The sequence below is a fragment of the Homalodisca vitripennis genome, unplaced genomic scaffold (genome assembly GCF_021130785.1).
Source record: "Homalodisca vitripennis isolate AUS2020 unplaced genomic scaffold, UT_GWSS_2.1 ScUCBcl_10620;HRSCAF=19589, whole genome shotgun sequence".
Taxonomy (NCBI): domain Eukaryota; kingdom Metazoa; phylum Arthropoda; class Insecta; order Hemiptera; family Cicadellidae; genus Homalodisca; species Homalodisca vitripennis.
In genome coordinates, this window is record NW_025786818.1 from 1 (window position 1) to 56,067 (window position 56,067).

At 33.7% G+C, this 56,067-nt stretch overlaps 3 protein-coding genes across 3 annotated transcripts; 2 read left to right on the forward strand and 1 right to left on the reverse strand.

Moving 5' to 3' along the window:
- The first annotated feature begins 7,934 nt into the window (after positions 1–7,934).
- LOC124374867 (protein-S-isoprenylcysteine O-methyltransferase-like) lies at positions 7,935–11,267 on the forward strand. The gene is given in 6 exon segments (XM_046833011.1): positions 7,935–8,002; positions 8,206–8,222; positions 9,126–9,190; positions 9,192–9,326; positions 11,040–11,081; positions 11,084–11,267. Coding segments are annotated over 6 exon segments (471 nt in total). The 3' UTR covers positions 11,228–11,267.
- A 14,138-nt stretch (positions 11,268–25,405) lies between these two features.
- Positions 25,406–52,664, reverse strand: LOC124374869 (protein unc-50 homolog). The gene is made up of 8 exons (XM_046833013.1): positions 52,594–52,664; positions 43,192–43,343; positions 39,406–39,471; positions 35,547–35,667; positions 31,255–31,394; positions 27,072–27,173; positions 25,661–25,832; positions 25,406–25,470 (listed from the first exon to the last, which is right to left on the reverse strand). Exons 2-7 carry the CDS (start codon positions 43,331–43,333, stop codon positions 25,696–25,698), a joined length of 708 nt encoding a protein of 235 aa, XP_046688969.1. The 5' UTR covers positions 43,334–43,343; positions 52,594–52,664; the 3' UTR covers positions 25,406–25,470; positions 25,661–25,695.
- On the forward strand, positions 46,114–49,709 carry LOC124374868 (protein ANTAGONIST OF LIKE HETEROCHROMATIN PROTEIN 1-like). Its single transcript, XM_046833012.1, has 2 exons — positions 46,114–46,383; positions 48,564–49,709. Exons 1-2 carry the CDS (start codon positions 46,127–46,129, stop codon positions 49,438–49,440), a joined length of 1,134 nt encoding a protein of 377 aa, XP_046688968.1. The 5' UTR covers positions 46,114–46,126; the 3' UTR covers positions 49,441–49,709.
- Positions 52,665–56,067: the final 3,403 nt, after the last annotated feature.

The following is a 56,067-nucleotide window of genomic DNA, read 5'->3' on the forward strand; positions in this document are numbered from 1 at the left end:
TACAATTTCAAATAAAAATACAGTCTAAGGACATAAATAGATCAGAAAAATAAACAGTAAATCAGTTTTGGGGGACTTTTTAAAAACATCAAATGAAAATAACCATTCTAAATGCAATGTTTGAATCATTATAGTACTAACACTTCCATGGATGGAATAAATTAATTTAAGAATAGTTGAATAAATGTTTAATCTTATTATAAGTATTTAATTTAATTTCAATGAAATTTTTAATCAAATAATAACAAAGTTTTATGAATAATATTATATTTTTTTCTAAATAAAAAAATGTTTCTTACTAAAATAGTCAAGGATGTCTAAGGTGTGAAAAAAATGAAAATCTCCAAAATCACTTCAGTTTCTAGCATTTTAAAAAACTTATAAAGGAAGAACAATATTAATGAGTTTCAATGAATTACCAAAATATAGTAAAACAATCAATTGATACCTTCAACATGACGAAGAGTTGTTAGAAATCCTTAAATACAGAAGATATTCCAGTGTTTACAGGTGATGCATTTATATGGTGTATGCAAAGTTTTTATAACTTTTTGAATCGTGGAGATATTCAAGAAGCCAATTTTACCTGGATATATACAGGGTGTATATTATGTCTGGAAACACCCAAATATATCCTTTAATAATATAAATATAAATTTGAAACCTCTTACAATCGTGATAGAGATTGGGCATCTAACTTTTTGGAACAATGTTTTGTTTATGTCACACCAACGGGGGACGTCCTGCCGAGGGTATCGTGAATATTTCTTAATGGAAGCCTATACCTTGTGATACATAATTTTAAAGGTAATAGCTTAGCTGAATTGAATGCCACAAAACCGCATCTCAAAGGAATTATATCCTATCAGAAAATAGAGCATTTTTAGTATTGAAACATTTACTGATGTTCAACAATGTAATTTTAAAACATGGTTCTTTGCCACAAAATGTGTTACCCCTAATTTTTTTAGCATTATTTAAATGTTCAATTAAAATTAAAAATAAACAAATTTAATTTTTAAGCTGGTTTTCATTAGTACAAATTTTACCAGTTTTTATTACAATGAATAAAACTTATGAGTCACTTTCTCTGATTACTTATGGAATTCTGTACTTGGTGTTTTCCAGTCAGCAGGAAGGTTTATAAGAGACAAAGGCCAGGCCCCACTAGCCTATGAGAAACATTATATGTGTTATTAATCATCTGGTCTACAGGTTTCAGTTTGTTGAGCATGAGGAGCTTTATCACTTAGACAGTCTAAGCTTGGGAATTACAAAATGGACAAATGGTCATATCATTCCCTGTCGAGTTAATCAGTGTCTCTGAAAGCATTGCTGTCAACAAGTTTATCTAATTACAGTAGTTCATGTTTTTATTTGGCATTTTAATGGAATTGTCTGAAAGAGAACGAAATTACTCTGTTGATGATGCGAGGATATGGCGATCGTAAAGATCTTATCGGGAAGTTTTGTAATTTGTTTTTAATGACACTTTCCCAGAAAGGAATCCCATAAGTTTTCAACAATATCAAAAACTATTGAGCGTTTTGAAATGACAGGGAGTTGTAACGTAAATCGGCCAAGAAACAGTCGGGTAGGATTACAATCTGGCAACAGATGAAGAACATGCACTAGATGTTTTGTGTCAAACATTTATTGAAGACCCACATACATCGCTCAGAAAAGCTTGCACAGCAACATGATATGCACCCCTATGTCTGTGAGTAAGATTTTGAAAATTAATAAATACAAACCGTATTTAAAGTTTTCATTTAGTCCAACAGGTTAAGTGAGGATGATTACGACAGAAGAGTTGAGTTTTGTGAACATTGTGATGCGCAAATGTTGATGACATATAGAGATTTTCTGACCAACATACTATTTTCTGATGAGGGCATATACCTTTTTTTCCCTAAATGGCAATGTTAACAGGCACAAAATTTGGCCGTTACTGGCTAGTGAAAACCCCACACATTGGATTACTGAGGTCCCATTCACAGCAACCACAAAAACTGAACGTATGGTGTGGGAATTTTAGGTAACGAAATTGTTTGACCCTTTTTCATCAATGGAAATTTAAATGCCGAACTTTACTACAATATGCTCCAAAATGAAATAATCCCAGCTATTCAAATTGCATCAGGAGAATACTTTGATAAATGGATATGGTTTCAGCAGGATGGTGCTCCACCCCATTATGGGAGACAGGTAAGACAGAGTATTTGGATTTAAGGTTTCCTCATAAATGGATTGGACCGACAGAGGAGAAATCGAATGGCCTCCCAAGTATCTCCGGATTTGTCACCAATCGATTATTTCCTATGGGTCATTTAAAATCCAATGTTTATAGAAGAAAGCCTCATAATTTGGAAGACCCTAAGAAACAGGATTATAGAGGAGATTGCTTTGATAACTGAAGAAATGTTAGGCAACTCTGTCGAATCATTTTACACAAGATTGGCTCATTGTCAAACCGCGTAGAAGGAACACAGTTCTGAACAATTGCTTTGACACCAAATGCAGGTAAAACGTTTGTTGTAAGACTTTTCTAACAGCATACATTATTTTTATATTTGTAATAAGAAAACAATAACATAAGTATTTCCATAGTTGTACTGTAAAAAACCAACTGGCAAATTTGTGCTAATAGAACCAGCTTAAAATGAAATTTTTTGTTTTATTTAATTGAACATTTACAAAAATGCTAAAAAATTAGTGTAACAAATTTTTGTGGCAAGAACCATGTTAAAATTACATTGTTGAACATCAGTAAATTTTCAATACTAAAAATGCTCTATTTTCTGATAGAATAATTCCCTTGAGATGCGGGTTTGTGGCATTCAATTCAGTAAGCTATTACCTTTAAAATTATGTATCACAAGGTATAGGCTTCCATTTAAGAATATTCACGATACCCTCGGCAGGACGTCCCCCGTTGGTGTGACATAACAAAACATATGTTCCAAAAAGTAGATGCCCAATCTCTATCACGATTGTAAGAGGTTTCAAATTTATATTTAAATTATTAAAGGATATATTTGGGTGTTTTCCAGACATAATATACACCCTGTATATACCAACTAACTCGCAAAGTATTTTTTACAACAAATTGATAGAAAAACAACAATCAGAATATTTTCAACATGTGTTTATGCTGTTTCAACACAGTTTATTGGAGCTTTAACAGCGATATTAAATACACTCTTAAAATATCTCTTGCTATTCATCCAAATGATTTATTAGAGACTATGTGTAAATATCAAGATTTAACAACACAGTTTATTAAAGATTAACAAAGATAAATTTTCTTAGTGGGGATTATGATGAATTTTTTAATAGCAGCAAAAAATATTCATGTATATAATATTCCATGTGATTCCAAAAAAGGAAGAGAAAAACTAATTTGATTGGAGAAGCGATTGGTTTTACACCACGAGTAGTGGCTTTTGTGACTTTTTTTGGAGGAAATTCAAATTTTAAAAAAGCAAATTATTATAGAATGTATTATAATTAAAAGAAAAGCAAGTTTTTATAATCTATAATATAGAGTTATCGCTTTCAATATTCTTAAGCTCTGTAATGAAAAAATCTGTTGATACATTTATTGATATTTTGCGCTCCGGGTGATTAATCGTAATTCTAGAAAAGTAAAGATAAACGCACAAAATTAAAACCATTGGATAACTATTGGTTTGTTAAATTCTATTCGATATAGGGATAAACTCAGTAAATCGTTAACAAAAGAGCCAATTAACTACTCAACTACGAAATAAATGTATTCGGTACTGTAACACACGCTACACTCGAACCATAAAGCGAGCTAAATTTGCTTATTACAATAATAAAATTGCTGAAACTGCAGGTAACATGAAAAAGTTCTGGTCCGTGGTTAATGAGGTGGCTGGTAGGACATCTGATAAGGAGCGATTTCCTGTTGAGGCATTTCTGTGACCCCGAAGAAAGCTCTGATACATCGCCATCTGTTGAAAATGTCTGCGATTCATTTAATAACTTTTTTGCCTCTGTTGGGACCACGCCGCGAGAGCTGTGTTTGATTTTCCGCCCGGTTACTCGGCAGGAAATTTTTAATATAGTGGCTGGTCTAAGAGGAAGCTCTTCACCAGGATGGGATAACATTCCTAACAAAATTAATTAAAGATAATATTTCAAGCACTGTTGGAATCCCTTTAATCATATCATTAACTGTAGTATCAGAACTGGAGAATTCCCCAATGCGTTTAAAGTTGCCAAAGTCGTTCCCATTTATTAAGTCAGGTGTTAAATCAGCAATGAATAATTTTAGGCCGATCTCTTTGCTTGCTGTTGTATCAAAGCTACTAGAAAAATGTAATCAAAGTCCAATTGATGAATTATCTAGAGATGAATTTATTTCCTTTCAAATAAATCAATATGGCTTTAAGGAGTGGTTAAAAGTACATCAGATGCTCTCTATGACATAACTAAATTCATATCGTCTGAAATTGGTTCTAAAAAGCGAATCCTAGTCACCTTTTCTTGATCTTGGAATTCTTTGTTTTAATGCAAATGCATTTTGTTTTTTTCGGGGTTCAATTTCAGGCTGTTTTTTGGAAAAAAATTGGACTAATTCATTGGTTTTGTGTGAAATAGTTCTAATTCTAGAGTTCCACAGTCCCTACTTTTGGTGACAAGAGCGGTATCATCCGCAAACATATAGGATCAATTCTGGCTTTGACTGGACGGATTTAAATTTTGGAATTTGGTTTAGTGCATAATTTTGACTGTTTGATACCTGTTTGACAAGTATGAAACAAGCCAGTCCATGGCCAAATTTTGAACGCCCAGGGCCGAAAGTTTCCCAATAATAATGTCGGCATTGACCACAGTCAAAGGCTTTTGAGAGATCTGCAAAACATGCCAAAATAGTCTCCTCCTCCTCCGCCTCTGCTGCCTCCATGCAACAACATTCACAAAATCAATCAGAGCCAGTTTGGTTCATTTGGATTTTCTGAAACCATAACTGTGTATCCACTAGAAGCTTATTTGCTTCAAGGTAGTCGATCAGTTGGTTACAGATAGTTTTTTTCAATGAATTTTGAGACCACTGGTAGCAGTGATATTGGACGATAGTTACAACACATCCATAACATCCTCCCTCTTAAAAAGAGGCTTAACCCTGGCAATTTTGCAGGCATTTGGGAAGGTGCAGCTACTAATTGACTTCTTGACAAGATCCACCAGTGGTCGAGTTATTTCCTCCCAACAGAATTTGAGGGCCTTCATACAAAGGCTATCAATCCCAGAAGAAGTCTTTGGACTGAAATTAACAAAGAGTTTCTGTATTGATTTTTTCATCAATCAATTTTAAAGGTGTCCAATGTGATGCCTATCTTCAACTCGTGTAAAAACATGATTTACCTGACTGATTTATGTTCATCCTTAATTTTGTTTGCAATTTTAATAAAAAATGTATTGAAATGCTCGCTTATTTGAATACGATTATTTATTTTTCCACTGTCATTTTTTATTTTCATGTTTTCAAATTGTTTTTCTGGTGTTTCCTCTAAAGTTATTCACAAGATTCTTTTGGTTTGTTGTCTGATTCATTTATCCTATTTTTATAATAACAAGCTTTTTCTGTCTTAAATTTTTCTCTGAACTTTTTAAAGCTGCTGTGTATCTTATTTTATTTTCCTCAGACCTGGTGCTTTTCCAAAAGCTATAGCAATCAGTCATTTCATTTTTTTAATCTTATTATATCATTGTTTATCCACTTTATTTTTTTTTATTTTCTCTATCAATGACTTCTTGGATATGAGATATTGTTGTGGACTTCTGCAGGTTATACTGCCCCAGGGAAGGGTCAGGATTTGTTTAATTTGGTTGTGAGCTTGAACAATGTATAAAAAATCCTCCAAACTGTAAAAGCAGTTTAGAAACCAAAAATTTCTTGAGCTCAGTCTTGAATTTCTTCACACAGTTTAAATTTTTTAAACGAATAGACAGAGCTTGAAAAATTTTTTCTGCCAGCATAATTTGCTTTTTCCTCAAAAAGAGTAAGCCTATGATCGCAGCAAAAGTGTTTCTGTGCCTAGTATTGTATGAGTGTACATCATTACAATATTCAAGATTTTGTGATTTGATGTATACTGTACATTCATAAATGTACATAAAAGGTGTCAACAAATGATTCATACTTTTTGTTTACATCTGTCTCCCCGTCAAAATCAGTCCAACTTTCCCTTTTTAATCTGGCTTTTAGTTCCGATAAATTGTTTTGATCAAGCTTCTTATTTCTGATTTATTTTTTTTTATGGTTAACATCCATTTTTTAAAACAATTGCGTGATAGTCAGATGTTAATGGTTCAATAACAGTACATTTGCAGCTATCAAGGGCAGTGTTAAAATTATCAATACATGTTGCTGAGTATTCAGTTTCTCTAGTAGCCTCAGATAATGTGGTACTCAAGCCAAAACTTTTTATGATATTATTTAATTCAATTGTGTTATTATTTGGCTGCAGTAGGTTTTATTGTCAAGTCACCACTCATGATGAAATTAATTTTAACCGCTCTCCAGATTTAGGCCTCTTACAAATTTAGTAACATTTCTTTGGAAAATTTCCATGTGTCCATCCGGACTTCTGTATAGGGCCCCTATAATAATGGTTTCATCATCCACAAGTGTTTTGATTCCGCAACACTCAAAATTTTTATTTTCTGATAGTTTTATCACTATTTTCCAATATTTTAAGAACTTCTGCATTGGTTTGATTTTCTTTTTAAATATAGCAACACCACCCATTTTAATGCCTTGTCTGCAAAAACTAAGAGTGTGTAATTTTGAATTTTAATCATTTGAATTTTATCAATTTCAAGTCCGTGTTTCTGAAACTAAAAAAAGTGCGGTTTTTCTTCACTTAAAAATATTTCTATCTGAGGTATTTTACTACAAAGTCCTCTTACATTTAGATGAATATCTGTGAAACTGGCAATTTCATTCCTAACCCTCCCTCTACTAGTGATATACTTGTTTGTTTTTTTGAGTCCTTATATCATTTTCAATTAGGTCAGGTCTGTTACCTTTAAGTTTTTTTCACTAGAGGGCTCCCCTTTTCCAACTTTCTCAACCCATCCGTAGATGCTGCTACTATTTTGTCAAATAAAACCGAGTCTGTACATGCTATGTAGTTAGTTTATTAAGCTACAAAGGACGTCCTTTGCCTCTCCAGTTCAAGTGTTACAATAAGTGTGTATAAGGAGTTACAATGTGTTTACTGCTACTACACGACTAATAGTCGGGAGACTATCAGTGGATTACTAGTACTGCACGAGTAATAGTCGGGAGGCTAGCAATGGGTTAACATTTTAATAGTAAGATTAACTGGAACATAAAAGGAAGTAGACACTATAGAAACACACATTCCAAGTGATCAAGAACAATGTGTTTACTGTTTGCATATAATATTAATTGCAGAAAGCATATGATACCATAGCGAGCATAGTCATATAATACTGTAAAATTAACACAGCATTGTGGCTGATTAGAGAACAAATTATTGTCAAAGCAGTGTATAAGAAACTTAATTTTTTAAATAAAACAATTAAATCATATTAGTAAATGGAAATTAATAAAAACACGCTTACAAAATGCTTTATTTCATAAAAAAATGGAGCCATCAATTTTGGTTCCTAGTATAGTACAAGTAATAGGAGAAACACATTTACTCACACACCAAGTTTCATCAGACCAAATTTGTAGCATTAGGATTTCCTAAAATAGATATTTGTACAGAAACTAAACAATGTTGTTTGTAAACTATCATGATTTAACAATGTATTATTTCCAGGTACATGTGTGTGATGGCTTTCTTCCACTATTCGGAATTCTTGACAATAGCGATAACAAATCCAAGATCTTTGAGTATTGATTCATAATATTTTGAATCACAGTAATGAAATATATCATTGCTGCAATTACAAGTTGGGTGGAGTTCTTTTATTGAAGTCTATTTTTTCCCTGGTAAGTAGATAATAACCACAAAGTTATTATTGGAGAAGTAAATTTTAATTTTGAGTTTGTATACAAAAAAATATTGTAAAATTAAGTTTTTGTCATATAGATCTAAGTATTTATTTTTGTGAAGATTTATTACACTTAAGCTCTTTTAACTTCATTTATAAAAACCATTATTTTTATTAACAGTTTTGCTTCACTTGAAATAGCTTAAAAAAAAATCTTTATATCTGTAATGTTAAAAAAAATGTTTAACGTTATATTCTAACATTTAACATCCTGTTAATTTTTTTAGTAGCACTTTAAAAAAAAGGAATGGGTATTTAAATAAAGGTTACACAGTATGTTTTTATCTAAAAGCTTATTAATAATGGAATACTGGTATATGGTAAAATTAGATTTAAAACTAACGCATAAGTCCTCAATTTTAGATTGATAAGTTTTTTTTTTACTGAAATTTGGCAATTTTGTTCTCATGTTTGTGTTCAATACTTATAAAAAATATTAAGATCATGTTTTCACAAGAAAAGAATACTTTTCTAATAACGCTTTCTTTAAAAAGTACTATTTATTTGTCTTTTACAGCTCTTTTTGATCATGAAAATTTGATCTTAAATTGGTTATTACTTTTATAGAAATACAAATTCCGTATTTGTATAAAAAAATATGGAGAAGATACAATTTTTAGGCTGTTCAAAATAAGAAAAGTTTTATTATTTTGCATCCAATATTACTTATTTTTTGCTGTCTATGTTGAGAGTTAATAAGTTTTCAAAACCCCCTTTGAATGATTCAAAATAAAAATATTCATATAACAACTTGAAATTTTCATTTTTGATTGTAAATACTTACAAATGTTATGCTAGAGTGATTGTTTCTAAAATTAAAATGTAAAATTTATATGCCAGTAGGCACATTTTTGTTATTTTTACAAATTAACCTATCTAATAATAGGGTTTCAGCATGTAAAACATGAGAACAACACCATTTTTTCAAGTCTAGCATTGCTGCAGATGCCATCACATTTGTTCTTTACTTTTCAATATAATTTTAAAGATCAATATGTATTTTATAATATTGTAATTAATTTTTTACCTGTGCATTCAGAATTGAAGGAGATGCGACCGACTGGTGAGCTATATGGGCTTATGCCTGTGTGTGGGAGGTGAGTGCATGCGCAAGCTAGCCATGCTGGACTGCTCAGGGGAACTTCAACCATGTGGTACAGAGTGTGCGACGCAGTGATCATGAACTGGTCACTCATGGAGTCTACAGGATCTGTAGACACCCTAGTTATGTGGGCTGGTTCTACTGGTCCAATGGCACTCAGGTAAGATTCAGACGTAATACGAGTAGAGTCAAAAAGTTCCCGAAATCGGTAAAAATTATAAACCTATTTTCTTTCAAAATACTCTCCTCCTACAATAAAATACTTGCCCCAACAATCATACAACTGTTAAAAACTCTTTCAGACCTCATTTTGTAATATGTCTTTCAATACTTTTGTCATGTTTTTATCTGACAACCTCAGCATCTACAAATTTTTCTTCCTTCACGTTTTCAAACAACATCAACTGGGAAAACTCGGGTCGGACAAGCATGGTGTATACATTGGTTGCATCAACTACTTACCAGCTGTTATCTGTTGCTCTTTGTAATCTGAAATCAGCATATTTGGAACCACTCACAAATTCAATGAATGTTCAAATTGTCATGAAGAATGGTGTGGAGACTACTATTTGATAAATTTTACCTCATAATGCGATTTTATCAATCATTCTCCAGTTTGCATGGACAAACTTGCTCAATGTTTTTATCAGTGGTTGCAATTTATGGATGCCCACTACGAGAGTCATCTTTAAATGATTACACAACCTACATGAAAAACGTTGGTTAGCATTTGTAAAATTGGCTCTTCTTCATCACTTTCCCCTCTGTATGTTTGAATACAACAGTCTCATTAGTAAACTTTTGAAGCAAATCACAAAGTTTAATATTTGCTCGCTGTTCGCTAAATGCGACTTTTTTAATTTGACAATGCAATCGTGCAGAAAAAAAAGCAATAAATACAATTAATCAATAGGGACTGAGCAGTACCTGTCTATCGATGTTCCTTCTTCAGGAATAGTATTACCTGCTGCATAACAAAACTGGTGACCACACTGGGTGCTCTGGATATGAATTCCAGAGAACTTTTTCATTCTGTTTCATATATCTTGTATATTAGGATTGAGTACAGTTAGCTCATGATTGAATGATACAGCCATTACAGACCGGTTTACTCATGAATTCTGCATGCTATGTAAATATCGCTCATATGGCAAGGTTTTCATAATTTCCTTTTTTTTGGTTGCCCTCCATGGCCAGAGCTTCAATCTTCTCTGTGTTCTTTACAGTCCCTTGAAGGGTTGTCATTATTGGTTTTCAACCTGAAGCTTACATTTTATTATTTTGGGAGCAGTGCCAACCTCTCTTAAAATATTCATTTTGCCACTTAACCCATCATTAGCGTTTTCCAAGGCGCTTGATACTTTTGCTTGATGAGATAATACTTTCCACCACACACACATAAGCACAGAATGACACAACCTGTCTAGCTCACGACACGACTGTGCTTGCTATCCTCACAATGTGACACAAACAATAATCGGCATTCATCTGATACTGACCCCTCCAATGCCGTTATGAAACTAGTTAGATTATCAGTGAAGCTGGTTCGTTATCAATACCACCTCAAGGCTGACAATATATGGTAATTGATAAATCATGAGTGATACGTTAGCAGTAGACCAAGTGTAATTCTACCACAAATATGAGAGTGGTGAGACAGTTGTTGACAAAGCTGATGTACGTGTGTATGTCTGCAAGTGAGTGAGAGACTGGTAAAAATTTCATTTCTTTTTACATTTTTGCAGAAATATCCAAATCCTCTTTTTAGGAATGTTTTGTTTTAATATCTTAGAAAATGGAAAATTACTACTTTAGCTATGCCATTTAATATTTATTTAATTTTAGGTGGTAATTGTAGTTTATTTTCAAACAGATGATACTGGTGAATCCACTCTGTTTTGTGGCCTACATTACATTCTGGCGAGCTGGAAGTTCTTCAATGATAGGATAACTGTGGAGGAGCTGACACTGCTCAACTTCTTCGGAGAGAAGTACTTGGAGTATCAGGACAAGGTGGGGACAGGACTTCCTCTCATCAGCGGTTATAGGCTGGAGCAGTGATCTCTCCTGGAGACAGCAGAGTCTGTCAATCCATCAGCTGACTGAAACCTTACCTCACTGTCACAGCTGCATGTTTGCTGGTAACACACACGGAGGTGTAACTAATAGCCAATTAACATATGTGATCTCCCCTGGATTTTAAATAGTGTTACAACTTGATAGTTTATTTTTTAATAATACGATAATAGGTTTAAGTTTTGGGCTCAGATACTTAGTAACCACCGCATTTTAATTAAGTCTGAGCAATTACTGCTTATTACTAGTAATTATTGATTAAATCGATTATTTTTACATTACCACCATAGTTTGTTGTAACAATCATTGCATTATCAACAGTAGATGTTAAAAACATTTGTAACTGTTGTATACAAACTTGCAAGATATTAGAAGGGTAGTATTTAAGTTTGCCCTTATCAAATTATATTTTAATGTGAAGTACATGAGCTAACTTGTAATTTTACAAAACAAGCAAATTGATTATTTTTCTTGGAAGTATTTATTATAATATCCTCAAATGGGTGTCATTGAAGTAAAAAGGAATAAACTAGTATTGAGATGTGTCTTCCATATAGGGTCATTTAATTTGTTTGTACAGCAAAACTATATAGATAAGATGAATAAGTTATATTTCTTTGATTTTAAGAATTGGTAGAAGTTACCAGAGCGGATGATTTACAGTACATCATTACGTGATTTTTTGGGTTGTAGCATTTGGTGCTTCAAAGTTGGTTGGAAATGATGATGTCACATTTGTAGGACAAGAAGCAGGAAACTTCTGTGCACTTAAACCTAAAAAGTCATTTATGGTACGTCCTAGTGATAAAATTCGCTATGATAAAATTTATGATAAAATTCTCCAAAAGAACTAAGCGATGTCCTAAATGGCCTGAAAGTAAAAACCATCTGCTGGTTTAGATGAGATATCATCAAGCATTGTAAAGGTTCTGTAAAAGTAAGTTGCTTCTCCCATTAGTACATGTTACCAATCTGTCCCTACAAAGTGGAGAGTTTCCCAAGAAAATGAAATTCGCCAAAGTCATTCCACTGCATAAGAAACGGAAGCAAACACAGTGTTGAAAATTATAGGCCGATATCGCTCATTTCAACATTTTCAAAGATTATAGAAAAAATTGTCCTGATAAGAATCTTTGAGCACCTTAACAACAACAATATCTTGACAACGAGTCAACATGGCTTCCTTCACAAGAAATCAACTCAGGACAGCTCTTGTTGACATGGTTAGAACACATAGTGGATAGCATGGATGAAGGCAAAAATGTCATTGGTATGTTTATGGACTTGAGTAAGGCCTTTGATTGTCTCGGCCATGACCTAATACTTGATAAAACTGAGATTTCTTGGATTTCGGGATGATCCAATGAAGTGGTTTAAGAGTTTACCTCAGTGATCGTGAGCAGCTTGTGGAGATCAGACAGATGGTGAATGGTCTTGAGACTAAGACTAGGTCTAGCCTCCTACCAGTGAAAAGAGGTGTTCCACAAGGGTCGGTCCTTGGCCCGATTCTTTTCATTTTATATACGAATGACCTGCCTCAGTACGTTGAGCCTTTAAGCACACAGTTTATGTATGCTGACGATTCGGTTTTGTTAACAGCGCACAAATCTTTAGAAACCCTTGAAGTAAATTCTTTTATAGCTGTAAACCTTGCCATTGAATACTGCCAGAGCAATGGACTTAGTCTTCAATGGAATCAAAGACTACCCAAATCATCTTTGGAAGCAAGAAACAAGAAGTCTCAGCTTTGCCTGACTTCCAGGAGGTATAGAGCGACAAAACATCTTGGAGTAATCATTGATGACTCGCTGAAACTGGCCAGGACCACATAGATTCTCTCTGCCAAGAAACTCAGCAGTGCCCTATTCGCCCTCAGAAGAACGCAAGCAGTTAGCACGACGCCTTGAAGCAGTTTTTAACTGCCTACCATGCCCTTTTTGAGAGCAATATGAGGTATGGTATAATGGCGTGGGGTGCGTCTTCCCAACACAACTTAGAACGTGTGCTCGTTCTTCAGAAGAAAGCAGTGAGGGCTGTTATCTGGGCTGGGATGGAGAGAACAGCTGCAGAGGACATTTCAAGGAGCTGAAGTTGATGGACAGTTGTGGGTTTCTACATCTTACGAAGTCATCGTCCTGGCGACTTCAAATCAGCAGACTCGACATCAAGAACCTGCCATGGGTATAATACCAGAAAATGCCCAAAAACTTTAGCCTTCCTGCTCATCATCGGACACTTTTTGAAAAAAAAAACCATCATATGCAGGGGCTCAAAATTCTTACAACATCCTGCCTCTCAAAGTCATCAAGAGTGAGAACCCCAGAACGCTAAAGCCTTCATTCTCACCAGGTGGCTTCTTGAAAACCCTTTCTACAGTGTGAATGAGTGAGTTTTTTGAACTGGCAACACTTTCATCACTAATCATGGATTCAAAACCGAAATTGATTTGTGAAGCAAGAAAAATTGTTTGTAATTAATTGTATTAATTTGTAACGCCATTTCAGGTCTTTGTGATTTTGAAATAAAGCTCTCTCTCTCTCTCTCTCTCTCTCTCTCTCTCTAAAATAGTCTGGATGAGTAGGCAGAAAGAAAGCATTAGAGTTATGTGGCAATTGTGGTGCCAGCTCCTGCCTTGGCTAAAGATATGGTTAGTATCATTCTATTCACTATCATTCGAAGTGGGAAAGGGCAGCATGGTTCCTTTAGTTACAGATGTTGTATCGACTGTAGTCCTAAAAGAGACCATCCACTTCAACCATCATCATCCACAGCAAACTAGATGACTCATTTAAAAATGGTGGGTAAAGGACCAACTTTAAATAGATCAGATGATACATATCATACAATGTCATTGATTCTTTACACTGTTAAGATTGTTTACATTCTTGATTATTGCAAACAGGTTTTATTTTATATTTCAAGGAAGTTCTTTCTATACCAATTTGAATTATTATACATATTGTTTAAAGAGGAAATTATCTAAACCGTTTGCAAATATTTATGATCTTTACGGGAACTGAACCGTTGACCTCTCAGTAAGAGAACTGCAGTCTTAACTCTGTGATTTTTTGAAGAGTGTGTGATGTTTTATTATTTCTAGCATTATTATGTTTATGTACACTTAAATTTTGAGACGTAGAACAGTCCTAATCAGCTATGTTACGTGATTAACTTTTCATTATATTCTGATCTATTGAAAGCATGACCTTCACCAATTTTAGATGAGTAGTATTGACCTGACAGTTTCTCAACATCTCAGTTGATTGAAATGAAATATTAGTAGGATATCTGTTTGGTTGCCCATTTGTGACAACATCTATTGCTGTAATGTACCCAGTTTAAGTTCTGCTAGACATGTCTGCTATACCAGCCAGACTTGATATCTCTAGTAACGTGATTCTTTAACGTTAAAAGCAAAACACAGTATTGCTGAAGTACATTGCAGCTTTTCTGACAGTTCCAAACTCTGTTAGGAATGGTATTCTTATTATTTTTTTAAAACATGGTATGTATTGTGGATTTTTGTGGTTATTTTTATTGAAGAACAAAAGTAATTACCAATTATATTTTTATCAAATAACTGTGTACTGCTTTGTAGAGATTGAGTAAAATAAACTTGATATTGATTGTGCGTTACGTATTGAGAAAGACTGCACTAGAATCTAATGTAAAGAGCATTCTTTATGTACCAATATAGCCCATGACGTTATGCTTTAAAACATAATAAGATTAAACAATGTTTATCAATAAATATTATCAACTATTAATTTATTATAAAACTATTCATTTTTAAATTACATGATTATAAAATGTATTAGATTATTCAAAAATCAGGGGTTTACATCTAAGCAAGAGCCTATGTGTAGAAAAATTGATTATATTCACATGTTTATGTTGACTGTAGTATAAATATTACGTGGGCTACTATATTTTTTAGTTTTAAAAAACATGGTGGGGGAAGAAGTGGTCAATTCAATCATGGCAATTAAAGGCAATAAAACAATATATGAAGTAAACTGTCTTTCAATTAATAATTTAGTTTTTAAATAAGTTGAATAAGATTATGAAAGGGACAAAGTGCAAAACTCTCTTCTAAAATTATTTATAATTATCCATATCTACAATGGTAGAGCAAAATAATGATCCGTGAAAAAGTCTCAGAATTTCTTAGAGAAACAAATTAATAAAAATGCCAAGTTGTAGACATTGTACAATATATTTCAAATAGTGTTTATAAATATTCAAAGTCACATATAAGTTGGCAGGATTTGACGAAGATAAGGATGCTACTTGTGACAAAGAGTTAATCAAACCAATGTTTTGACATTGTTATCTCATGAAAATAAATATAAATAACATTTGTTAGATGTTTTAGATGATTACTGATAAAGTTAAAATATTTTTGAAAACTTTATATTAAGATAAAACACTTGTGGAGGAGTCACAAAATTTATCTATAACACTGGGCATTGATAGGATAAGAAGATGTGAGTGAAAAAATCTAGAAAATATACTAGTTCTAAACAAAAACAAAATCAAATGTTATGATTGATTGTTATTCATTACAGTCACTTGAAAAATTACATTGCAATTTACGAAGTCTATAAATGCACTGTAATTTTAACACTGCTTTATAACAGTAGGAAAAATTAAAAATGATAACTTAAAGGTATCAAAATAAATACATTTTAAGAAATCATCTATTTGAAGATAGTAATTACCTGCTGTTCTTGAAAAAATTTAAACAACTGATTATCACAGTTCATTAGAAGTACAGTAAATATGAATATTTGTGTTGTTATCTATCAGTAAAATCTAAAAACTGGAAAATAAACATAATAAATTTTACTACACTGAAAACGAGAATAAAATAGGCAGTCTGTATCTAGTGGTTCCAGGAGTTGGCAGTAGCCTATTATAGAATAGTAGTACTACTATGGCAATGATATCCTTATACATGTATTATAATCTTTTTAAGTTTTCAGTATAATTTAGAACTTTTATGAACAAAATAGATCTATTCCTGTTAAATCCCCCCATTCTTTTTTAGTAAGTTCATTTTAGTAATGAAAACCTAAGTTGCAAGTACTAGAATGTACTCAACTTAACTAATGTTACCAAATTGAGTACCTGAAAAATGATATGAAAAAGCAGATAATTAATAAAGTTAGGGTAAATCTGAGACTGACTATTTGTAGTTTCTTAAGAAAGAAATATGAATATTTTATAATCTATAAACTAGTGATGGGTTGAATCCTGAATCTTCAACATAGATTCAGATTCGATAGTCGCATATGTGGAGATCCGCCGCGCAACATTAACTATTGGATGATCAAAAGTACACAAATTGCTGATTACAAATTGTTTTTGCTGTACTTTGAGTTTTTTTAAAACCTTAAATACATAACCCGCTTAAATAATTTAGTATTTTTTATACATTTATGTCCGCATAGCACTGTAGCGTTTATTCTTGGACGACAGAGGATCAGCATTACGCAAATAACTGATTGCAAAGCGTGTTTTTATTGTACTTTGTGTTTTAAAAACCCATAAATAAACAACCTAATTAACACATTATCATTTTGTAAATGATATTTTGCTTGCAGGTATTATTTTCTACATTTCCTATTGTGTACTGCTGTATATGCAGATTTCAGCAGCTAGTTTTTGTTTATTTCACTATTTTTTAGGTTGGATTGGTTTGAACATTTTAAGTTTAAAATAATTTTAATAAATTATACAATTATATTCCCAGATTAAAAGCATACATTATGGAAGCTCATACTATAATCTATCTAATTAACATTATATTTGATAAGTTTATTGTATTTTTAGTTTTTATATGTCATGTTTAACCCTTAAGATGCGCCATATGAATATGACTGTACCATTGAAATCGCTCTAATTGTGGGATATGGACATGTATTTTTTTATTGGCTGAGCAAAGCCCATCACTCTTGGGACTGGATAAGTTCATTTCTGTCTGCCTGTCCAGACGATATTTTGAAAATGAACTGATCAATAGACCTGGAAATTTTGCATGAAGTCTCATTTATATATTAGCAATACTGAGTGATGATGGTGTATGCCACTCCATGGGATTTGGCCCTGAGCATGAGAGAATATCTTTACATTGGTTTTATGGGTACTGCCATGATGACAAGAAAGAGCTATTTAAAAAAAAATGTGTAAAAACCCTGAATCCAATCATTTGAGATTTTTACATGTGACTTTTATTCATAGTGTAAAAAGAAAAAGAGAGGAAAGCCAATGTTAAAACTCGTCGAGCTTACCGGAACTTTTATTGTTTGAACACTGCTATGAAACAATAAAATTAACAAAATGGGAATTTGTGGCAAGATATCACAAGAAAGATTTTATTTATTAACCTAAAAATGTGATAGTTTTCTATGATAGTGCATTTCCAAACCTGAATTAGGCGGAGGGTTATTGAAGTCTATAAATCTGTAGGCTGACAGTTTCTCTTTTTCCTGCCTGAGGGGATGTAAAAATTTCTGTCTATAGGACATCTCGAGAGTGAACTGAGCCATACATTTGAAAGTTTGCATGCAACCTCAGCGAAGCCTGTTTGACATACTCCTACCTTGTTTTAGTTAATTGTGTAAATTACAATTCACAAAAAGTGCAGTGAATGTGTTTAAAGTAATTTATGACCGTTGGGGGTAATGCATTGTGTCGATAATAAATTAATAACCATTGTTATTATTTATGTTTCGTTTTCGTCCAGTCATGCTTGGTGCTTCTTGTACATTATAATGCTATTTTGCTGTGACTGTTTGAAATATATGTTGTCTTGGGTCTTCACCAGTCTCAACTGAGGTATATATATATATATATTTACATGTTCCAAAATTAGAAAATAAATTGAAATTTAGCCACAATCAAAACTTTTAAAAACCTTACATGCATGCTAATTGTATCCAGACCAATCTTTTTTAGTTCTTCAAGGGTTAAAGATGATTGATTTGTTATTAATTAATAGTTATACTTTTGATCTAGCTCTGTCTTTACATTCTGATCTTACATTCAATATTAATACTTTTAAGTTGTGTTTTCAACTATATTTATGCTATTATGTTCAGTTATGATGGTTTTCAATTAATTTCTATATTTTTAACAAGATTCTGAGTTTCAGTGGAAGAGAGGACTTCATAGTTCAAGCTTGTTTATCGTATTAATATTATAACATGCACACTATATTACCCTTTGGACAGTAGCTTCGCAACTGTCACTCTTTGGAGCCAGTTAGATATTTGGAAAAATTATTGATTAAAGGGTCAATATTTGAAGCATTCAGATATATTTATTTAAAATTATAAAGTTTATGACAGTTAAAAAATTATGCATTGAGAAATAAACACTACACATAATGGAATTGGAGAAACTATTATAAAACAATTTAAAAATTTTTAATATACTTTGGTATTTTTAATATATTTTTTTTAATTAAGTGAAAAATATCTTTTTTACGTAATACACAATTGTAGAATTGGCGAGGTTAGGGCTACTTAGTCCCCTCTTACACTTAATCATAACTAACTACCAATAGATATTTATATACAATATATGATTTACCTTTTTAGAGTCAACTTTATGTTAAGACATCCAAAAAGTGTACCAAGATTCTTTGTGAGTGTAATAACAAAATATTTCTTAACAATAATTAAGAAAGAAGGTATATATGTGATTTTAATTTGTATGACAAGAAAAATATTGTTTATGCTTGTACTTATATTAAAGTTAGCAAGTTTCTAAGATAATAAATGATTAACATTTATAACAATATATTATATTTTATACAAACCTACAAGTTCTTAAACTTAAAAATAGAAATTTACCATGTATATTTCGAAAAATAATATTTGAGTTACTTTTAACTATGACTCCTCGACTATTGTGAATGTTTGACATACAAAATTTTATGGTGCAGATAATCACAGAAATAAAAATTTGGTGTAATGTACTGCAAACATATCTTTTATCCCACATTGATCTTTTCAATGCAGAACCTAGGCTTTGGAGTTTGACATGAAATTGAAAGATGTAATGTTTCCACTTTGCCTATAATCACAGTGAGTGCTTTATTTGAATAATTTTATTGTCCAGACTATCCCCAGTTTCAGAAAGGAACAACAAAATGGAACCAAGTACAAATCTTTAATTATCTAAATAATATGATCTGTACATGTAATGGAACTTTGACAACACACATTTTAAAGAAAGTCATAACAATTCATGCTTATCAAAGAATTTGTGTTTACCAGGTTCCTCATATGAAAGGGATGAAAGCAAAACTGTGAAACTGTGGTATTGAGGTTCCTTCCTATAACGTGAATATCAATACATGAGTAAAGTCATGACTCATGACACAAAATGCTCCAATGTTTTTACCTGACATTTTTAGCAAATAAATGTTTGTCCAATAACTTTCTTTCAACTAACATTCTTTACACTGTGAATTGCGTTTTTCCGTACAAGTCCGTTGTCAATAACACAATATTAACAGACATAAAGAGCTGTTATGATGGATGTTTTTAGTTGACTAACTTATTAACCTTTAGAATGTTAAATTAAATTTTCTGGACTTTCTCCCTAGCATGCTAATACAATAAATCTGTTTTTAATTTGTTTAAAGTTCTAATTTGCATATAGATTTCTAAAGTTACTGTAGGACAAAAAATATAAAACCTGAATGTTTTTTTTATATTTTTTTTAATGTCACTGACAAATTGATCAATGTTTTCATCATCTGGATTAGCCATTTTTATAATTAGTTTACTAAAAAGAATTTACTACAAACACAATCACGATTTCAAGAAATTAACTCCAATTAGTTGCAACATTACACACGAGCAAAGCTTACATGTCTCAAAAGTTGCACTGGCACTCTTCCCATATGGAAAAACCCATAAAATGCAACAGTGTCCAGTCCAAAGTGACGGGAGCTACAAAATCCAGTTTAGGATCGTTAACAGGAAGCCAAGAACAACGAATGAAGTGCAGCTGTTATCTGATGTTCAGTCAGCACTCTAGTGCATTCTATCACCGGTTTTACAAACTGAAATTCACAAAAAAAACTTAAATTATGAGATTTACCATCATACAGGGTTTGAGCTTTAACCACACAAGATTACTTATAATACACGTGGGAAAGGTTAATTACTCTACTGTCCAAAAACTGTACCTTTTTGTTTTGATGGGAAAAAAATCATTCACCATTAAAACAGATTTCATTGTGAAGCAATCTATGTTAGACGACTGTAAGACACGTCATGTTGTATTATTTTCCAAACAAGTGTACAATTTTAAAATATTACACTGTAATGTGAACAAAATCCAAACTTACGTATATAGTAACTTTAAAATTAAAAATCTATAAAAAAAATATAAATACTGTACATATATTATTTACTTTATTGAGTAAACAAAACAATTTTTATATCTCTGTTCCTGATATTTGTGTTTTCAAAGCTACTTGACCATGACTCCTTTGATCTTGTCTCTCTCAGTACAGAAATCATGAATTTTAGTTTGATATTTTATAATACTCTAATTAACTTATTCTTGATAATAGAGGTTAATCTTGTAGGTAGAATATTATTGCCAACACTTAACACTTCATAGCTAGACGTCTACACACTGCTAATGTGAGGGGGGAAATGGCACAGGGTCCGGTGTGGTCATATATAGATTAATGCATGTAATTTCTTGCTACACCTGGTGAATCATTGTTTATCTCATTAAATTCATGTATTAAGCCTTATTCTATGTATCAACGCCAAGGTATTTTGTGAGCTATTGCTCATATAGATCAAAACATTTGTTTTTCAATTTTTTAGTCTTTTTTTGTTTTTAAATAAAGTGACTAAACTGTAATATAAAAAAAATGTATTTTTCACTTGAAAACGAAAAATCAATCAATCAATCAATCAAAATCTTTATTACAATTTCTTTAAGAAATGTACATTCGTCAAGAGATACAAGTTTATATACAAAAGAAAATAGGTCCTTCAAGTTTCGGTCTTGCTTCAGTCATCTTGTTTCAAAATATTCCTTCATTGAATAAAATGGTCGCTCCATCAGCCAGTCTTGCAGATGGCGTTTCAGTTGTTGGCCGTTGAGGATTTTCAGATTTGTTGGAAGTGAGTTGAAAACTTTCCGTCCGATATATGATGGTTTTCTGCTGTATTGTGTGGTGCGCTGGAAGATGATAGTCTGCTGCTCTCCGTGTGTTGTAGGAGTGAATGTTTTCTCCTGTGGTAAGCTCTGCCTGGTCTGTGTAGACAACTACTGAGTAAATGTAAAGGGCAATGACAGTCATAATCCTCAGTGATTTGAAGGCATCTCTACAACTCTCTGTTGGAGTGAGGTTGGCGAGTGCTCTTATAGCTTTTTTCTGTTGCACCAGTATTCTGTCAAGGTTCTGTTGTGAAGTTCCTCCCCATATAATCAGGCCATATCTTATGTGTGATTCTACCAGCGCATGGTATGCTGCTTTTGCAGCCTCTTGTCCAGCTATCCACTTTATTCTTCTCACAACAAAAATTCCAGGTCCAAGTTTTTTGCTCAATGTATCAGCATGTTCAGTCCAGGAAAGATTGGTGTCTATTGTCATGCCCAATAATTTAGAATGATTTTCTACCAAGATGTTGGGAACTTCTGGGATCTGTTCATGTCTTCTACTGAAATTTAGCTGAGTGGTTTTTGACGGATTGATTGCCAAGTCATTTTGTAGACAGTATTGTAAAGCTTTTCCAGTTGATGTAGTGATTGTTGAGTGTAGTCCCTGCGCTGTGTCATGTTGAAGAAGAAGTGTAGTGTCATCTGCGTACATAATGGGGAGGATGTTGTTGTGGTTAATGAAGTCATTAAAGTCATTGGTAAACAGCACAAACAAGAAAGGACCCAAGACTGAACCCTGGGGCACCCCTCTAGTTATTGGCTGAGTTTGGGACCTAAAAGTACACGATTTATTATTTATGGTTCTATGGATTTCTACAATCTGGCTGCGATCTGCTAGATAGCTTGCCACCCAATGCCTTGATTTGCCTTGGAAGCCTAGAATTGATAGTTTCTTCACAATCAAATCATGCCCTAAGCAATCGAATGCTTTGCTGTAGTCTAAAAGGATGGCTGAGACAAATTTATTATCTTCTAGTTGGTCTGTGATATGTTCTACTAAGCTTGTCATTGCAGTGATGGTGGATCTTCCCTTCAAGAATCCATGTTGGCAATTTGATAGCAGTTCTTGTTCTTGCAAGTGTTGTACCATCCTTTTTAGTGCAATTTTTTCTATAATTTTTGAGAAAGGAGAGATTAAAGAGATTGGTCGATAATTTTCAAGTTTGGTTTTTGATCCCTTCTTGTGCTTTGGGTAGACTTTTGAGAGTTTTAGTTTTGAAGGGAAGTGACCATTATCAAAGGATTTGTTAATTATTGTGACGAGTGGAGCTGCTAATTGGTTTGCACAATGCTTGACTGCCTTTGATGGGACTTCATCAATGCCACATGACAGTTTAGGTTTTAATGTCTGTATTACAGACAGTACTTCATTATGTGTGTTGGGGGCCATGGTTAGTTGTGGGTTCTGTTGGATATTTGCGGTGGGCTGTGGTGGAACAGTATTAATTTGGAGAGCACTGCGATTTTGATTAAGAGTGATATCTGCTACCCGGCAGAAATAGCTGTTTAAGTGCTCTGCAATTGCCATCGGGCTGTCTTCTATTTTTCCATCAATTTCCAGCTGTCTAAGTGTGTCATCAGACTTTTTTTTATGTTTTTTCTCCACTGATGATGCTCCAGAGTGCCTTAGATTTATTGTCAGAGCTGGCTATGTGCTCATTTGCAGCTGCTCGCCTGAGTTCTCTAAGTTTTAGGTCATAAGTTTTCTTTTTAAAAGTTAAAGTTTTCTTCTAAATCATCGACAAACCCATAAAAATACCATCTGTATTTGGTATTGTCTCTAATAATTTATGCAAATGACAAAATAAAAACTAAAATAATAACCTGAAACCAGAACACTTGGTACAAATACGAAATGTGCATACAGCATGTTAAGGAAGGTTACTGACCTTATAAGGAATTGAAGTGTTGTAAAGGTTCAGTATTATAGAATTGTATGGTATAAAAGTTCATTGTTTCTATCTGATATGACAAAAAATTCATCTTATGACATTGCTAATCATTATACAGTGTGTTGTAGAGGTGTTTTTCACATTGAATATTATGAGAAGTTCACAGTAATCCGTAAAAATTTGTGGCTGTAGTAAAGATCAACTTGCTCCAGATGGAGGAGTACATGTATAAGGCATTGACTTATGAGTGGTTTTATAAGTATGCTGATGTTTTTGATTTGTGAAATATTAGTTTGCATTTATACCAATGCCTTAGAAAAGATTGTATACTCCATTAAATACACGATGATTGAATTTTTGAGGTACCAAAAAGGAATATCATACAAAAAAGTTTTTTGTTATTTTGTTTCATTACAATGGTTTAAATTAGTGTGAACAGTATTTATATACAAGAAAATATTAATTTTGTATTCATAAAATAAAAGTAAATAATAATTCAAGAGCTTTATTTGTGCATACATGATGTACCCATGGGGTGGATGACATCAAGGTATAATAAATCGCAAAGCTGTTTACCTCTTGGGGGTACATTAACATATAAACATTGAAAAAAATATTATTTCTCTTTACCAGCATTGAAAAACCAATAAACTTTCTCATAATACTTACATGTTTTAGGCAAACGGCTTAAGAAAGATGCAAAAAATTTTCTTATGAGTCAGCTGTAGTAATATATCCTTGAGTGTTTATTTGCCCATAAGATTAATGTATCATTATCATTCAGTATTATCATAATTAATACAGTATCATTCAGTTTTAGGTCCTTATTTTTGATTATAGCATTATGGAAGATGACAATTTTAAAGATTTAATTCATACGCATCTAAATTAATTTGTTTTATGGAATTTGTATGCTTTTTGAATATTTAACATCTTTAGTGCAGTTCTATACTAAGATACTCTTATTCCTCTCTCTGCGCTGTTAGGTGTCTGCCGCAGTTAACGTGTTTAAACGAAGATATACAACAAAAATTGAGATGTTTTCCTAAATAACCTATAAAAATATCTAAAAAAATGATGCATATTAATTATCTTTAAAGTGAGGTATCTTCCATAATTCTATGACTAAAAATAAGTAACGATGGTGGGAAGAGTTGATTCAATTTATCTAAAACGTAGTGCACTCAAGTAGAAATGGATTCATTATTTCCAAGAAAGCGGTATCCTCCATAGGTAAGTTTACTTTCCTATATAAAACTAATAAAAAAATTAGGATAATTTTTGCTGGCCCCTAAATATAAATACTTTTTATCTCAAAAATTTTTTGTTTGAAAAAAATAAATTTTTTTATATATATATAAAAATATTTATTTATATTATATATATATAAATTGTAATAAATAATATATATATTTTTTTAATTACAATAGACAAATTTGATTTATTTTGGTTTTCCTTAAAATTATTTTTGACTACACAAAAGTAATGCGTGAAACTTTGAATTTGTATTCAAAATTATTCATCTTATATAAACCATATTTTAATAACTTATTTACTTAACATACTAGAAATTTACATTTTCTGAGAAGGAAACCGTTATGTAACAGTATACATATTGTAGTTTCAAAGCAGAGATCTTGTAGATGTGACAAGAAAAAAAATAAGTGATGAAAATGGTGGAATAGTTTTAAACATTATGTGTTATTAGAGTAATTGTTTCAATCATCTGCCTTTATAAATTGTTTATGAAAATTATAATGAGCGTTTTGAATACATTTTCGTCCTTTTGTAATTGAAGATGACCAACCTTAACTAAATTAGCAATTTTTTTACCCTTGACAATTTTGTGATTTATATGTGTATAAATAGACCTATCCTGTATATAGTTTATTTTCTAGATATGATACACCTAATATGCTATCAAGAAGATTGCATTTATTTTCAGCCTAGTTCAAGAAGTGTCCAAAAAAGATAATATGTTGTTAAATGTCTAAATGGTTACTTACAATAACTATAAATGGTATAGAAATTAACATATTCTGTACAAATTCATAATTTTATTAAAAGATATTATTTACAAATAAACAGTGTATAGTAGTCGCATAAATATTCTATGTATAAAGAAAACAATATGTACAATATTCAGTTTGTGGTTATTGACACACTACCTACACCACTCTGTAATGGTAAAAGTCCATGACTGTCTGAGTAACATTCCAGCCAGTGGCCAGAGAGACTATGAAGATTAGCAGTACAGGCACCATGGGATATAGCAGTACCTGCGTCCTCTGTAGGATTGGCAAACCTGGACACAAAACAATATGTACAATATTCAGTTTGTGGTTATTGACACACTACCTACACCACTCTGTAATGGTAAAAGTCCATGACTGTCTGAGTAACATTCCAGCCAGTGGCCAGAGAGACTATGAAGATTAGCAGTACAGGCACCATGGGGTAGAGCAGTACCTGCATCCTTTGTAGGATTGGCAAACCTGGACACAACACAGTTACCTTACTTTAACTAACATAAAAATATGGTTACTTCTAGATGTTCTGGACTTGAAATTTGGTACACTTGTGTAACTTGGGCTCCACGTGATGGATAAAAACTAAAATGTCTATTTTGGTTTTTACTAATTTTTAGGGGTAAAACCAGACCAAAAATGGATGATGAATTCTCCACTGAAACACCTATTCTTGAAAAACAAAAACATCAATAATCCATTTAAATAATGTAATCGAATATTAAGAAATTTTGCAACAAAAATGTTACGTTTAAAGTGTAAAATGCAGAATTTTTAGAAAAAAACTATAAATCACATGAATATAAAATCATTACACAAATAGTTTAGTAAAATAATTCAAAAAATTTGTACACTAGTTAAATAAATAAAAATAAAAATTATACATAAAGTAATATACAAAGTTGTATACAACTACATACCAACAAGTACAAAAATGGACATATACGATATGAATGAAATTATTATAGAAATATCTTTAGATGCAACTATAGACTATTAGAGTGCACGTGAGTAGACTTTACAGGCTTTGAGACAGACGAACTAGCAGTCATTTACTATCTTACACACCACTACAATGGATATATGATCTCACAATGAGCCGTTATTCATTGTACCTGCTCATTATTAATAGTTATATGATGGTAAATGTTCAGGCAAGCCACATACCGGCATTACACAAAATTGGTGAAAATGTGATTCACACAATTTAAAAGAGCAAAAATTATCTGCATCAGTGTAAACAATCTAGCCTGATTTTCAAGATTCTGGAAACTCGCTTCTCATTGGATGTCTCAAATATGAGAGACCAATTACAAGCTGAGAGTGTAATAATCAGCCTGCAAATTCTCTATAAACTTAATGCTAAAGGAAATCAGATCATTTCCAAAATTATTACAGGTAATGAGATATATGTACATTGTAGGATGCTCCAATTTTTGGAAAGAATCATATACCGGTAAATGAATCCAAAGTAGCTGCCTAGAGCCTGGCCCTAGTAGGCCTTATTAGGAATATGGTAGGTTACTTCACATATCAAAGCTTTAAAATTCCGGTCTGCTATTTCTGAACCGTCATATTTTTAGTTGAGATAGATTTCAATGAGATAGTTAGTACAAGAAAAATAACCATCAGCTCCATTAATGTTGTTATAAAATCAAAAATAAATAGGCCAGACAATTCAGTTAGTGAAGATAAATCTATACTCACATGTATAGCCAAGAAATGTAATATACACATAGTAACCGATGGCAACTACCCACAACAAGTTGCCAAACAGTCGTGAGAAGAACCAATCTTGGCTGATGAGCACTGAAACAAAACATTCATTTTGTATTAATTTTACATCAAGCTTTTCTGGGACAAGCATCTCTGAATTAAGAAGAAATCATGCACCTCCCTTCATTTGACAAGATCTAATAAATCATATTCGGTTCGTAATAATATTGTTGAATTTATTAAATGTTGTGATGAAAATAATCAGACCTTCCCAATAAAAATCAGCGTTCTCAAACTTTATAATTTAGATATTGTACAGGAAAAAAAAACTCAAATTACAAGAACCTCAGATCACAGACACTTGAATTACTACTGCGATTTTGGTGCAGTTCTTAACAAAGAATGGCCTACTCATTACTGTACTAAAACAACTAAATTTTTTTATTATGCGAAAAATAAGTAAATGTTTGCTCTCCCCACTAGCCTACTAGATACAATGATAAAATATTTACCACACTTAGGTAATGACAGCAAATAAGCTATCATCAAGGTTTTCCTAATAAAATCACGTCAAAAATATGCTACCACAATACAAATGTTGAAATATTTCAGCCTCGCTGAATTATCTTCAGCTAACAATTGTTACACAAAAATAGCTTATGAGCGTTATGTAACAATATATTGTTTTTTCCTATTTATACTGATAAGGGCTGTGCAGTAACAATGTATTGTTATTCCTCACCACCTTTTTTACTTATTCTAAAAGATTGTGGTAATTAAAAAAGCAATTACATTTTCTTTATATTAAATCAATAGTTTTCATTATAACAGTATATTATTAATTATGCTAATGTCTTCAGAGGCATGGCAAAGTGTAAGGTTTAAGAAATGTGTCTCTTTTATTACACCCCATTTGCTTGTCATGAAAGGTTAGCAATGATTGGTGACATCTTCCAGCATTAAATTGCTTAGTCTAGTACACAAAATCAGAGCATTATATTCCATCATCTAATTCTCATAAACATAAAGTTCATTAAAATGGAAAGATGGATACAGTTATTTCTCTAAAAACCTTAACATGTTTAAATCTCTGTATTTAGAAAATTTATTTTTCAACTACTAGTACAGTAGAACCTCGGTTAACCGAGGTAATTGGGACCGAGGGTACCTCGGATACGGCGAACCTCGGATAACACGGAACGTAACCTAAAAATCGTTACCGGGGCTAAAAATAGCTCAAGATATACTAAAACATGAACAAAAGTTATTAACTGAACTGTTGTTTAGTTTATTAGTACAAGAAATGTTATTAGTACGCAATAAAACGTGAGAGGAAACGGTAACACTCACAAATACTAAACACTGTTTTAATATAACACTCAATTTATTGCACAACTGAATACGTATGATATAGGCTACACAATGTACAGAAGTTTAGTTACAGTACAGTATTCCTGTTTTACAAAATTAAATCAAAGAAATGAAAATTAATTTACTGTACATTGTACAAAAATAAACAAAGTAAGCTAATCTTTTTTCCCAAAAGAAATCAGTTATTGTTTTTTGACTTAGATTAAGAGGATCTTAGGCTAGCCGCCCTGTTGCGCCAGCGTCGCAGCCAAACTAAATCGTTTGTTGTTGCGGTTTCTTGTTGTTCAATGTATGCCAGTGCTCCCTCGATTCGTTCTTAGACCTTCTGTTATGTGATATTTCTCAGTCGCCCCATCAGGTTCATCGCTGTAAAAAAAAACTTTTGTTTTACGTAACCGTAACGCAATCAAAAGGCAGCAGTTGGAATTGGTATGAAATTAGTTTTGGATTGATGAATGTGGGCAACATTTAACTAAAGTGTAACAAATATACTGTAGTTGTGTTAAAAAATTGATGTTGGATTATGTTTTTATGTTAAATTTTGCATAAATAAAAAATCAAAAACTTACTTGTCATCATCTTCTGGTTGGTTGAGCATCTGGATAATCACGTCATCAGTTAGGGCCTGATCCTCATCTCCATTGATTCATTCACTGATGTCCTCTGCACTGATGGGCTCAGCCACTGGAAGGTGGTTACAAAGATTCACAAGCTCTTCATTTTCAGGAGGACATGCTCTTGGCTGGTTTTCAGGAGCAGCTGTCTCTTGGCGGCTTGCCTTTTCAATTCCGAAAAGTTTGCGCCATGACCTTCTTATAGTGTCCTCCCTAACGTTATCCCAAGCTTCTGACACCCAGTAGACAACATCTTTCATTGTGATTAACTTGAGAGCATCAGTGACACCCCAGCCCGTCCTCTAGCTTCTCCAGTAGATTTCTAAGCAGCCTCTTTTTGTAGTTTCGCTTAAAAGTTTCTAGAACTCCCTGGTCTAGAGGCTGGATGAGGGCAGTAACGTTTGGAGGCAAAAAATAAGGCTCTAATGCCATCGCTGACTAGCTCATCAGCATCTGGATGGGACGAAGCGTTGTCAAGAATAAAGAAGGGCCTTGCGAGGGAGTTTTTTGTTCTCCAAGAAAGCTTCAACGACTGGAACGAATTCCTCAAAAAACCATTGTTTGAAAATCCGCGAGTCCATCCATGCGTTTTTTCTGGTTTGTGTATGTGCTGGAAATGTGTCCACATTAGTATTTTTTAAAAGCACGTGGCTTTTTATACTTGCCTATTACAACTGGTTTGAGTTTCAAACTTCCTGCAGCATTGGCACATCCTAAAACTGTAAACTCGATCTTTAGATTTCTTATACCCAGGAGCTGATGTTTCCTGCTGACTGGCTAAAGTTTTTGAGGGCAACATTCTGAAGTTTAAGGCCTGTCTCATCACAGTTGAATATTTGATCGATGTAAGACCCTCACTCAAAATCAATTTTCTTATTTTTTCTTCAAAAACTGTCACATCAGTTTCATTACCTGAAAGTTTTTCCCCAGATATATTAAGTTGCCGGCACTCCATAACGGTTCTTCCATCGCATTAACCACCCCGGAACTAGCGGTAAAAGGTTCATCGCCATCGCCAAAAGATTTATGGAAATCTAAGCGCTTTTGCCTGCAAAATAGGCCCACTTATTGGACTTCCCCTTGCTCTCCATTTCCGAAAACCATAAGAATAAAGCCTCGGAAAGTTTTTTCATACTCACACTTTTTAAACGTTTTTTCTCTCTGAATTGCAATTGGAATTTTAAGCTCTGAGCACCCCATTTTTCTAACTCAGCTCAGCCCTCTTCCTCCTCCAATCTCTCCGACGGTAACCTCACCAACACCCAAGTCTTTAGCGACTGTTCTTATTGACTCACCATTGTCCAGACGACGAATCGCATTTAGTTTAGTCTCTAAGGACACAACGACACGTTTGCGTTTAGCACTCATTTACACCTACTGTAACTGCACTTAAACACACAATAAAAAAACAGTGGATAGACACTTGACTTGTAAAAAGTAAACAAAGGACTGCCACTGAGACGAAATGGTGGCGTCTTCGGGCAGACCGATTGATGCACGAACACATCCGAGCTGAAAGCTGTACACCAGGACAGCCCACTAGATGCGCAATAAGCTACGGAGTCGAATCGGGGTGGTGGGGAGAGCGAGTGGCTCAGTCGCGTCTCGGCATTGAAACAGTTCGCATTGGTCCGGCGGCGAGCGGTGTCGGGTTTACAACACCTGCAGCTGCTCTGGCGAGCGGTGTCGGGTGACAGTGCCGTATGCATTCGGCAAAGATAAGCGCTAAGCTACGCAAATATTTGGCCGAGGAAACACAAACAGTTGCCAACAATTTACTGTACAGTAGTTTTAAAAACGCATTGCAGGCTAGCGTGCGTATTGCGATAAAAGGAGCACCCAAACGCTCATTACTGTACGTAGTTTGTGCGTGTTTCTTTTGCTTTTTTAAATAAAAAAAATCGTCCGAGGACGGCCCTCGGTTAACCCGGAGTCTCGGTTAAGCGAGGCTCGGTTAACCGAGGTTCTACTGTAACTAATAATACAAAAAAGATATATTTCTGTTATTAGTAGTATAATACCCAAATACACAACTAACACACTTAAATGCACTTCAAGCCAAAAATATAGTAAATTAATAGCTTAATAAATATACAATTTAAGATGTATATTGTAGGCCGATGAAGAGAGGTATATAATCAATCAATGTGCATTAAATTACATTATTAATTAAGGCTGCATTTACTCACCATGATAGAAGAACATTTGAAAAACATGTAATATGATGAGTGATGGGAAGAAAGCATTGAGATGGACATCAAAAGCGTAACCCCACTCTACATCTTGCCCTTGATATGCTGGCTTCAGAAAGTAATGGTTGCTAATATACCTGTAAATTGATCAATGATAATTTAAAATTTGTTTTCTGAATTCTATATTTTGTTGTTTGTTCTAAAGATATTTCTATATTTTGTATAAAAAAAACCCCTATTTCTTCATCAAACATGACCACCAGAGCCCAATACTAGTAAGTAGGATTATGTGGTTCCAATCTAGATTATCTGTCATTACATCTCCGGAAGATGCATATTTGTAACCATAAGAGGAGCTTCATCTCATACTCGTCCCATCTTCATAATGTACTTTAGGGATCTGTATTGGGCTTTTTGCTCTTTTTGTTGGGCACCCTGGATGACTACTGCACGTTATTTACAAATGATTCAGAGTGAATTATATCAAAAAGATTACGAGAATGAGAGGCTGTACTTTTCAAAGTTGGTTCTATTTGGCAATGCGGAGAACTGTCTCATGCCCAATATGGAGAAAACCCAACATCTGCTATGTTATTTTAGTAGACTGGTTAATACTGGCGAGTTAACCCTTTTAGTGCTATAGCGTCTACGTTGTAGACGCTGCGTTTATGTCTGAAAGTGCTAGTGTCTACGTCGTAGACGTATTTTTATATATACGAGGGCAAATCAAATATAAACGGTAATTTTGCTGTTGACTGTACCAAACACGTTCGGCCACGTGATGCGGCTGTGGACGATTGTAGATTTGCTTAATAGGAGTGGGGGGAACTGCTTGCTTCACACTATCGTGTGTTCTGCCTTCAGTACAGCCATGACCGAGCGAGAGGTACATCCATCTGTTGCGCAACGCATCGTCATAAAATTTTTAACAAATTAAGGTGTTAAGCCTTCGGAAATATTTACTCGTTTGCAGGCACAGTTTGGGGACACTACTCTGTCTCAAACTCGAGTGTATATGTGGGCCAGAGAATTTAGGGATGGCCGAGAACGTGTTGAAAACAAAAGTCACGGTCGACGCCCAAAGTCTTACAGATGACAACATTAGTGCGGTTCAACAGCTTATTGAAGGTGATCACCGGTTAACTGTTCAAGAAATCTCGTCGGAAATTGGTATCAGCTACGGGAGTGTTCAGTCTGCAATCACAGACCACCTTGGCTTCAGAAAAATTAGTGCTCGCTGGGTTCCGAGGTTGTTGACCGGAAATCAAAAACAGGTCGGAGATTGTTGGGAGACTTCTGCAACGATTTCAAGAAGAAGGTGAAGATTTTTTGAGGCGCATCGTCACATGTGATGAGACGTGGGTCTACCATTACACTCCCGAATCGAAAATGACAAGTAAGGAGTGGCGAAGGAAGGATGAAGGCTGCCCAGTGAAAGCCAAAACTCGTCTCTCAGCCGGAAAAGTTCTTGCAACAATTTTTGTTGACTCAAGGGGAGTTCTACTCATTGATTTTCTTCACGATCAACGAACAGTGAATGCGGCTTACACTGCCAGGTGCTAAAATCAGCAAAAACCAGTCACCGGAACAAAAGACGAGGTGTGCCCATTAGAGATGTCATGTTTCTCCATGACAACGCAAGGCCTCACACCGCATTGTTAACAAGGGATAAATTGGAAGAAATGGGCTGGGAAACTCTCGAACACCCTCCTTACAGTCCAGACCTGTCCCCTTGTGATTATTTTTTGTTTGCGCCCCTGAAAGAATCACTTGGAGGAAAACGATTTGAAAACAATGAAGACGTCGAAAAGCACGTGCGCGATTGGTTAACAACTCGCCCTCAATCTTTTTATGAACAGGGAATATTCAAGCTTCCATTAACAATCTCCCTGAAACACTAAATTTAGAAACAAATCCAAAAAAATTTAAAACCCAATTAAAACACTACCTGGTGTCTTGTGCTTTTTACTCAGTTGACGAGTTCATGGAGCACACTTGGAATTGATATTCGCGGCGGTGTTGCAATCCTGGGGGTTGATCCCACGAATTATGGATTTTGTTTTTTTTGTATGTGTATGAATGTGTGCCTGCGTGCAACTGTATGGAAAGTCGAGTGAATGGATTTAGTTTTTTAAGATAAATACCGTAAAAAATTGGTATTATTGACTATTGCAATACAATGTAATATATATTGTCAACGAAATAAAATATATTCTATTCTATTCTATTCCAAATCGGTGGCAGAAGTGTGTAGATAATGCAGGAGACTACATTGAAAAATGTTGAAGGTATAGTTTCTGTATAATATTATTCAATAAATATAATTTTGGAAATTACCGGTTATATTTGATTTGCCCTCGTATATTGGTTCAATTTATGCAATTTACTGGCTGCAAACGATGACAGTTCATCCAAAAGCCATAGAGTAACGATATTTGTATATTTGATTGCTGACGACTAGCTATTTATACGTCTTTGACGTGAAATAAAAAGAAGGTAAGTTCAGATACGTTGCGAGCGAACTGACGCTGTGCTTTGTTTTACTCTGTTTTATCCATTAAATTGTGTTATAATATTGTGAAATACTGTACTACTTCATTAGTATTCCAAATCATTGCATTACTTCATTTTTCATTTGTGTTTTCCATGTGTATTATATTTTACTAAGTTACAAACTATGTCTAATATTATAAGAACATTGCAGGTGATGATGAGTTATATACGGAATGTTGTTGAAGATGTTCTGGACAATGAAAGCAGCAGAATTATCAGTGATTCTTCATTTATAAGTGAACCATTTGGTTTTTATGAGCAGAATGGTGTGGAAAGTGACGAAATCCCAACATCTGATGAAGATATTAACAAATCGTATTCAAGTGAAATTGACGATTCTGACAAAGACAAAGACATATTTTATTTTTCATCCACACTTCTTATTTGTTGTATAAAAATAAAATAAAATATATGGAATTTGTTTGGTTTTAGTTGCTCTTTACAATGGTAGCATCAGAAAAATAATATAAAATTGTTTTACATACTAAAATTGTATGCTAAAGTGAAAAAAATTATACAAAAATTTATGTTACAAAAAATTTTTTTATAACAATCCAAATAAGTAAAAATGTATTTTTTGTATTTATTTCTGTTTATTGGTTATTTATCTTCAATACAAAAAAAGTAACAAGATATGACCTCAAATAAGGAATTTACTAAAAGTCTGCATTTATGCACTAAAATGCTTAGCACTCTTGGGTATGGCAATGCGCCAGATCCCTTAGCACTAAAAGAGTTAAAGCTGTTTTGAATTTGGATGGATTCTATGACAATCTAGAATTGTTAAATTGACATATTATACTTGAAGCTAGCAATAGTATTGTTCTTGTTCAGAAGACTGCTGGATGACATATATTTGTTGACTGTTTATTACACTTTTTCACAATCTCATCATGTGTGGTCTGATATTGGGACCTTTCTGCTGAGGTGGAGAGGGTGCTGAGGCTTAAATACAAAAGTCTAGATCATCAAACCAGTGGCGTATATAAAACTTTGCAGATCAATTTTTGCAAGCTTAAGGATCATAAGTCTCGTTACCCAGTAAGTATTTAACTCCATTATCTACATCAGGGAAAACCTTGCCAGTCTTCTTACAAGGGATGAAATCCACAAATTGTCATGTGGGTGATGTCAACATTCTCCAGTGTAAAATTTATTTGACGATGAAGAACTTTCCTGTCACAGGCATAAGAATGTTCAACCATGTCCCCCCTGAAATTCACCACTTGGACTAAAATGGGTAAAAGAATGAGGGTAAACTTACAGCTAGGACACTTGACTCCTTGACTGAGATAGACAATGGTTTGTACTGACCACTGGCATAGTTTTTGTGTACCGGTATTGTAAAAAGAACAGTCCTATATATGTGCGCATATTTTCTTTTAATGTTTATACATTCTATTTGCAGCTCTCTCTGGCAAACGGCCGCTCTCCAACAAATGAAGATGGTAATGATAATAATGGTATGCTAGAAGTTCATAAGAATGAATTGTCTTATAAAATGACAAGTTGTCAACAAGAAGAAGTTTGAAATGAAACTCTGACCAACAGTATTTAAAGAAGTGAGGAAATCTAGCTTGAGAAGTTTTGAAGTTGCGGAGTGGTAAAATTTCATTAAAACAGTTTACTTATATAAATAAGGTAAACATAACATATCAGCTAAAAACATCACTGGTAAAAATAATTATAATATTGTCAATTAAAGAATACATATTAATATGAAAAGTTACACTTACCACAATATGGTAGCAACAATGATGCCAAATCCAATGCAGTCGACAAAGATTAGATACACTAAAAATTTGAAGAACGCCCATATACTCAAATTTAGTATGAAAGTGAATGCTATGGATGCAACTGAAACAAAACAATAAAAACCTTTTGATTTAAAGATAATGTAAAATAAGTTAATTTTCTGTTTATAGCCTGCTATACTTTGTTTTTCTTACATCTTACATCACACATGTGTGTTGTATACTGATTTAAACCTTTGCGTCCTGCGGCATCGGCGTATCGCATGAGGTAAAAACCTTCTAAATTGCTGGCATTGATTGGTGCGACGATCTGTATTTAGCTAATACTTAATATGGTAGTAAATAGTTGAAATATGCAAGTAACTATTTAGCTGCATTAGATATGTTACAATGTATTGATTCATGCTTGTTTGTTTCTTCCTCGAAAGTTTTTGGAATGATAATGAACTATAATGTTGTTATGGTCTGTCAGCCGATGAATTCAAATGCGAATTCTGCGTTTGGCTAGTTGCACTGTTTACTTCTTTCCGTAATTATGTTTTGATGTAAAAACAAATCATAAAGCAGTGCACAATTTAATTTATTCTGTGTAATATTGATATTTGGATGTTTCCATAATAATGAGCTATTGCATATTTTGTTGTTTCCAGTATTGCTGCCAAGTGCATAAATAACAATGAGTGAAGAAAACTTTGCGGACAATGCATGAACCATCTCTTACAGGCTTTAGATGAGAGTATTAGCTCGATATGTGTCAGTAGTAGTAGGCCATGTGGTGCTGGTGATCAAGGGGTAGTGTTTTTTATAATTTTTCTTCATGTTTTTATTATTTGAAAATAAAAACCTAATATTATGCATGAATTTTGTTTATAATATAATGGCCTTTCATGTGGCACAGTTAAAAAATCTAAAAATATTTTGTAAAATTTTAATTTAAACCCAACAGTTTTTGAAATTTTGTACTAACACATATTAAAAATATATTGAATTTTATTTTTATCAGAAAATATGTATTATACTATTATAATATTGTATTGAAAAAAAAAAACAAAACAAAAATTATGAAAATCTTTTAACCCATTGCGGATCACTGACGAGCTGGGCTCGTCACGCAGCGGCCGGGCCTAACGGCACGGTGACGAGCTCAGGTCGCATAAGCGGTCTGCTTTTAAATTTCCCTCCAAATAGTTCTGTTAATGTCTGATAGATCGGGCGATTGTCTTCACTTGTCTACTAAGAGTGTTTAACAACGGTCTACGTTTAGAATTTTCAAAAGTTTTATAAATATCCTACAGATCGCAGTTGTATGTCGAAGTTGAAAAATCATTCATATGAGTTTACTCTCTGCTTTTTAGCGCTTCTGATTGGGTGTTTTCCTCAGTTGATATTATAATACTTTTGAGGTTAATGACACAACTAAACGACGCAGACGTACATGTTGGTGGGTTTAGTCTAGACAATGACCCGGATATTGCAATCGATTCGCCTGAGCCGCTTTATTTAGACTATGATTCATACATCATCCCTGCCACGCCGTAACCTTGCTCGCGTGTTATCGTTCCTACATCACGGATAACCCAGCATGCCCATGTTCCATCTGAACGAATACCTTTGTAGCTGAATTTTCTAGTATGCAATGGCGAGAGATAAGATGTGGCGCACCATTGCTGTTCGTGCGGCCCGCTGACCGTGAATTAATTCGTGCCCGCGCGCCAAAACAATACGATCCGCAATGGGTTAAGTGGTTTTTGACCAAACAATTCTTTTCCAAAAAGCTTGCAAATATATGTACAAATATCAGGCTGGCGATTAAGGGGTTAAGAGGGGTAACATAATAAAATAGCTAGGACTCTCAAAGGGTTCAAGGAATTGTTAATAAATATGTTTTTCTGGAATATACATGCTAAGATTATACTTTGTTTAGTTTCATGATTTGAACTGTATGCCATTCCCTTTAAAACACAGTTTTCCATTTCAATTTTTCATAAACACATACGTGGTATAGTTGGATTCTAAGTGATCAACCAGTAAACTGTAATTATTTCAAAACATTGACTGCAATACTAACAGTGTAGGTTCTGAAATGACAGATAGTGAAGAATACTGAAAGACTAAGGTGAAACATGTGTTTTACTCAGCATTTGTCTATAAAGATTTTGCAGGTGATACGGAGATATTGGCCATAAATAGTTGTGCATGCAAACACTCTCCACTTCAGTAAATCACTGCTGGCATTTACAGTCAACACTGGCAACTAGTACAAGATCCATTAATTTACCAACCACTTCAGTTTACAATATACGAGGGCTGTTCGGAAAGTTGATTACGTTTTGCGCTGTGGCCGCCAGGGGCGGGACTAGCGCGGCCATCTTGGTGTCAGGACGTCCCACCGCTCAGTGGCTATCGAGCCGTGCTAGCGGGAAGTTCGTGTTGTAACGCGTCTAGTCACAGTGCCTGTTTGAAATGTCTGCCGCAATTGAAAATCCCGCCAACTGTGAGGTGCGCGCAGTAATTAGGTTTTTGACTGCCAAAAACTGTAAGCCTATAGAAATCTATCGGCAGTTGTGTGAAGTTTATGGGAACAACATTATCACTGAAGGTGGAGTGCGACAATGGGTCATTAAGTTTAAAAATGGCCGAACAAATGTTCATGACGAAGAGCGAAGTGGAAGACCCAGCATAGTGACTGACGAACTTGTTGAGAAAGTTGACGCAAAGGTCCGAGAAAATCGACGGTTAACCATAACGGAACTCTCGCTTAGTTTCCCTCAAATTTCACGAACTTTGTTATACGAAATTGTCACTGATAAGCTTGGCTTCCACAAGTTTTGTGCAAGATGGGTACCGAAAATCCTGACCGACGTCCACAAAAACCAGCGCATGGCTGCAGCGTTAACAATTTTGGATGCTTACGACAAAGAGGGTGAATCACTACTCGATCGCATCGTAACTGGCGATGAAACATGGGTGAAACATGTTAACTGCGAGACCAAATTGCAGTCAATGGAGTGGGGACACACAAGTTCACCTCACAAACCAAGAAAATGTTTGCAAACGATGTCGGCAAGAAAGGTTATGGCGACGGTTTTTTGGGACAAGAAAGGTGTAATTCTTGTTGATTTCCTGGAACGAGGCACTACAATCAACTCAGAAAGGTATTGCCAAACGTTAAACAACCTCAGAAGAGCGATCCAAAACAAGCGTAGGGGAAAGTTGAGCTTGAAAATTCTGTTGATTCACGATAACGCTCGACCTCACACGGCAAATCACACACGTGAAGTTCTCGAATCATTCCAGTGGGAGTTGTTTCCTCATCCACCATACAGCCCGGATCTTGCACCAAGTGACTACCACTTGTTCCCAACAATGAAGAAGTGGCTGGCAACGCAGCGCTTTGACGACGACATAGAGCTGCAGCAAGAAGTGACAAACTGGTTGAAGACACAGGCGGCAGAATTTTATGAGGAAGGCATTGTCAAGCTCATCCATCGATATGATAAGTGCCTAAATTTGAATGGCGACTATGTTGAAAAGTAGTATTTAAGTGTGGCTTTCATATGTATATAATAAAAATTGTTTCCTATACTTTGTTAATTTTTAATTCCAAAACGTAATCTACTTTCCGAATAGCCCTCGTATATACAACATTAACCTTCAACAGGACTAATGACAGTACAGATAATGATGAAATACATTAATGTACATTAATATATTTATACTGTATATAAATTATGAAAATCTATATACAATATAAATAATGAATATTGTTTTTATGTAAAACATGTTAGCTATTTGAATTATATAATAAATATATTTACATTATTAATTAACTAAAACTTACAGCACAGCCAAAAACTGAGCAAGACTAGAAACGCTGGATCATCTCGAGCAAACTGGGACTTTGTTTCTGTAAAAAAATGTAAGTATTAATAATAAAAAATCTTAAATTAATAAATTGTGATTTCTTTAGACATATAATTAATAACATATTTTGCGAATTTAGTGTCCAGTGTATACACAATCAATTATAAATTTCCACTTTAAACGTGATGTCTCCAAACAACATCGAAAGTTTAATATGTGGTTTCCAAAATGTAAGCATTTAACGGTTTTGGATTAAAATTACCTAGGCTAATTCCTAGGTAAATTATATTTTTAACTCTGGGGTTCAAAGAGTTAAAATATAAATACACTCAATACTATTCAAGGTAGGAATACACCAGAGCTTGTGTCGTGTAATAGGTTTAACTGAAGTTCAATGCAAACTTTTATATTTATTGCTCATTCCATGGAAGATAAACAATCATAAGGAAAAGAAATTTTTACACCCTTGGCAAACAGAAAAGAAACCGTGTCTACTGAATGATTTTCTAATGGCTTCAATGATTCTCAGACAAATTCCATAATTAGACATGCGCCATAATATAACTCATTAATGTCTATGTACAAATGTAGTTTCATGAAAAATGATAAGTCTACAGATGAAATATTTCTTGAAATATCTTGCCACATGATACATTTCATTTCATCTTGCCACATTTTTTTTATTAAGTTGTGTATCATATCAGTGTTTAAATAATAAAATTGTAGACATAAAGTCACCATAACATGATATACTCGTAGTATGTATTGGGATAGTTAGGCTACATGTTAATATTACAAATGATAAAATCTTTTATGAGTGTACTGAATTTGTTTACATATTTATATATTCTGATATTTCCACATTGCCCATATGGTTAGCGCATAATGCTCATCCAAATCACATGGAGTGATTTTGCACCATCATCAAACTCAGTGTTGTCTATGAAGAAATGAAGCTTCATGCACAATTTCAAGTCTGTAAGTCAGTTCGTTTTTGAGATATCGTGCGGACAGACAGAAATTAAATGTTTCCAGCTCCTTGAGTGATAGTTTTCACTACCACTCAGCCAATTAATTACCTGTGGGTTATATAACCTTGTATGACTGAGTGAAAGTAGAACTTAATGGGAATTACAAATATAACTCAGGGAAGTTATTAGGAGCAAGATCTTTGAAACCAATAACTCTTCGAGTGGCAATGTCAGATATTTCTCACCTAATGTCACTTATTTGCAACATATTCTATTCAGAAAGAAAGTACTGTTTAATTTATCATCACCACAGCATTGCAGTTGGAGTCCATGCATGCAAGCTAAGAGTACTTTGATCAGCTACTCTTAACAGACACCATTTTGGTTGCTCTACGTTATGTTTACAGCTTGTTGTGCACATTTAAAATGTTGACAAGACTTAATTACTAATTCTGACGACTGTGCGATTCATGCCCTAATTCCACTTTTGACAGCAAGGAATATGAAACAGGCTGAAATTAAATTATCATCAACTTGACCCAATGGCCTACTTTAATGAGACTTAGCGCTTTGCACCATGAAATACTTTGAAGAGACCACCTTGTCACCAAGCAGTATGCATTTTGTTTAATAACATATCAGCACTAATGAGTCTTAATTTTGTTTCTGCATTCTATGGAATAATGGGAATGAAATAATTATACTTTTCAGACTGACAACACTGCAATTATTGAGGAAGGGGAAAATAAACAATGACCGACTCAGTGACAACTGCCTCAAGTAAACAAACTGTGTAATTGCATAAAATGATGTGAAGTGAAGATTTACATTGCAGTGAAATTGATAAGATATATTGATAATGATGTATATATTTTAAGTGACTCTGACAGTGTTTATTATGATGAGGGTTCTGTCAAGGAAGAGCTCAAGCATGATGGTGATTTACAATTTAGTGATGGCGAACTTGAATTTTTATTGAACATAAAATTAACATCAACTTGCTATTTGTAAGTCAACTTTATGTTTATGGTTAAAATATTGTCAAATAAATGTAGTTTTAAGTATAAAAAAAAATAAATGTTTATTTTTAAAGTAACAAAATTAATATTAACATGACACTTATGAGTTAACTTTGAATTTATACTTATAAATATTAAAGTAAACAAATTTTATTAAAAATAATGATTGTATAAAAATATTTTATAATTAGCATAAATTGTGAAAATTAATATTAACTTACTATTTTTAATTACAATTCTGTTTATGCGTTAAATATAATAATAAAAAATAACTGTAGGTAAAATATAAATGTACATGTATGTATGATTTGGCATTAACAAAAAAAATGTATGTAAATTAACAAAATGAACATTATCATTTTGTTTTATATGATTTTCCTAATAAAAATATTTAGCTTACAATAAACATATTATAATTCCAAAATTTCGTTAAAATCTGAAAAGCACAAGAAAAAAATTAACAGAATAAGTTATTATTTTCACTAAATTTATCGGATTTACAGTGCTGTGCAGAGGCTGTATAACCTAGCAGGCCAATGGGTTAAAGGATGTTTAAGGTGAAGATGGGATGAGTGATGGAATGGTGAAAAAAAGGGGTTAGGATGTTTTATAAAGGTCAAACAATGCTGCTCCGAGTGGTCGGAATTCTGTTGTCAATAATGATCCGGAAGGAATTATGATGAAAAAACATTCCATGAAAATACATACTTGCTTTTGATGAATCTTTGCAAATTTCTTTAAGGAAACTACGGCATGTATTTTAAATCAAACTGAGAGGAATGCTCAGTAAAGAAATTGGGTTGCTCCATGACAATGTTCGGCTCCATACTGCTGGTGATACTCAAACAGTTATCCAACAGTCTCTTTGGTGTAGTTTAATCAACCACTGCATAGGCCATACGACTAAACTTGTCCCTGCACATGATGCATCGGCTGTGTGGTAAGCATTGTAAAACTGCTGGTGATACTTAAACAGTTATCCAACAGTCTCTTTGGTGTAGTTTAATCAACCACTGCATAGGCCATACGACTAAACTTGTCCCTGCACATGATGCATCGGCTGTGTGGTAAGCATTGTAAAACTGCTGGTGATACTTAAACAGTTATCCAACAGTCTCTTTGGTGCAGTTTAATCAACCACTGCATAGGCCATACGACTAAACTTGTCCCTGCACATGATGCATCGGCTGTGTGGTAAGCATTCTAAAACTGACAAAGAGGTGAAAAATGCTCTGGAGATGTGGCTATCATTATTAGTGGGAAGTTTCTGCGAGACAGGTCTAGAAAGGCTAGTCACCCATTAAATATGCTTGAATATTGGTGGAAACTAAGTACAAAAATAGTTTAAGCTCTTTCATGTAAAAATATAATCGGCTTGAAAACATTTTTGTGAAAGTTCTTTTTCAAAATGATACTTTCTGAATACGCAGTGTATTATCTATAAAAGCACCACTACAAAGACAGCATTGACCTTTTGTACTTTAAATCTGATTCATTCAAACCTGTATGGACTGTGGAGGTAATTTTTATGTTCTCTAATACAAACAACAGACTACAGTCACAATCATTAGTATGTCAGTATAACGTAAAGCTCTCTTTTAATTTTGGTTTTATATGTATATTATATATATATATATATATATATATATATATAAACATTAATAATTAATAGTCCAGACATTTTTGAAATTGGTGAAATACTTAATCATCTCATAATCAAGAATGAATGGGGATAATGGGTAGAAAATGTTAAAAACCTTTCAAACATTTTACCTTTTCTATAATTGAAATTTCTGTAGACTTTTTGTGGTGCAATAAATAAATATGTCATTTGCCAAAATGCAAACTCAAAGTCCATTTGCTGGAACTTGAAGAGTCTGCGAAGATATCTGTAACGCTTCACTGCCGCTGACATGCAATCTCTTCTGAAACAATGGGCCTAGTTAGTGCAGTTAAACAAAACAAATACATTTCAACTCCTACTATAATATTGTTAATAATATAGGTTTATTGATTTTTTGTTATTTCTTTATTAATTTAAATTAGTCTACAGTTGTCTTATGAATAAATAGATTGTTAGTAAAATTAAATTTAACATAACTGTTAACTGTATCTATTAAAAATTCATTTACACACTACATTTTAACCACATTCTTATACTGAAATTTACAATAATACACATTATACGTACATAATAACGTTGTTTACAAATAATCATATTCAATAAGTGATAAAATTTAGTTTTTATTCAAATCAAATTTAGTTTAACCCTAAGTTGGTAAGGTGCTATAACAGGTTTATGCTACTGGTTAAAGGCTTTACCTGGGAGACTATTTATTTATTATATTTAATGGAAAATCTGTTTTTAGAATGTGCAAACATAGTAATGATTACGTAAAACCCTAAAAGAGAACATAAAAAAATATCAAAAACTCTATTATAATTGGCTACAAAATCAAGGCACTAAATTTGGCACATCTTATATATATAAAAATCTTGAGTCACGATGTATGTTGCCAATAAACTCCAAAACGACTGAACCAATTTCAATCAAATTTCACATGTATCCGTAATTTAGTCTAACTTAGAAGATAGGATAGTTATTATCTGAATTATTCGCTTATGTCGTGAATATAAACGAATAAAATGAAGAAAAGTTTTCAAAGCGCCTGCACATTATAACCTGCAATTACGAGATAGATACGTATATTAAACAGTGAAACACTATTTGAAGGCGCTAAGTTATGATGTATAATTGTCTAAACTAAATTTTTGGTTGAACTTAAAGGTTGAGTGGTAGACCACTTTGTAATAAAATACATTATGCATGTACAATACATTTTTGACATATTTTCTTGATCGTGACATCAAGGTAAAATCTACATCGGGGTTGGAAATATAATTTACTTCAACCAGAAATGCTCATACGCGGGCAAAACTTACGAAAAGCGTGCGAAGCCGCGGGAAACAACCCACATTCTCTTTTTATTCCTCATTCTACTTTTGCCGACGAAATTAACGCATGTCTAAAACAATCGTTTTTATGGCGAAACGTCGAGACTCTTCGATTGACCGTGAATATGCGAGTACAAATGCAAAATGATCCATTGGCACAAGTATTTTCTAAGCAATTGCTGGATATTGGAAACGGTGAAGTTGAACTGTATCAAGATACTCAGTATATCAAAACTACCAGATAATTTCTGCACTGTTGTTGAGACGAAAAGTGAACTAATTGAGAGTGTCTTCCCGGATATATTAAATAATTATTTAGATCATGATTGGCTCTGTAATCGTGCTATTTTAGCAGCAAGAAACGTTGATGTCGACAAAATTAACTTCCAGATACAACAATTATTACCCAGTGATTTGATGCCTTTTAAATCAATCGATACAGTTGTTGACGAAAACGAAGCCGTAAACTTTCCCACCGAATTTTTAAATTCTCTGGATTTACCAGGAATGCCACCACACAATCTGCAATTAAAAATTGGTTCACCAATTATTCTTCTCCGTAACTTAAACCCGCCTAAATTATGCAACGGTACACGTTTAGTTATCAAGAGGATCACTGGAAATATTCTTGAAGCAACAATTTTGACTGGAAAGTTTAAAGGCGAAATCGTCCTGTTGCCGCGAATTCCATTAATAGCGTCAGAATGTTCAATACCATTCAAAAGGCTTCAATTTCCCATTCGTTTAGCATTTGCGATGACCATAAACAAATCGCAAGGTCAAACAATATTGACTTGCGGTTTAGATTTAGAAAATACGTGTTTTTGTCATGGACAACTGTATGTGGCCTGTTCACGTGTGGGAAAGTCATCAAATTTGTTTGTATTAGCAAAAGACAGATTAACCAAGAATATTGTGCACAAATTAGTATTGAGATAATTGTCAATTTTAATAATTTAAGAAAAAAACTTTAAATCAAAACAATTGTTCAAAATCAATGTTATCTACCTCATTTATAGATTTAGATTTAAATTATTCTCAGCTTTATTAGTGAATAATAATTTAATTGTATTTAGATAATGAGTAAAATATTAATTTAATCTATAGTTACTGAGCCACAGCAACGCGTGGCCGGGTCAGCTAGTGTATACATAATATATATATATATATTGACTACAATTATTCTTGATGCTTTCCACATATCGCTCGAGAAAAACTCGAAAAATGGGTTGTCATTCACCTTTTTTTACAAAATAAAAAAAAGCACTAAGACAACTGGTAACATTTAATTCAAAAAGAACACTACATCGTAGTGTTACAGTGACAACGTAATTAAAACACATGAAGTACTGTTTGTCACTAAAACATTCAATAAAACAAGTAAGGATTTGTCAACAGAACTCCGCAATATATATGTAAAACTTAAGTAAACGGTAAGGGTTCATCGGAGCGACTATACCCTCCACTCAGAACAGGGTCAATTAAGATGGCACTGTTAGGCTGGTACTATACGGACGCTAAATGCGTCGCGTTAATGCGTCGCGTTAACGCCAAAGTTCGGCGCATATAAGTTGGACTACTAGTCCAGACTATACGGACGCAAAATGCGTCGCGCTGTTTTTGCGTCAACGCCCCGCTGGCCAGACTATACAAGCGCAGAAACCGCCACGTTGCTTCCCAGATCACTTTATTCCAAGTTGCCAATATAGATGCAGTGCAGATCGGTGCTGTTGGGTTTCAGTGTCTACTAGAGATGTATTTGGAAAAGACCAAAAGGCAGGATAGACGTTGGGGTACCCATCCCGTTCTAAGCAGCAGATTGACAACAGGTGCGTTTCATTTGATGTTTGAGAAGCACAGACAATATGAAGACAAATTTTACCAATATTACAGGATGTCTGTTAGCTCATTTGATGAACTTTTACATCTTGTCAGTGACGGTCTGATGAAGAAAGATACCAACATGAAAAGGAGTATTGAGCCAGCTGAAAGACTTGCTATAACCATCAGGTAAGCCGTTTATGGGTTAAATCGAAGGGTAGATCCATGTCAAGTGTTCCAGCAGTGGTTGCTTGACATTTTCAGAAACATTAATATTTGGTAGATCCATTTTGAAATGGGGACCCTATTTGTTTTGCCCGCTAGCTGTTTTCGCCTTTGCAAGCATCCCCCCAAATATAAGGAACTGACCTACCAAATAAAATTTTTTCTGAGATTATCAAGTAACCAATATTGTTTTCCTGGACCTTGGGATGGATTGACCCTGAAGTGGTTTTAAACATTTAGTGTATATTATTATTTTTTCCTTCTAGAATAATGTTTGTTTGAAGTAAGGGTTATATAAAAAAACGCAAAAAACAGTTCTGGAATATGTATTAGTTTTAGTTTAATGATTCTTTTAACATAGTATTATAAATATTTCTATCAGGTGTACAATATGTAACATCGGATATTGATAAAAAATACAAATAAGAGCCTCGTTCAGTTTAAATTGCAGTCAGACACTTACAAACACAATAGGTACGTTGTAATCATTTTGTGATACATTATAATCACTAGGTTAACATATTTTGGTAAACTTAATGTAACTGATTTTTATGTATTGATTACGGAACAACATTAAATTTCATTTACCTCAAATTGCTCTGAAAGTTAGCAGACCAATTTTGACCGAGTTATAAAATACAACCTTTTTCTATATATTTGTAATGAAGGAACAATGTAAGCCTATAACATTTTCCAATAGTTATATTAGGTTAGTCTTTTGTAAACAGATAACCTACAAACAATAGTAAACTAACCACATATTACAAAATATGAACTACTATTAAGTAAGTAAAGAATTGTATGACCAAGAAGTTTCAGTTCTGCACAAACACACTGGGAAGTTAATTACAAAATTGTCATTATTCCACAGTTAATCGGAATACTACTTCTTACTACTTCTTCTTACTAGAAGATGGTTCAATTCCCGGGTTCACGGAAAAATGTACAAATTCTGATATGTTAAATGGTTGGTTTTGAGTGTTGTCACTGGAAGTGGCATTAGAGCATTCGGTGTTTTTGTTATAGTCACCGATTATTGATGGTGTGGTCGGAGTCGGAGTTGTGTATGGTGAATTTAGGCCCGAGAACATTAATGGTGACGCAGATGTGTAGTCCATCATTTGGGTACGCACTGGCACTGGTTCCTGAACTCGTGTTTGGTTCATAATAGCATTTCGGAACACTTCAGTTAGTTGCATCCTAACATCAAAGGCAGCAAGTGGTGGTAGGCTGTCCATAACAGGAAGAAAGGACATTAAAAGTGCTCTCTCTTCCTCAGATTCCTCAGATTTATCTGAGCTGTTAGCTGAGGAAGTGTTCGCTCTTTGAATGGCGATGCTTTCTTGCATCAATGATGTAATGTTTTTTGAAGCTGATGTCAAAGTTCTCTCAATATTAGTTCTTTTTGACACACGTTCTTGTCTCTTCTGACGTTCAACTAGTGACGAATTTGAAACGCTGTCAGCACGGTCATTGTCATCTGCATTAGTTGTTTCTACTGTTTCTACTGCTTCTTGTTCAGATATAATGTGTTCAAGGGGTGGAATATTTGATACGTTCTTGTCATTGGGCTTCATGTAAGGTGTCAAAAAAGACATTTGGTCAAAGAAAATGTATTTCTTTTTTTTTGTTGCTGGAGCTCCAGTCTCATTTTTCTTTAAAATACGTAGTTCCCGAACGAAATTGTCACGCAAAGTCTTCCATTTTTTCATCATATCTTTGCCTAAAACAAACGGAGCACTTTTAGAATCATATAACTGTATACTTGTCACAGGTTTAAAGCAGGTAATTATAATATAACATTTCTTGTTTGATTATAGTGTATTAGGGACATATTAGGGTCATTCCTTGTAAAATCATCAGAGTGGGGTTTCTTGACTGTTTTATTTTATTTTAATATTTTTATCACGACTTCTACCGCACTTCAGGAGATCAACACAATTAAAGAAAAGATTATACTATACTAAAAGGTTATACTAAAATCCCCTTCTGTTCTGACGTTATTTTACAAGAATTAAGTAAATTGTTTTATAATGTAAGACTTAAAAGCGTGTAAATCTACACATCTACAAAGACGGCAGTATCAATGTCTTATATTAGATAGTTATATTATGTTTCGCTTATATTTACGTTATATATTTTAGGTATTTGGGCTGTGGAATGAACTTCAGTGACCTTGAATTCGAATATCAAGTATCAAGAAAAACAATACGTCTCGTTGTTGAGGAGACCTGTGAAACAATTTCGGGAAAACTGCAGTCAACTGAAATGCCAATCCCTACAAGTGATGAATGGCTTTTGAAGGCAACGGAATATGAGAAGTTAACCAACTTCCCAAATTGTGTTGGTGCCATTGACGGCAAACACGTGCCGATACAATGTCCACCAAGTTCAGGTTCACTATACTACAACTTCAGGAAGTATTTTTCACTTGTATTGTTTGCAGTCAGCGACGCACAGTGCAACTTCACTGCAATAGATGTTGGTGCATATGGCCGGGAGGGCGATTCCACAATCTTCAAAAACTCAAACTTTTACAAAAGACTGAATGCCGGCCAACTGAACCTCCCAACAGAGAAACCGCTTTCACCAGAAGGCCCCACAGTACCTTTCGTATTTCTTGGCGATGAAGCTTTTGGTTTAACTACACGTGTGATGCGCCCTTACCCACAGAAGAAACTCACAAAAGAGAGAAGTGTATATAACTATAGGCACTGCAGAGCCAGACGTACAGTTGAATGCGCATTTGGAATTATGAGCAACAAATGGCGAGTAATGCATTCCTGTATCCTGGTGAACCCGATCTTTGCAACGAAAATCATTCAGTCTTGCTGTGTATTGCATAATTATGTAAAAAGGCGGGATGGTTACATTTTTGAAGAATCGCTTACATGTGACATGGATTGCTTGGTCGGAGCAGCAGTAGGAAGTGGTCGTAGTAACGGACTTGTAGTAAGGGACTTGTTCTGTGAGTATTTCAATGGACCAGGAGCCTTAAACTGGCAAAATCAATATGCCTAAGCACAATCACTTGAAAAAGTAGGACTTAGTAAAAAGAAGAAAAAGTAAACTTAGAAAAAGTATAACAATATTATTTCCTATGTAATAAAATTTAAAATAAAAAGTTTTGTAATTGACTACTTTGAATACATCCTGTTATGTTATTGTAGCTCCTCTCAAATTAGACCTTTGTATCATAATCTAGTGTCAGTTCTATAAACAGTATTGATCAACTCGTGAATAGGTTTAGTGAAGGTTGGCAAGGAAGAACAGTGACCTTGGACGACTCATAGCGCAGAAATAGACTTTTTCACCCCTCCCCTTTCTACCAACCTACCGCCGGCGCGACGGCGACGCCGGCGCCGGTGCCGTCTGGGCTAGCCATGCGTCGTAACTTCGATATCTACAGCAGTAGATTTTTTAAGTGCCAAAAACTGTGATCATGTACGCAATGGCACAATTAAATTACTAATGTTCTTTACAATACGTTACAAATAACATACGTTTAACATACATTTCAATATTTAAACCTTTTACGTCAAATAACCACACAATTAAACAAATAACCATATAATCAAACCGTAATTTAAGGAAAGAGATGATTTCAAAACGGTGTTAAGTTATTATCACAACAAAGTTGTAATTTCATTTTTGTCTTAATATACTTCCCATATTTATGTACGGTACTATTATTAATTATTGTCTTCGTTACTATTGTAAAACAACAATGATAGTTAGTTGTACTTGGTGCTTAGAAAAAATATGTTTACATCATTACACCTTTGTTTATAAATATATCAAACTTAGTTACCTGCTTCGTCCTTCATTTGGGGAGTCATTTCCTCCCAGTTGTCGTGCACAGCTGCTCCTACCTCCATCCAGCACTGAGCTTTAACATTTCTGTTTGAATATTCTTTTGACTGGACGTCATAAAATGGAGGTCGCTTCTCTACTTCTAAGATGAACTTCTCAGTATCAAACATGTTGATGACTCTCACACAGAAGCACAATAACTACTCACTCAAGACTGCGACTGCGGGCCACGCATCTAGCGTCCGTATAGTCCGGCCCTAGCGTTGCGCAGCGCTATCTACGTCGCGCTGCTAACGTTTTTCCAGGGCTGGTCGCGTAAAAATGCGTCGACGCCGAGTTGGAGGGCAGCGTGCCGCGTAGACTGCGCTCGTATAGTCGCTCAAATTGACTTGCATTGCCATCCAAAATTAAAAATAGCGCAGCGTATTTAACGCGACGCATTTAGCGTCCGTATAGTACCAGCCTTAGGGATGTAAAAAACTACCTGGTGCCGCAGTTCAAACAAACTGGTGTTTTGCATCCTCATCAAGAAGACGCTTTACCAATCCAGGGTTAATAACACACCATTAGAATAATTATTCAGATTAGGCCTACATTGTTTTTCTTGAAAATACACAGTTTGACATTTAACATCTGACACACAACAATATTTTTCTATTCACTTTAAAATAAACAACATTCTAGCATATATTACTATGTTTATTATTGCACATGTAATAAAAACAATCTAATTTAATATTCTTTACTTTTATTTTTCTTCCAGATTTCTAATATATAAGGGCTATCTAGAAAGTAGATTACCTTTTGCTCTGTAGCTGCTAGGGGTGGGACTATTGCAGCCATTTTGATGTCAGGGCGGTTTTCCGTTCAGTGGCTATCCTACCATGCTAGTGAGAGATTAATGTCACTCCTTGTTGTTTTACAATAGCAGTTTAAAATATGTGATGCAATTGGAAATCCCACATGTTATGAGGTGCAGTCGGTAATACGGTTTTTGTTGGCTAAGCACAATAAATCAATTGAGATTTATCACTTAACTCTCTGTTTATGGGAACGATGTGATTATACCAAAGGTGGTGTGTGACGGTGGTGCATTAGATTTTAAAATGGCCGAAAAATGTGCATGATGTGTCCAATGAAGTTGATGAAAACATTAAAGACCGCCAAATCACAATAACAGAAATCTCACTTAGTTTTTCTAAAATTTCAAGGAGTTTGTTACATGAATTTGTCATGGGACAATTGTTTGTTTGTCTAATTGTTAATTGGAACTGCGGGGGGGGGGGGGGGGGTACGAATACCTGGTTGAAGTATCAGGCGGCAGAATTTTATAATGCTGAAATTTTCGAAACTAGTTCACCGCTATGATAAGTGTCTAAATTTGTGTGATGACTATGTTAAAATAGTATTTTAGTCTCAATTTCAAATGCATATAAGACCATTTTTTTTTACTTTATTTATATAAAAACGTTATCTACTTTCTGGATAACCCTCATAATATATATCCAAAATTAAATTCTATCATCATATCTTCATTCCATTAAGTTGAACTAAGTACTATGATCACCAAATCCGGTCTAGCTAAATAGCCTCATACCAAACACACAACACCAGATCTACACATTAAGGGCTCGTGATGATTTCAAATATAAATTACAATGCAAAAAATGTATAAACATTATAAATTATAGATTTTAAAACAAGTTAAAATTATGTTGAGAAGGGATCAGAACACCCCACAGAAAAAATAAATATTGAAACCCAAAAACTAAAATACAAAGATTTTAAATATAGGTACATTTAGTTTTTTTCTGTAGATGAACCCTAAATATTATTTTGTTAATCCAACTAATACCTTTTTGTTTGTTCAACAACTACTTTCAATTTTGCTTTGAACATTTAATTTACAATATTATAATTGTGATTATTATTCATAAGGGATATGAGAGAAGGAATTGTGGAACAAGGTGTGAAGAACATGTAAGACTGCATACAAATTGTTGGCAATCCTAAATTTTTTTTAACAATTATATTTTATTATAAAATGCACCTTATCAACTTCAAAGGGTTATATTTGTACTAGTATGTTGTAAAAGGCAGGAAACAGTTGGGTTAAACATATTAAAATATAAAAAGAAATACAATATGCAATGTTTACTTCTGAATGCATTTATGAAAAAATTGATGAGATTTAGTTTTAATTTTTTTAAATTGATAAGCTATATTTGCTAGCAGTACAATGCAAACTTTTGTGCACATGTTAGTTTAGGGAAACCTTAAACACACAAATATTTTATTGAATTTTACTATAAAAGTCATATTTGAACTTAACCAGTGTATTTCAACAGTCAGCCTAATTACCTGTGAGTAACAGGAGCTGGTAGATAAGGAGATCTCAGACTTTCTCTGTTATTAAAGCTGTTTTCAACACTGCGGTTTCACCATGCCAATCACTTACTCTTTGTATACCTATAACATCAATAGTTAATATTAAAAGACGTTGTAACTAAGCAGCTGATAAATTAATAATTTAGATTTTTCATCTTACCTTGATAAAAGAATACAATCAACCTGTTACTGTACTAGCACGCTTTTTTTTCGATGTTTGTAAACTTTTCATTAAACTGTTATATACCTCTCAAAATTCGACAAATATACAACTTATTATACACCATTGTTTTCAGAATATTTCAAGGAATAATGATAAATTATTTTTATTATTAATTTCTTATTTTTTATAACCATCAAAAATATATAGTTTTTAGCCCTTTACTCAGAAAATATATACAATTTTTAGCAATTCTGCATAAAAACCACACCTGTATATTCAGTCTTTTTATAAAATTGCTTTACAACATGGAAATTCAACCTCTATATGACTCCTTATATATAATTAATTTCAGCGTATTATTAGGAATAATAAATTAATTTTTCTTTTCTTATAAAAAAAATAGAATCCTTGGAAGTGCTTGATAAGAATGTTTTTTAATTTATTTAAATTTACACTATTTTATCATAATGTGTTATAAATTCCAAACATATACAAAAGAAGCACAGTTTAATAGTTACTAAAATTATATATAGTTGTAGTGATTTGTTTGGGAAAGTTGTGATTCTTTTTAGAAATTTTTTTGAACTTTTGCGCCAAATCTAATAACAAAATGTTTAGGAAGCCTTTTTTGTACAAACTACTTAGAAAATATTAAGACGTGCCCAAAAACTGTCTTTTTGTGGATTTTTAGTCACTCGAAAACCAAAAAGCAGAAAAATGTTAAATTTTGCATTTGAACTAGTGTTGGTAGGTACAGCTTCTATTCTATTCAAAAAAATTATCAAAATCTAAGAGGTCAAGGTCCAAAAATATTTTTTCATTGGTTGATTTGACATGGAATAAACCCCTGCCCTGATTGTAACAGGGCAATAACTGTCACTGTATAACAATTGGCTAGAGTCAATGTATTATCTTGTATGCTTAGCTGACAAAAAATATATTCAAAATATTAGCAATATATAGGCTAGACTAGTTTGGAAGACCTAATATAACAAAAATTCTAGAAACAGTTTTTAGAGTCTTGCTCTAATATCTTGAAAATAACCTATTCATACAATTATAACAGACTTATATTTACCAAGCATTAAACAAATCTGTAACCAATAAAAAATGTATAGTTATTATAGGCCTAGTCTATATACCCCCATATCAATTATAGTTTAATATAATTTAGATATAACTACTGGCAAGTTTAGTTACTTACCGTCGGCCTTCTATCAATTTTAGAATTTAAAATTTATACATAGGCTCTAATTTGTGTAACTACACATCAAATTGTAAGATTTTCCAATCAAATTTGTACTAGTAATAATTTTCACATATTTCGCTATTGTATATAACCTCATAACTATGAATCCGTGAAATATCAACATAGATTTAGTATAATCAAGTACCACTGAGTACTAGACGACAGTGTAATAGCAAGTTATAAAACAAAACATTGGAGATGAAAAACTAGATAAATAACAGTTAATAATACTACGTTAAGTGTATATATCTGTAAAGGAATATAATATTCAACTCTCCCAAAATCAAGAATAATTGGCCACCAACTTTTTAGTTCAATAATAATATTCAGGAAACATGTATATTTTAATATTTAGATTATATATTCTGTGATGTCTTCAATTTTTAGCACCCATTTAGGATACAAAAGGTACAATATCTTTGCATTCTTTAAGAAAGAAACCATCTTCTTGCTGAGATTTAATCTCTTCGAAATTCTGTGGCTGTTTATAACACAAAAATCTCATCTTATGTTACATGAAGTTTGCATTATTTCTTCCAATACACCGCTCTACACTATTGTATGCATCCTCAAATTGTTTCAAGCCGAGCCAATAAGGGAGAGTTGTATCAAAGCAAGTATTTGAGAATGATTACATGTCAACACCGGTTGGTACGCAACATTTGAAGAGGTCTACAAGTGACAAACGTTTGCTACTTCAAGGAGCAACATCAGACTTTCCACACATTTTGAAGCCATTGCCAGCCGCAATAGACCAGCGGAAATAGTCTGTCCTCGCCCAGCCGCTATCTTAGATGAACCACCGCAATAGCTGACAATGTTGAGATGCTAAAACTACCCTCAGATGACAGCTGCACAACTTATATACTGTGGTGCTCACAAGCACAGGTCAAATTTTATGGGATGGCAATTTTTCGCACTATAATCACTCCCTCCATCAGTGACGATAGTCTCAAATGGCTTCTTAGCTGGTGTTATGCGTACCTTGTGGTTATGCGTTTGGTGGAGGTTAGAGCGGCGAGTGCTAGGATTGCCTAAATGTGGCGTAAAGGAAACGACCCTGACCAGCAGGCTAATTCAACATAAGTGCAACTCAAGGTTTTATTATGGGAATTTTATTCTCAATGTCAAAGTATGGTAGAAGATAAGTAATACTATTAATATTATTTGTAGTTCTTTATAATTTTCCATTATTAAACTGTTGTCTACATTATTACCGTAATTTGTTCACCATTTTTACTTAATGTATTGTATACTATATTATTATATCCCGCGCATTGTTTGACGCAGTTTAATTGTGTTACTGGTTTTATTAATGTTGTATACCAAGAAATGAAAAGTGACATAGAAAACGTTAGCCATTTTGTGAACATGTCTAAGAACCAGTAACCAGAATTTATGTTTCCTTCTATACAACATGAACATTGACAAATTTGAATTTGGCATCATGAGTTAAATGACAGAAACTAGGCCTAAGTCAGTCCGTTTTCAGTAAGCTATTGAGGATTTGAGGGAGTAATTACGAGAGATGTCGAGACGATCAAATTTTGTCTCCGATATTTAACATGTAGTTACCTCTCTATATTTTTTAATTCTTTACTCTTTGGTCGGGAACTTCCGAAAACAGAATTGAACATTAAAGAGAACATTTAAAACATTGAACTTTGGAATTGGAATCGGGAGGGATCAAGGGAAAAGAAACAGAGAGTGAGAGGGGCATCTTTCAGATTTTATATTGTTCATTATTGAAGTAAAAGCAATGTATTTACAAGATTGCATTTTTATCTTATTTTCTGTGTGTTTCAGTTTTAATTTAATAACATGTTATGAAGTTAGCGAAGGAAATAGTCATGACTTATATGAAATCGAAGGAAAGGTGTTTTCCTCAAGAAAGTTTAGTACCTAACCCCAACTGGATTATTGATACTAAAGTTATGACAAAAGGAGGGTATCACATGGGATTTTTGAGGTAGGCTATGCTAATATTTTTCTTGTTAGATTGTATATAGTTTAACATATTGACTGAATGCCCAGT

Bases quoted from the DNA above. Each gene is read 5' to 3' on its own strand.
- LOC124374869 (XM_046833013.1), bottom strand. From the start codon at position 43,333: ATGTCAGCGGCAGTGAAGCGTTACAGATATCTTCGCAGACTCTTCAAG. The intron at 39,472-43,191 runs GTAAAATGTTTG...ATTTTTTTACAG, and splicing joins AAATTTCAATTATAGAAAAG to AAACAAAGTCCCAGTTTGCT. The intron at 25,833-27,071 runs GTGAGTATAGAT...TGTTGTGTCCAG, and splicing joins TACATTTCTTGGCTATACAT to GTTTGCCAATCCTACAAAGG.
- LOC124374868 (XM_046833012.1), top strand. From the start codon at position 46,127: ATGTATTTGGAAAAGACCAAAAGGCAGGATAGACGTTGGGGTACCCAT. The intron at 46,384-48,563 runs GTAAGCCGTTTA...TATATATTTTAG, and splicing joins AGACTTGCTATAACCATCAG to GTATTTGGGCTGTGGAATGA.